Here is a 72,089-nt window from a genome sequence, read left to right on the forward strand (position 1 = left end):
CACTGATCCAGAAGGCTGAGCACTCTTTTTCTCTTTTGTGCACAGATTTTCTTAAGTTTAAAGCCAAATAGTTGACACATTTGGGGTTTTTGGGGTTTCTCCATAACTGGTGTATTATGTTTATCAACAGTCAACAAAACTTTACGTAACACTTAAGAAACTACATATTTTGATTAAAATCACCTGTTATTTATCAAGACAAATCCTGGATGTTATAACCTCCAAGTAGAGAAAGGAGATGTATCCATAATGAACGCCTTTCTTAACAAGAAGAAATCTTCTTCCTTTACACTTGTTAGTGAGACAAAATATACATATATGAGACACACAACAAAGCAATTGTACATAAGAGCAGTATAAAGCATGAAGGTATAAGTGGGGAATATGGCAGATTTCATGAATTAATTTTCAAATACAAATTATTGTTATTATTATTGTTATTATTATTACTGTTGTAACAACAACAACAACAACAACAATAATAATAATAATAATAATAATAATAATAATAATAATAATAATAATAATAATAATAATAATAGCCTACACTACACCCAAACACTAAAAAAAATATTTTTGGAGGATGTTTCTTATTAAATTCCAACTTGCTATATGGTTTATTTTTCCAATTAAAGTTATGGTATTTTTGAGCTAAATTGGTTAGGCTTCAGGGGTTTTGTTATCGTCCCCCACTATTTTATCATCCTATACCTTGGCATACAACGACTATGAAGGGTTAAAATTGATTGCGGAATATATAATTTAAACTCTTGCTATTTCTAGAAACAGCAGCTCTGATGTTGGTAATAACTCACACAATAAACGGCGTGGAGTTCAACATTTCATATTTGAATCACTAAAATGTAATGTCATGTTATGTTTACATGAAAGGAATATTTGTTAAATAAATTGAAAACCCTCGGAATGGAGCAAATGCAGATACAGCTTTAGCTTTCGTAACAATTTTTAAGAAACTGTACGGGTCACCTAAAAATGTCCTAAAATGTAAACAAGGAGCATCCGACCCTGAATTACTAATATGTGTTCGTCTTGGACATCCTTGTTTAAAGGCAAAACATATTCACATGGAAATATAAATGCTATGCTGCTGAATGTCCAAAAGCATATCGCTTTATTTTGGTGGGTTGATGTTAAGATTCCGCAGCAGCGCCCCCTCCCCATACTCCACCCATTCACACATTCAAAAAAAAAAAGTCTTCATGACGTATAAGCTGGGAAGCACCCAGCAGAACGTGTGCGCCTGCGGGAGGGGCCGATAGAAAATGGCGAGTCTGTGCAAAAGGCAGCAATGCACGATCGAGAGGCGCGGCTTTCGGCAGGAACTTGACTCGTGGCGGCATAAACTAATTCACTGTGTAGGTAAGCTAATTTCCCATTGCATGGAGAACCTGCTGTAGAGCCTGGATGTGCGGTGTTTTTAAGCGTGTACTTTGTTTGTGCTGGTTTGTCCACAAAAATCTCTATCCAACCTTCAAGAGCAGCACGGGGCGGCTTTTTTTTTTGTCTCACTCGGCTGTTTCTTTCAGCGCTTTGCCTCCCTCTGGACCTACCCAAAAATGCAGTTGGAGTTTTATTATACTGCGTTCACCGTACTGTACTTAAATTTGATGTCAATTGTTGTTTTCAGACTGTTTAATTGCAGGCTGTGTTTTAGTGTATATGTTTAATATACGAAAATACCGTTTTTGCATAATTTCCCATTACTGTTTATTTATTGTACGGAGGGTGTATCACGTGAACAGCGGGAATTGTGCTTCAGCCAATCAGGGCACGTTCTGTTTTGCCTGGGTGCGCGCTCCTCGTTTTTATTGTACTGTATTTTTGTTGGGGGAGGACAATGCGCGTTCCCCTTATAATGAAGCCCGGCTCAATGCAGCGCGTTACCCTCTTGCCCTCGAATCGGCACTTGGGGAACGCGCATTGCTGCAATGGGGAAATGTCACCGAAAACAATTGTGAATTTTTGGGAAGGTGGGGACGGGAGAATGACACCGTGAAAATGACATTGATTTTACACCGTAGGCAAGGACATATAGCTAATGTTAATAATAGGGCGCTTACTTTACTTTTCTTTAAATGGCTGTCTTAATATTTTAACAACAGCTCATCATTTATAAGTTGTATTATTTTGGATTACGAGGATGAACCTAGTTGTTATTGTAGCTATCCATAGGCAGCTAACGTTAGCTGCCAATTGACATATTTGGCTTTGGGAACCGCGATTTACATTTCTGGTGGAAATCTTAATTGGGTATCTTATCAAGCTAATGTATGCCTAATTTTACCGGACTGCGAAATTACGAAACTAGTTATCTAACCGATTGCAATATTTCCATTTTCAATCAACACTTCAGGCATGGCTATTTTGGGATGTTGAAGTCGGTTAGCTTGGTGGCTATCTAGCACTCTGTATATTTATTCCCCTCCCCCTTGGCAGAATGTTCATTAGCTATCTTTAATCCGTTTAAATCTGTATCTAGGTAAATTCGATGTTATTGAGAGATTATGGTTCACTTCATGATGATCTGTTCACCCAAACGTTTGCTATTTTTCAACACAGAATTCCATAAGCTCCTTATATCGGTAGCAAAGCTAAATAACGCAGCTGGATTAATTCATTTGTTTGTCAAAATGTTGCCTAACACTATCATTTGACCCATGTCAAGAGCCAGTTAACTTCAATTCCACCCTAAAGATTGACGCGATAATGAAAAACATCATACGTTTAATTCCACGTAGCTAAATAACAAAAACATTGGACCGTGCACGAGAAATGAAGTGCGAATAACGTTGTCTTTGCTGTTAAGTTATAATCATCTGACATTCCATCACCCTACCCACCAAAAAAGAGGCAAATGCCCCCTCACCCGCCCCCCATACGCACGCACGCACGCACGCACGCACACACACACACACACCCACACACACACAGACACACACACACACAAAAAGGCTAGGCTATAGGCTGCCCTGAAATCAAGCTTGTGCAATGGCTCGCATGTGCATGTATGTGTATCTTTCCCAGATTGTTGACAGTAGCTATATGCACTGGAGCTGTTGCTGCACCTCTGCTATTGATTTAGGTATTGCTGCATTGTTATATACGTAGCCAGAGGTGAGATGTCGCCACAGTGCCAGTTTTTCTTATATTTTTCCTGTGCAGTTACAGTTGGTATTTGTAGGTAATATGGTTTGCATTGTTATAACAGATCTGTATGGAATTAAATGCATAATGAAAAGAGTGCATAGTATGTGGTTGTAGGTAAGTGCATCTGCTAAATGGTGGTGGTGCTATTATTATTAATAATAATAATAATTATAATGACTTCAAGTACATTTAATGATTAAAAATGCATAATGTCCTCCATGTGTTATAATTGTTTAATTTCAAATTTATGCGTAGTGCGATGCAGGGAGGGGAAACAAGGGGAACCTGAGGTGTAGCATAGCTACTACCAGTATTGGCAGTACGTAACATTGTTTACATTGCCAGAGGTGCTGTTTGTTATTGACATTCTGACCCATGCAGAGTAATCTGCTTTTTTTCCTGGAATCTGTCTTACTTTCATCTGCGCAATTGCATTCTGCGTGATAGTTTAAAAGGCTTTAAGATGGTTATGATTTCAGATGATGGCAAAATAAATGGTTTTATTTAGAAATTCATTTTTGTTCACAGACCCTTTCTTATTTTGCATGCATAATTTCCAGGACATAGCTTCCCATTCGAAACGATCATTTGTCTTTACTCCACTGAAGTAATTCGAAAATTTTGCTTGCTTGGAGTCCCTGCTTATCAGCAGAAGTGCCATCTTAATCTCAAAGTTGCTTGTTATTGTCAACAGCCAGGAGCACGTGGAACTTTTTTTTCCTCCCTGTGTTCCTGCCAAGTTGAGTATACTGTAACTGCAGTGGACGGTGTAATTGGATTTGACAGAAATATTCCCAAAAGTGCTTTTTGCAGGTTGCTCGATTGATTTCCTTTTTTATTTGCTTACAAAAATTGAAAATGTAAACTCTGGATTACTTTTCAAAATCGGCTTCATACTAATGATTGTTTTTATATGTTATTCCATCTAGACAAATGCTTATATGCTGGTGAGGTGTTCTTTTGAATGATTCAGAATGGCCTTTTATTGGATTTGCCTGAGGCTCCTGGGTACTGCCATATTCCATCCTTGACCCACAAATAGCCTTTGTTCCCATATCATTCTCGCCGTCAATCTTTGTCATTGGATATTTCTGCAAAAAGAATAATAGTTAAAGGGGAAACTTTTAGGATATGGTATTGTTAAAATGTTTGTGAAATAGAACATTGGAACCCCCGCCCACCCGCTACCCACTCCCCTCTAAAGGAAATCTAACCGGTGTATTTAGGCTCCGGTCATGTAGACATAAAACATAGTTTCAGAGAAGATCATGGATGCCAAATGTGCACTGTTGTATCTCAACATAATCAATTTCCTGTTTTCGAGGCTCACAATGTAGAAGTCCTTTGTGTTAAGCCTGCAATGAAAGTGATCATGTTTTTCTAAATTCGTGTTGCACATGAAAAATAGGTTCTGCTCTGATTACTACAAACAGTGTACACTGTGTCTAACTTGTGGAGTGCAAATTAGCCATTGACTCTGTGATGAGCGCATAAGAGAGGAGCCTACATATACCTTAACTACTTGTTCTCTATGCACTTGGGTGTGCAACAATGGAGACTGGAGTGGCAAAATGGCTTTCCAAATCTTACTGGGGGAAAATGTGTCAAATAGAGGAAAGGGAACATTTTATTTTCAAAATGACTTGGCATAGTCTAGTCAGCAGATAGGGAAAGGGAGAGTGAATTTAGCCTGGCTGTATGTTCAAAGTAACTAACCTCTGTGCTAATAGAGCTATACTGTATAATATATAATATTTCTTGTGGGTTCTGGCATAGAAATGGATTTTAGGCAGCTAAAGATAACTTTTGACTTAAGACAGGTAGTTAATGGGGCAGTTAATATTAATAATATTAAATTAATATAAAATGAATATTAAAAACATTTACTTCCACTTACCCAGAGTGCTATCTATCCATCCAGTTTCGCTGAGTTTGGCAAGTTTTCTATATATCCGCTACAGCTCATCCTGATACAACAGGCCTCAACGGTGCCAATGTTTATGGCACTCAAAGCAGCTAAAATTTACATTTGAATTTACAATTTAATTTAAATTACAAAACTGAATGGCAACATCTTGTCCAAATATAATGACACGGTTACTCACAAACATCCACTGATCTTGTTGCGCATGGTTTAATCGCAAACCATGTTTTGCCAACTGTACGCCTACTGTCTATCTGCACAGAGTCTCACCCAAAGCACGCCTCTATCTCAGGGTGCAGTGTCTACATTGTTAAAACAGTGTTGTCAGGTTGAGCTGCAGTGGGTATCTATAAAGATGATCGAATCTCCGCAAAACTATCAGGATAGATAGATAGCACTCCGTTAAGTTTAAATATAGCTTTATTTTATTTTTGGGTGAACTGCCCCTTTAAGCAAAAATTCCGTTCAAGCTAAGCACAGAGAACAGAAGTTAATGTTCTTTTGAATAACTTTATTTGGTCTCCATTAAAGATGATTTCAAAAAACATAAAAATGTACAAAAACATTTGGCAAGGAGGTATTGCCAACATGTTACATGCAGCTGTTTTCCCTACCAGATAGGTCGTTTTCACAACAAGCACAAATCTTTTTTTAAAGTATGATTTTGTGTTTGTTGGCAGCCCATCCCACTGCAACATGAATTATTTGTGTAGTGGTGTGTCTCACGGGCAGAATTGTAATCTAGACTGTTCCAGTGCCGTGCAGCTCTGCTTTTTGATGCACAGTTGACCATAGCATCACTGAGGGAGGGAGGGTTTCAACTGGAAGAGTACGACCCACTTCGTCGCATAAGAGAGATTCCTCTGTTTCACTGACCACTTGCAGGGCTGCCTGCACAAGCTACATAATGTAATAATAAAGGTAATAAATGTGTCAACATATGTTTGAGTATTTCAAATGGGGAGCAAAACAAAAAATAGAGTGCAACTGATTCTATCCTTTCACACTGCTGAATCATTTGAAAAGAGTAAAGTTAATAAAATAAGAAATAACAAATAATAAAAAATAAAAGAATTTAATAAATAAGATAAAGTAACTAGCTTACTTCTATCTTCTTTGTGAGGTTTGTCTTTGCTATTCTGTTTTACTCCAGTGACAGTGACATCACTAAAGTGTCTACAACTGTGTTTTATTTCCTTTCTGACAGCAAAGCAAATTATTTAAAATATTTTTTATTAATAATAATGGATAAAGTATTGTTAAATACATAGATGGCTTATTGATATTATCGATTGACCTTGCAGTCTCTGTTCTTATTTTAAAGGTACAATAGGTCATTTTGGACTAATGTTCAAGAGAGGAATTGCAGCAACAAACATGCTCAAACCACAACACTGTTTATCCCACCCCTTCTCCGTGAATGCGCGGACGCTGAAACACCATTGGCTGTGGCAATTAGAACCGATTTCAACCAAATGAGCTTGAATTATTACACAGCTATACAATGTTTTGGTACAGAGTGCCGGCCCGTCAACTGCATATTTTGAAACCAGAATTTAAGGACTATAAACACAGGCAGAGGATGAGTCGACATGTCAGCGAGGCAATGATAGGAAGGGATTTACAATGGTGTTTTAACACAAAAATCTTACCTATTGTACCTTTAAGTTTTAAGTTTTCAGGTTGTAATAACAATGGTAATTCTCTTTTTGTTAGAGTGTAATAAGATGTTTAATAAAAAGTTTGACAGCATAATGAAGCTGATGCACTATTTGAATTCAATTTAATTTGAAAGCTCTTTGATTTTAGGGTGAACTTGAGCAATGCATCTTCATGATATTACAGATTACATATTACAAATTACATTCACCATTTTATGGCCACAGGCTGTGTCTGTAGCCCATTTGGGCCTCCCAACAGGGCTATTGTATGTGTTTCTCATTTCACTCATATAGGGGTGGCCTGTAGCGTAGTGGTTAAGGTAAATGACTGGGACATGCAAGGTCAGTGGTTCTAATCCCTGTGTAGCCACAATAAGATCCGCACAGCCGTTGGGCCCTTGAGCAAGGCCCCTAACCCTGCATTGCTCCAGGGGAGGATTGTCTCCTGCTTGGTCTAATCAACTGTACATTGCTCTGGATAAGAGCGTCTGCCAAAATGCCAATAATGTAATATAATATTGTGAACCCAGTCCCAATTGCAGAAACCAAAGTGTGCCATAAATGTTATCTCTTGTATGTGGGAGAGAGTATGTTGTTCTTCACTTCTGTATTCATTGTAAGTAGTGTGTCCTCCTAGGTGCAATTGCAGAGATATCCACCTGTAGTGGCTGCCTGACTTCACAGCTGCCTGAGTGCAGCTTGCTTTGTTGGGTGGTTGATTGAGAATATTTATTTTTATTTTTATTTTATTTTTTTGCAGGTACAATGGGCTCCAGAATGATTGGTACCTTTGGTGAATTTGTGGAAAAGATTCTGTAAACTGAAAAATAATGCAGTTATTGACATAAGCTTTATTTTTCAACATGTGTGAAGTAGTGTGCTTTATTAAAAATTAAATAGAATCAAATCAACCAAAGTCTTACATTTGTCAAATAAAAATATATTTTCCCAAAAAAACGGTTTCATGATTATTGGCACCCCTGATTTAATACTTTGTGCAAACACTCCTGGCAAGTATGAAAGCCATTAGTCTTTTCCTATACTTTGTGATAAGGTTATGGAACAACTTTTCAGGATTTTTGGGGTTTACGCTTATGACCACCCTCTTCGGTTCAGAGCACTGGTTTTCCATGGGATTTAGGTCTGGAGACTGAGATGGCCATTGCAGAACATGAATGTTATTTTCACTTGCATTTGCATTTTTTTATGTATGTTTGGAGTCATTGTCCTGCAGGACTATCTGCCTATGACCAAATGATAGGCATTTCCTGGTACTTTGCTGAATTCATTATACTATTGATCTTAAATGGTGCATTCGGACCACTGGCAGCCAAATATCTCCAAAATACCAATGACCCACCTTTATATTTCATAGTAAGTATCAGTTTCACACAGGTGCTTCTGGTCTCATCTGACCATAGCACTCCCTTCCAGTCATAATTGCTTGCTTTTGTTTATTGTGCTAGGGCTGTCTTCGTGCCACTGTTTCTAATAGGTTTTTGGTATGGAGGTGCCACTTTATGGTTCTTTTTGAGATTTGGTGACCCAAAGATACAACCAATCGCGTGCACTTTTGTGCGTTTTTTTATTATTGCCCTATGCAAGTGGTACGTTTAACCGTTTATGTATTATTTTGTACCAGACTGTTATCATCAGTCTCTTCTGAATCAGCAGTTTTTTTTGCTTTTCCCATGTTGATGGATGACAGACAGACTTTTCCTACCTCATTTTTAGACTCTAGTGAATCGGGAAGTTTTGGGATGACACAAGATAATCTCTGTGAAAAGGAACTAACTAAATTAAGTAAAATCTTAAATTTCACTTAGCTGTTATTTTATTTACAATAATTATTAGGGGTGCCAATAAAAAATTAGATTACTTAATAAACACTGGAATATGAGTAAATGTATTGAATAAATGTATATAATTTCCCCATATGTTTGAATATACATCTAGATATTAGCCCTTTCTGCCAATAATTTAGGAGGCCATTGTAGATGATTTTGAGGAGTTATTATTTCCTTGTTTAGGTTGCTGTCCACTGACCCGCAGTTTAGCCAATGGCAAGAAATATATATATAATATATATATATAGGGTTGGCGAAACTAATAATTCTGAATGTCTAGCGTGGACTACTACACATTCTAACACGTGGGCTTTTTGTTTACACACATGGCCCTGTTTTACAGTGTCTGCCATTCACTACTTAAGCTTTATTCTGACACTGATAAGCGAGGAAAATAAATCCCTCCATTTTTTGGTCCTCTTCATGTAGCATCAGGTGATGAGCTTATCAGAGATGGGGCCAGATGTAGGCCTAGTGATTTACAGTCGAACAAATGATTTAGGGTTTAAATATACATATACACACACTCGCACGCACACAAGCTTAAAAATGCATTTAGCGACTTGTGCAGTTTTCATAGTTTGCTGTCTTGAATCATGAGCCGTGATTGTGTCCTTGAGCCCACTTTCCTTATCAACAGTTTTCCCCAATTGGCAATACTTTGCATTTCAACAAACTGTACCAATTTTATCTCGCATGACCAAAGACCTCACGTAAATGCTTTCTTGGAAAGTCAAAATGGGATTAGAAATGGGTTTTTGTCACTAATGGTTTCCCTCTTGAAAATGTCATACTGGCCTGTTGTGGAGTGCCAGAATATTATTGGCTCTTGGACAGTCTCCCTATCTGAACCACTGAATTCTGTAGCTTGAACGGTTTCTGTTGGGCTCATGGTTTCCAACTAGTTTAATCTTTGCTTTGCTAAGTCTGTTTTGAAGGACAACAAGCTATTGGCAGTTCTCAGGCAGAATGATATGCTTATGATTGACTTTTTAAAAAGGTTCAGTGAAAGTTTGTATAGGCTACCCCTCTCCTGATTTCTAAAGGTTCAGTTGGGGTTGGGGTTGAGTCTTTGCTTAAAATGCACTACCTGACTGGCACTTTACAAGGACAGTATTGTACGTGTTCCATTTCATTTATCTATTACCATTGTGATTGCACATGGAGAGAATTCATTCAAGCAATTGTGTGCACTTCATCATTTTCATTTGAACTAATACAGAGTACTTGCACAGCCAAGATATCTTTTATTTAGAAATATTTATGTAGACTATTTCCTTGCACAGACAGGCACACTTATGTTTTTTTCTTATTTTTTGAAACTTCTTTAGAGTTGCCTTTTTCATGGTGCATTATGATAAAATAACTGAAGATGATTCTGGAATTCTTCAGAGAAACCACATGATTAGCTGTTGATGTTATGTTCTGGACACACATATTACCACCCCCCCCCCCCCCCCCCCCCAAAACAACACACATAAGTGAAAATCCCAGAAATCATCCAGACCTTCTCCAGGACTATTTGGAGTTGCCCCCCTTCCCATATTCTCATGTAACAGATTCAAGCAAATTGTGACGCTCACAGCTGTTCCAGTGCAGTAGCCATAACCATGAGGAATAAAGGGATGGATTTTTGCATCGCTCCTTTCCTTTCATGTTAGGCTGTATTTCATTTCTGCTTCCTTTTTTACTTTTTTAAACCAATTTTAGGATTTAATTACTAGTTTCCACTGGCTGCGCTTTCAGCCACACTGCTCAAAACCAAAGACTTTAAAAGAAAAGCGGTTCGTTTCGTAGCATTGCTCACCATTGTACAGATCCTTGACCTTGTAAGTTTTTTTTTTTTTTGTGTAGTGGTTTTCAGCTATCTGTAAAGGATAGATTCCAGAGCACATATTTAATGTTCCTTTGGAACAACTGTAAATGGTTTCTTATAGCTTAATGGCAAGTGAATAAAGGGCATCACAGAATTGACTACCTGCTGGGGCTTTTGTGAGTGGGTGGGCGGGCCAGTTCCTGCGGCCATTTTAGATATTTCTTCTTTACCTTTTCCTCGCTACTGTCTCCTTTGGTAAAAAAATTCCTGTACAAAGTCTGGCGAGTTTGTTCGCGCACTGACTTTTTCCTGCATTGCAGTAACTGATCCATTTGCATGGACAGCTTTGTATGGAAGCTAGTAGTGAAAACATTTTTTGCTGCTTTTTTTTAACAATTTTCAATAAACAGTACTACCCTTTAACCTGACACATTTGCATGGAATGCATGACGTGTTTAATATAGGATAAGCCTTATTGGGGAGGGGGGGGTCTGTTGGAATTTAAGACTGTTTTGGGGGGTGAGAAGACATACCAAGCATTTTTAAGTCCTAAAGCCTCTCAAAAAAGAATTGTTTGCTGTTTTCATGGATATTTATTTTCGACAGCTACTGATTTGTGGCCTGGTTTTATTTAAACAGACCCACTCCTCCTTGCCTCATCCCCTTTAATAACCGAACGCCCGTCACACTGTACCTTTTTACAGCATCACCGTATTCTCCAATCATCAGCTTTTTTGGTCCAACCTCGGTTGTCCCAGTCAACTCATTTAGATTTAATTTGCGCAGGGGAAAGTGTAATTTTTTGCCGTGTGAACAGCTGTAGCGCCTTCACACGCCCGACAGCGGTGCATCTGTAGCGGTGCAGATTTGCGCCGTGTGAATGATCTCCTTTGTGCGAGAGAGAAATAATGAGCCAAGACTTCATGTGAAAATCATATGATGAAAATGGGCGCTGCTTTAAGAAGCAGGCAAAAGACATAAGGGGAAATGTGTGGTGCTGATTGTGTCATGACGCCTTTATCAATGCTTGTTTTTCATTTTTTGATTTTTGTGGGAAAACCCGGTTTTTAGTTTTTGGATTTCATTTCGTTTTTGTGAACGTGTCAATTCCACGTCGATGTAATTATTTTGCGTGATAATCGTCGTGGAAATGCTGTTATGACATTATATTATTTGTTTGCTTTGCTCGCAGCTTGGCAGTACCTACGATAATTGGTGACATTTCGATTTCTTTATCACTTCTCCATTTAATTACCTAAAATGTATGAATTAATTACTGTGTAATGTATTTTAGAAATGTGTTCAGCTGTAAGCCAAAGTGAGGTCTTCCCCGAAACAATTCTTGTGAATGCTGCTGTATGGACACACGGGTAGTGGAGATTCAAGCATATGAACCCCTGTCTTCCTACCCACTATTCTGTGTTCTGTCATTTGAGACATTTGGTGGCTGTGCCTGCTCATGTTAAATGGCTTTCTTCAGTAGCCACAGACATGAGAACATGGATATTTTTGCCTTTACTTTGCAGTGCATGACAACATTTTCAGCAGAGCCTAATTTCTCCATCAGGCCCAAATCCAGCGGTAGCTATGCTGCCAAATCTTATTTCTTTCTCTTGAAGCTGCGGCTCACCTGTCATTCGTTTTGGAAATTAATTCCCCTATGTTTGAGATTCTTCTCGTACTGCATTTTAACTGTCAGTCCTTGAAAGTGTGAGCTGGCACTTCATTGTTGCAAGCTGCATGCAAAGGCTTAATTGGGTGCACAGCCTAGTGCTTTAAAATGATTTTGATCCTAGACCTGCTGGCCTGGAGGCATTGGCAGCAAGCTAACAGCAGAAAAAGGCAATTTTTCTAATTGTGCTTAACGCTTATTTGGAGGTTTTTGTTGTCTTGATTCCTTTGACATTATCTTTGTTATCATTGTGTTCAGTCCTGGAAATGTAAGCGTGCTTCCTGTGCTGTAGAGAACACAAAAAAAAAAAAACTGCAACCTCAAAATATGATATTATATATACTATAAAATATTATATCCTGCCCGGGTTCCGGCATGGGAGTACATGTCGACAGTGCTTTGCTGGTCCTCTTATCCTGCTTGCAGTTTTTACACATGCACCACAAAGGTGACAAAATTGATGCGCTGTTGATGTTATAAATAAAGTGAAAATGTCTTGCTCAAAAACCTAATCACAGTCATCTGAACTGCCACTTTATTTTTAATTCATCATTTTTAGCAGCCAAGCTCACCAACAAAGCTACCCAGAAACTCCATAGAAAGTAATAATGTATGCAAGTTATTTTGTTATATAAATGACATTTGTAACTATACAATAAGTTGCTCATCTATTTATTCCATCAACGTGGAAACTTGCAGTTTAAAGTATGTATAATAATACCACATGGTCTAATACGCATGTTAGTAAGGATTCCTAAAAGAAAGTTGCTACACATTAAGAAAACATGTCCTGTGAGTTTCTCTCTCTTGCTGAACTGGCCATTTTAGGTGGATGTTTTTTTTTTTATCTGACTGGGAATGACAGAAACACTCCTCCCATCTTCTGCTCACCCAACTCATGCTCCAAAAGTGAACATGGCGTCCGACTCTGTAAATTATCTGACAATTAAACCGATTGAGTGGAGCACACCAAAATGGCTGCCTCCTTACAGTCCCCTACTTCTGGAAGGCTGTGCAGTACAGTAGCTGACTGGTCACCTTTTATTACACACCTGACGTGACTACTCAACATTCGGCTTACTCTCTGCATGTACAGACAGCTTGCTAATAATATGAAGATGCCACCCTCAAGGTTAAGATGTGTGTGGGAGTATTTATGAAAATAGTAGATCAAAATTGATTGGCTGCTTTGCTTGAAAACAAGTCGCATCTGAACCAAAATCTAACTTGCTTGTTTTGTCCAGCAAGTAATGTTTTTTCTGCAAGCAAGAACATGTTTGTCATATTTCACATTTTACACATTACTGGGACATGTAGGCAACAAAAGCGACCACATATTTACTAAAACTCAAACAAACAAACTGAATCAAATAACTGGCACCCTTTAAATGTGTGCTTTAATGTGAAACGGAGATATATTGGCATATATTTGCTGGTCACGAACAATTCTAGAGTCGTCTTCTACGGTTAGATAAGATTGGCGAACTTTGGTTTGGGAAATGACCCTGAATCATTTCCTGAATCAATTGGGCAAGTGGCTGAGTGGTTCTACTTGTCCAATGGTTTTAGTTTCCCTGGGCAGTGGTTAATACCGAACCCTCTGGAAAAGTATTGAAAGGGAGCTTTTTCCATACAGAATGAAGTGCGGATTGAAGATCTGAAGGATGAATGGTCAAAAACAGCTCACTCACAATATGTTTACCAATCTTACGTACGAAACACTATTAAAGAATAATCAGTCCCGTATTCCTTGTGAAGGGAACGTACACAAAATATTGAAAACAGCGGTGTGAATAATTCATGTTTATCTTTTTGGAAGAATAGTGCTTGCTAAACAGAATCTTTTTCTCATACTGTGCTGTGTATGTGTAAATGTATATGAACGCATACATTTATGTGTGTATATATATATGCGCACACACACAAAACACATACAATAAAGTAGTCTAACCGCCATATATAAAATGTCGTTGGGCTGTTGTTTGAGGGGGTACTGTCAATGTCATAAATAAAGGAATGACTCAGCATTTTGAAGTGGGGGTGGGGTTAGTCATATTGAGCTGAGACATTCAGCTCCGATTGCTCTCAACCTCCCTGCCACCCGAGAACATCAGTGCGCAAGGAGCAAGTGAATGCAGTCACCTATGTTCCATTACTGCATGTACTGATGCTTTGGAGGTGGGCTTTATAGGGTATATATATATAGCATGGAGGAATATTGTCTTGGTATTTCAGTTGCCTAACATTATTTAGTGACTAGTGTATGTGTACACTAGTTTATATATATTTTTTAAATCAAATATTCCTGGAACACCTTGGTGAATTTGGAAGTTGAAATTCTTGCGCAAGTAAATAAATATTGGTAATTATTACCTTTTCTCCCAGGTTTGAAAGGCAAATGTTTCGTTGCTGCAGCGTCATGTATCTTCTGAGTAGTGCAGTCAAGCTCACAAGTCCTCCAAAGCTTTTTTAAAATGCCACACTCCACCATTGTGTATGAGCTGTAGGAGTAAACGCAATGAATGCAGGTATCCAAGCTAGCAGGGCCATCATCAGGGGATAGCCAGTCAACTGACCAGTTGTGTTCACACCAGACTTCAGTGATCTAGTACCTAGTTGTTTTGGATTCACATACTTTTCTATTCTTTTTATTGAGCTTGTCTTGTGTATTGGAACCTTTGCAATACTCTCAGAAAGTGTAATCCCTACCTTCTGGATCTCTTGGTTGGCTCAATTTCAACAGGCAATATCGAGCACAGAAAAGTGTTTGAATCCAAAACAATGACATATTTGACCCAGGTCTGGGTCACACCTAAGGTTACCTGGCCACAGTCACAGTATTTGTACAGACAGGATTAGACTCCTGACTGGGAAGGGCATATTTGCACCAAAAGCTAGGACTTTACCTTGAAGAGTACCTGAAATCCCTTAATTCTTGCATAAGTTACATAATGAAGAGTTTTGGGATTCAAATGGCAGGTGACATGGTCTTCATGTAACCAATAATGTGAATGCTGAATTGGTTTCTGAAGACCTGAAAATTTGCGAGACTGACCCCAAATTGAATTGGAGAATTGCTGCCCAGTGTGCAGGAAGAATCTTACCACATGGGTGTTTAAAACATGAATATGAATACCAGATCCCTAGGGTCAAGGCTGTTTTTTGTTTGTTTGTTTGTTTGTTTGTTTGTGAGAGTGTGTACATTTTCTTGTTTACTGACAATTTAATTGAAAACTGCAGATTTTACACTGGTATATACAGACACACACACACACACACTCACGGTCACACACACAGGTTTTTAAGAGAGTGTATGTTCCAAGTGCATGCTTTAAGGTTAATAGAACTGCCATGCCTTTGGGATAGTGCTGCTCTCTCAGCTGAGTAGATGCACAACGATGTAATCAGCATGGAACTACAGAGAATGCAATTGGCATAATATATGTGCTGCCATGTTGCTTGTGGGCAGATCGGGGCCCAATTTATTTATTTAGCATTAAAAATATGTGCATATCTCAAATCTCCTAATTTTACTTGAATTTGTGGATTAGGGCCGAGGGCAAAATGGAGCTAAGCCATCTTAATTTTGTGCTTTCCATAAAATGTTTATGTCATAATTTGTCGTCAGCAGGACCACAGATTTTTGGAGAGTGCTCTTTGCTGTTGCTTGTATTGCATAACCAGCAATGTAAGCAGTTAGATAATTTTGTTTCCCTGCAAAAATGTAGCCTAATTAATGAACAGTCTCTTAAAAGTTAAAACAAATTTTGTATCCGATAAAGAAAAAATGCTCCTCTTGATACCAATTAAAAAAATACTTACAAATATGTTCAGAGGCCATATTTGTGCAAAACAGATTTAAAAATGCAACTCTTGCAGATGGCTGTTACATTGGCTTTTAAGATTACTTTTGCCATTAAGTTTTGGTTAATATTTCTCCATATGTTCAGCGGTTTTTGTTTTGTGTTGAACATCAGCATGATTTTGAATATTCTAATGCACTTTGTAAGCAGACATTTATTTTTGTTGATAAATCTTTATATTAACATATAAATTACCAAAAGTGCATCACCTCAGAAAGGTTTAAAAAATATATATTTTCTGAATATATTGTAGCAGGAATTGTGGAGAATATTATTGAGGGGGTGGGTTTCCCACTATAAATAACCTGCATTTGCCGTTATGTCTTTCTAAAATCCTGCATTGGGCATTAAAGTAATGCCATATACCATATTTGGTGCTTAACAGTCAAATCAAGCCTTGTCTTGGGTTTTAATCATGCACATTAAAAGCTTTTGAAATCCCAGTTTTTTAAAAATGGTTTTCACGATGCTGAATGTCCCCGTATTTGGAGCCATCTTGAGCCCCCTGTTCATCAGAGTAAAAGTTTGACGCTTAATTTGGATTTCCTTTACTTTCCAGCATAGCTGGGGTGGAGAGCGTGGTGTCGTTCAAATTCTTTTTTTTCCCCTTTCTCCTCAATCCAGATTTAATTCAAGGGAGATCTAGGTCAGGAGAGGGCTAAATGAGATTGTTTAACCTCATCTCAATATAATTCTACCACACTCTGTCAGTGTGTATGTTGGTTTAAAAAAAAAAAAAAAAATGCGTTGGGGGTGGGGGGTGTGTGATGCGTGGGCCTGGATGTTTGCGGATGCCAGGATTGAAGTGGACTTTTAAAATCCAATCTGTTGCGAGGACCTGAGTAGAGGTCTGACACACACACACACACACACACACACACACACACACACACCGCTTTACACTTCAGAGGCATTAAAGCAGGTCGCGGAGATCTATGGAGCTGTTCCACAGCGCGTCTATGTTTGTTTTTAATTGAGATCCAGGGATTCATAATTGATGCGAATGAAGGTGCTTTAGCCCGGCTCCCATGTTGCGCTTAACATTTCCTGACCTACATGAGCTCATGATCGGGCAAAAGCATTGTTCTGCTGAACGCCGGCAGGCAGTCAGCTCTGCGTCTGTCTCAGGGCACCTGCCCACGACGGCTTTTAACAGGGCTTATTTTTGCCAGCTTGTTAGACAGGGTAACGTGTTAAGTATGGCACTGGAGGTTGATCGTTTTAGCCACACTGGCGTCTGACACTGAATGTTGACACGGTAATGTGGATTACCAGCTCCGACCCGTTTGCTCTTGAGAATTGGCTGCTTTTGGAGGTGTGTTTTTGCACAAAGCTGTCTTTTGTTTCTCTATTCATGTGTAAAACACATTAAGCCTATGCAGACCTGCTGTGTGAAATGTAGGCTTCTTACCGTTTCCTTAGTATAGTAGATTTCATTTAAATGTTTTTCATTTTGGTGAAATCATTGTAGCCTAATCATAGTTTTCTCTTGTTTGGGGAAAAGCCTCAAGTTCACGTAGAGCTTTTAAAAAGACAAAGCGTTTCTTTAGCGGGGGCTAATTTACACATTAGAATGAATTCTTAAAGCAGTAGGCAATGAAATAAGTAATTCTGTTGTGAACTGTCATAAGCCATATTTTTGGAAATATTTTCTTAAGGGGTCCAGTTGTTTTGACAAACAAGTCTCCTTGTGTTTCAGTTGATACTTTCCTTTTCTGCATGATACCTTTGGGTGAGAAACCATTTGCAACTGACAGGTTAGGTGTTCTGTGTGCCGGCATAATAAATATATTGCCAGTGCCTATCCATATGCAATTAAAATCTAATCTCCAAATTTGATTTCCCGTTGTTCCACAATTTGGAATGCCACAAATACTAGAATGATCTCTATTTAATATGACGTACAATAATATGGAATATTGGCACAGATTCCTGCCATTGTACAGTAGAATGTCACCACAAGTGTGTATTCAAACTGTTAATTGCTAGAGAATTCTTAGCATGCTGTATACGACTGTCGTTTTTTCTAATGTAGCCAAATAAATTTGAATAGTATGAAGGCCATACGTACAGTATCGATGGTCGCTTTTTGTTGTTAGGGCTTTTAAAATGGCGAAAAGTATTACACCACAAAGTCTACATTTACTAGCTAAAGAAAGAAAGACGAGCATAAATGTAAGCATAAATAGATGTTCTTTGTTCGCTGTGTCCTCACACATTGATGTTTTGCCAGCTTTAAATTTCACTAATAATGATCGGGCTATTCAGCAAGTGTTCAGTTGTAAATTAACTTCAAACGGGGATGTCTGAATGTGCTGGTCTGCTTGTTTCCTGGCTAGCGAGCTTGACTAACAAGCTCGTTTCTAAATACATTGGTAAAGTCTTAATTAGGAGTATGTCAGAGACTATTGCATCTTTCATTTTTCAAATGGTTTGCTGTACAAAAGGAGTTGTTCCCTCTCATTTCAGTTCAAGAGCAGGCAAAACACCATGATTATAAATAGGATCCAGATTGACTGATGTATGAGAAACTGAGAAAAATAGGCAATTTAATTAGTAGACGTGGTAATTTAGCCTGGTGTCACTTAGCACATTATTCACGTCAAAGTCCTTAGGTTAAGCATCTCCATCCACATGATTGTAGATGAGTTTAATGTACAACTTTTTCCTCGTTCACCAATATTCTTTTAACGGCAAGAACTAATTTATTCACCCTTATATGCAATAGAATGAGGTAATTAAGGAAAAATGTGGTTTTGAAATGAGTTAATAGATGTAATATAACCAATTCAATTCTTTTTACATTGACATTTGTTTAAAAGGAAGATATAGCTTAAAAGTGAAAAAGCAATTCTTATATCATCTGCGACAATCTGGTTTCATTGTTTTATAGTTTCATGATATCATGATGTCTTAGTTCCTTATGTAAAGGTTTTTGTCATGTGAAAGTAAAACCTAGTTACAGTGTGAAGGAATGGGTACCCTTGACCAAAGTAAATTACATCAGTGTGTTGCAGAATGAATATGTGAGAATATGTACAGTTACAATATAGGGATTGTCAATTGCTTTGGATAAGAATGGTATTCTAATCTTGCGCTAAATGTGAGTTGGAAAATAGATTCTTCTTCCCCCCTTCCCAGTGAAAAGACTTATTTGATAGCCTTGTTCTATCCAGACTTTAGAAACTGCTTTTACTGAGAATGTTGCATGTGCTGTGTGTAAATTGTATTCAATCCTCTGTGACCCTGACAACCTACTTGTCTCTGCTCTCTGAATATGAATATCCTCAGTAGGCGGTATTGCCATTTCAGCTTGTGGACAAAAAAAACCTCCACACAATACCGCATGCGGGCGAGGCTTCGTGCATTGACGGCTGTTAGGATCCGAGCTTTCCTTTGCTGTCTGGGGTGGTAAACATGGTCTCCTTTACCGAGATGAGTGCGAGTCTTTGCCCACCTGAGTGAATATGGAAACAGAAGTCAAGTGTCATTAGAGCTTGAGCGAATCCTTGGGTCGAAATCACAATTAGAGACCTAACTTTTAAGGTACAACAAACTGCGGAGGACAGACTATTCATACGTTGCGCGATTTGAAACTATCAACGTGACTTAAAAGGTTGTAGTCAATGTCAAATTGGAATAAAGCAACAACTCAGGCGTTTTATTGTAGTCGTTGTCACTGTTGGTAATGTCTCCTTTTTGCTGTTGGTGGTGTTTGTAGTGGAGGTGCATCTAGGGTTCCACTAGGTGTCATACCGGGGAATGAACATAATTAATGATACTTGAAATCGGAATACATTATAAATATAAGGCCATAGCCTTGACTTGAAGGTTCAGCTTCTCCCTGTTCTTAGGTAGGTCACATGGTATTGGAGTGACATGACACGCACACCTTAAGCACAGCCCATCATTAACCTTGGTCACCTATGCCATGGGCGGTGAAGGGGGTGATCCAGATCAAGACCAAATGAGCACGTTTTGTAAGCATCCCATCTTCTCCTCTGGCAGCTTGTCCGTGTTTGGACGACCGCACCCGGTTGTCCAAAAGGTCAAACGGGTGCCATTCTGGTACATGGGTCTGATTTGGCAAACCAGTTCGGAGAAACTTCAGCTTCACTGGCTGCCTGCTTTGCTGCTTTTTCCATCCCTGTTTCCTGCTGTACGGTCACCGCTTATGTAGACCAGCAGAGAAGACCGTGGATCACGTACCTCAACAAATGTATTTGCTAAAACGCCGAGGTGCCCTGTGATTCAGTAAACAGGCTGAGTGCTACTCCCGAGAGGCTGCCATTGCCCTGCACCTGCATTCTCATTTCAGATAAGCCGACCGTGTTAATCGTCCTAGAGCACAACCTACGCACTTTTAAGTCTGTGGGCCTACTCCGAAGGTCTGCCTGTCGGTCCAATTACATCTTCATGTGCGGTAGTCGATGGGAATGGTGCCGTTGTGCGAAGGTGATCCACCGAACGGATATCTGGTCCTGGATAGGTCGGGTATGATGTGGGTGGCATGCTACTGCAACTTAGCGAATGTTGCGACGCAGTGAAACCCTTTGGTTGCGGTGCAGCAAGTGATTTCTCCTTCACACAGTGGACCTGCTGAAACTCTGTCAATATTTATCTTCCTGATTCCGGATGAGGCTTATTGGGTGTGATTTTTTTGGAACAGGGAAGCATCCTGTTGGGATCAGTGAAGCTGTTAAGTGGCTGCACTGTATATGTTATATACAAAGCAATAGTCAAGGGGCCTTTCTGCATATACCTGTATTGTATGTAATGTATTTTATCTTACTATTTACCAAGGAAAGCTAAATAAATTAATGACTGCAGTATGCTGCTCACCGTGATAATTCTGTGAAGATTTTGAGCCGAACCATTGGAAGCGCAACATGTTAACACGCCTAACATGAATAATCAAGAATAGCGAATCCGCATTTCAGTTTCCTTAATGGATTTGTGTTCCGTGCCAGAGGGTTGTTCCAGGGAAGAGTCAACTGACTTGACAAAATGCTTGAGCCCTAAATGTCATATCTTAAATTCCCCAAGCTACCAAATTTCTTGTTTGTGTTGTCTTATTACCGAAGGTATTTTCTTTAAGGCGCTTCCCCCCTGTTTGTTTGTGACGTGGTAGAACCATTAATTTAAAAAATATATATTGTTCTCTATTATGCTTGTTACATTTGTACATTCTTTTTTTTCTTCAACAGCTTGGTGCTTTAGGGAGATTTAATCACGGTTAACAGCGCACCCTCCTCCCCTCGTTGGGTTTCTAATGATTATTGATTCTACTGTGGTTTCTCATTAACACTTTATTCAACACCTCTTCTCTCTGTGCGCTTGCTCTTGCTGTATGCTAGCGCAGTAGGACGCCTGAGAGTGGTAATGTTGCCTGCGTTGTGAGGTGCAGGTGTGTTTTCTTGCAGGTGTTCTTCTGCTATTCAGCCCTTTTTTTCACGTACGTCCAGGTATTTTTGGCGAAACTGTTTTGTATGTATGTACTGCGAATCTTTTTTGTCTGTCGGTATGTGTAACATTTGGTGCAATGTTGCATACACCAGCCTGCGCCTTTTATGTTGTAACTTCGCTCTTCTGTGAATAGCACTGATGTTTAACAGAGGGAACATATTCTTTACAACCTACAGCATGTGATGACGCACAGGCGGGGAGACGAGTATTAAATGTCAGGATGTCAAGGCAAAATTGAGAATGGCTTTATTTAAGAAATTGAAGCATATCTTTCAACCATTTTGTGGATTTTTGTTGGAGTGGGATTTGAAATGTACATTTTCTTAATAAAAAATAAAAAAAACTTTCCTCATAATGCTGTGATAAAGCACAATTAACATCTATAAATACTCCTGTCATGGTCCCTTTACAGTGAATTAACTAATAATAATAATAATAATAATAGTAAAAAAGAGCCCTAAAATGAAAATGCAGCACTCTGGCTTTGCAGTGAGCCGCGTTTGATGTTGGGCTGATACGTCAACGAAAGTGGATGACCTAGTTTCCTCGCCCCTGAAAATTTCAGAAATGGAATTGGATAACTGCAGTTTGAGAGCTGTGTGCAGCCTGCCGGTGGGGGAAGGGAGAGGATGGGGGTTGGGGCTAAAAACACATTTCTAATGCCATTCGCTTTTATTTTGGTGCAGGGTGGTGGTGCATGATCACAGTGGAGAATTTCTAAGTTATGACTGAGACTCATCGGTGGAGAGATGTGTGGTGATGCTCGGTTAGCGATTATATCGGCCCCAGAGCACCGTGCCTTTTCTCCCGTGGATAATTACCCGTCGTTTGTGACTAATCGACATTTCTGTTGTGTTTCGAGAATTTTTGTCGCAAGTTTGCCACTCGTTAAGTGGTGTGAACTGTTTCTCCTCAACTGTTATCAGGAACAGAGACTGGAAGCTAGTGAAAGCAATGTTACATTTCCTTTTTTTTTTAAAACACATCGTAGAAAAAAATATTGGGCACATGATGAACTCAAAGGGAATTTAAAATGCTTTAAATTAGCCTTAAAATCGGTCAGTAAATATTAGTGCTGCAGTGCTGTCAAATAATCTGCATAACAAAACATAAGCTTTGTTACTCACTGGATAAAGGCATCTTTAAATGCCTCAATGTAATTTCATACTGCCTGTTTCGGCAGACACTCATAACAACGGTTCCAGTACAACAAAAACTTCAATAATAAGTGGAAGCTCTGTGCTCATATTTTCATATTTCATATTTCACAGCACATCTACAGTGATTGAAAATGGGTCTGGCATGTGAAACCATAGCAACAAATTCACTTGAAAAGAAAGAAAGTGGCCAAAGTAGTTAGCTTAGCTACCAATGCAAAGGTTTACCTGGAAACCACCAGCTTAAACAATAGGCAAATGAAATGAAAGTATTCAGCCATTAAAATTTTACTACACTGCAATCAATGTTAAATCTCATTATACTATTATATGCAAAGGCCTGAGAGAATAAATACCAACATATTTTAGCCTATTCAGCTGAGATATTTTTTCATCCTGAAATTGGCAAAGTTTTTATACTGCCCACTACAGGAGAATTTGCTATTGGTCGTTTGAAGACCATGTTTCTTATGTAAACAATATGTCACATTTTAACCAATCAGTGGTATAGTGGGCTGCCAATCAGAAGTAAACTTGAAGTGAATATCGATTAGATACGCTCGGTCAGAGCTACAGTCCCTTTTTGTTTAGTAATTATGTAATTAAATCAAATAAATTAAGTATGTAAATGAGAAATACAGGAAAAATACCTGTACACCTTTATCTTGCCAGATGCTGTTTGGTTGACCTGGTAGCATTTACATTTCCTGTGGAATGGTGCAATTTAAGTAGCGTACGTGCTGTGTGGAGCTGTCAGTCACTACATATGCACAGACAGACAGTCAAACGCTGAATTTGCCAGTGAGGATGAGATAAAAAGTTTGAGTGACAGTAGTAAAGGGGCTGTTTGAGGGCTTTTGTCTTTTTAAGAACATGCGCTTAATTTCCCAGTTTCTTTAGTTTTCTGTGACGTGCCCTTGTACTCCCAGCCCATCTTTGCGAGTCTCTGATGGCACCTGCATCCTTCAGCGCATTCTCAGCCTCTTAGCCTCACACTTTAGTCTGCCAGCTGAACTGTGCTGACATTATCCTGGAAGACTGCCATTCTGGCACAGCTGGGGCTCCTGGTCGTGAAAAGGAATCGCTCGTGTGCAGTAAGGTGGGGGAAACCCTGCTGAGTGAAACCCTTCCTCCCTGGGGTCGCCCTGTAACCTATAATTATGTGCCGAGCCACAGAGATACTACTGTCATGTTTTGGTTTAAAATTAAACATGCCATCATATTTAATCATTTTCTTCTTGTTCTATGTCAAGGTGGTGTTGACTGTATTCCCGGGGAATAGGGTTCCAGGCTACGACTGAAACTAGCCGACTTTTCCATGTTATTAGTCGGTTGGTTCTTATAGGGTAAAAAAAAATAAAAGAATGACCGTCTGGTCTTTTTTCGGCTGAAGAGGCTTCAAGTCATTAACTCAATGTGCGCAATGGATGCACATTTAAGAAAATAGAGAATATAGCCCATTTAAAGAAATAAATAACAACATAAATATTGTATGTTTTTGATCATAGTTGTGAGGCACGTTCATGCAGTGGTATGAATAAATTTAATCTTTGTTCTGTAAAATGTTACATTCCATTTTAGCAGTTAGGCTACCGCATGTTTATTGAGTGTAACCTATTTGGAGCTGGAGCAGAAAAAAGATTGATTACTGCTTTTGCTATTTATTTCCAAAGACATAAAAGCAGGGGTTTGAAACCGTGTGGAAACCTGTTTTCTCCTCTTTTTGTATTCCCCTGATATTGTAGTGCATTAGACTGCAGTCCACATAACATCTATCAGTGAATAGCCTGCCTCTACTGTAAGGGGCCTGCTTCTTGTCTTTTTGTTTTGTTTTTGCTTGAGTTTCTTGTATTTTTATACCCTGTGTAACTTTCCTCACAAGCCAAGTTTGAAACGTGAAGCCCTGTCTGATTGCAGTTGTGCTCTAAAACTGAGAAAGTGTATGTACATTGACGAAGCGATCAGGAGCAGCGGGTGTTTTGCCAGCTCAGTCAGTGATCGAAAAAGGCTTCTCTCATTACATAAGGGACAAGTGTGTAATGAGCCCTACTCTCTGGTCTGCGCATACTTATCTCAGTTAATAGATGTAGTTGTCACCAAATGTATGTTAGCCTTGTTGAACAAGGCAGGGCTGATTATTTGTATGTGTGTATGCTAGTATACATTCAGTGAGCACTTTATTAGGTTTTTTTTTTTGATTGATTAAGTCTTCTGATGTTGTAGCCTATCCACTTAGAGGTTTGACACGTTGTGTAATCAGAGATGCTCTTCTGCATAACACTGTTGTAATGCGTGGTTATTTGTGTTACTGTCACCTTCCTGTCAGCTTTGACCAGTTTGGCCCTTCTCCTCTGACCTCTCTCATTAACAAGGCGTTTCTGCCCACAGAACTGCTGCTCACTTGATGTTTTGTGTTTTTCTCATCATTCCCTGCAAACTCTAGAGAGTGAAACTGCTGTGTGCAAAAATCCCAGGAGATCAGCAGTTTCAGATACTCAAACCACCCTGTCTGGCACCAACAATCATTCCACGGTCAAAGTCACTCGGATCACATTTATTCACTATTCTGACATTTGCTCTGAAAAGCAGCTAAGCCTTGTGACCACGTCAGCATGCTTTTATGCATTTAGTTACTGCCACATGAGTTTCTGATGAAATACTTTAACAAGCTGGTGTACAGGTCTACCTAATAAAGTGCTCACTGAGTGTATGTATGCATGCTTGTATGTAAATGTACAGTATGTATGTGATGCTAGAACACACAATCCTAATGTACACTTACTCCCATGACTTGAATTATTCAGACCGAGGCTAAATGTATAACTTTTAACGGTTAATAATTATAGCCTAACAATGTCGACCACTGCCCAAAGGGTATTTGGCTGTGGTGCTGAATATGGAAGCTGAAAAACATTGCAGCAGTTGTTCACCACTCACGTTTCCCTTTTTCTATTTGATGTAAAGACCTAGTGATCTGCAAGTTAATTGACAGTTCAGGTTTGACTGTACATTCACGTTTTTTTTTTTCAAGCTGGCAGTGCTTAGTTATTTCTGATTATCTGACAGCAGAAAGAAAGATTTTTCTGCATTTAAACGGTGTTTCATTGTTTGTGTCGACTTGTTTTTTTGTGAAGCGCTGATGAGCAATGTAAGTGTAAATCCGCTGGGTGTACACGCAGGCATTCAGGATGTGAAATCTAAAATTGTTTCCCCAAGTGCATGGTGTATGTGTGATGAAACCAAATTTAAAGTAAACTGACTGGCTGATGTGGTTTGAAATGCAAACTGTTTGTGTGCATGCATGCGTGCTTGTGCCTTCAGTGTGTTTATATATATGTGTGTGTGTGTGTTGAGGGGAGAAGAACATTTGTGCATTGTGTTGGGATTCAAAAGTGGATTTCCCTGTAACAAGAGAAGTAGGTAATAAAGGGCGATGTTTTGTAAGGAAGGTAGGTATCCGATACAGTTTTACTGCAGATGCCTAAATGCATTTCTCGTAGTCATACATGTGCTTTATTAGAACATATAATCGGTCATCGTATGAACATGTTTGTTGTGAGAAAATGAATAAACACGGCATATTTTTGCATCCGTACTAAATAACCGTGAAGCATCACGATCGGAGCATCCGTGAAGAAAGACTAGCAGCTCGACATGAAGCAGACAAGCCTCATCCCAGTAACTGACCTCTAATGGTTTTTCTGACAATTACAAATCGTCTGCCTAATCGTTGTGACCACAGATCCCTATACGTCATCATCCATATAAGCCGGGTAATACCATGGGAATAGTAACTGTGTAAGGTTTAAAAGGCACATGCTCGGCAGTTTGGACACTGTTTGCACAAGGCCTGCTGCACTTAAGGGAGTGTTATTTCTAATTTATTTATTTATTTTTGCAGGGGGGAGGCACTTTATTAGGAACACCTGTACACCTACTTATTCCTGCGATTATTGAATCAGCCGATCGTATGGCGGCTGTGCAATGTATAAACTCATGCCGATACAGGTCAGGAGATTCAGTTAATGTTCATATCAACCATTAGATTGGGCAAAAACTGTGATCTCAGTTTTTGACTGTGGCATGATTGGTGCCAGGCGGGCTGGTTTGAGTATTTCTGTAACTGCTGATCTCCTGGTATTTACTCAGAATGGTGCAAAAAACATTCAGTTCTGTGGACGGAAACGCCTCGTTGATGAGAGAGGTCAACAGAGAATGGCCAAGACTGTTTTGTGCTCACAGAAAGGCTATGGTAACAGAAAAGCTTCTTGGAATGCACAACACATCAAACCTTCAGGCGGTTGGGCTACAACAGCAGGAGACCACATCGGTTTCTACTTCTGTCAGCCAAGAACAGAAAGCTGAGGCTACGGTGGAGACAGGCTCACCGAAACTAGACAGTTGAAGACTGGAAAAACGTTGCCTGGTCTGAAGAATCTTGATTTCTGCATACAGATCGTATGGTCAGAATGTGGCACCAACAGCATGAATCCATGGACCTGACCTACCTTGTGTCAACAGTCCAGGCTGGTGGCGGTGGTGTAATGGTGTGTGGAATGTTTTTTTGGCACACTTTTGGCTTGTTAAAGCCAATCAATCATTGCTTACATGCCACAGCCTATGTAGAGTTTTGTTGCTGACCATGTGCATCCCTTCATGGCCGCAATGTACCCTTCATCTAATGACTACTTCCAGCATGATAATGCACCAGGTCACAAAGCAAAAGTCGTTTCACACTGGTTTCATGAGCACGACAATGAGTTCAGTTTTCTTCAGTGGCCTTCCCAGTCACCTGATCTGAATCCAATAGAACACCTTTGGGACGTGGTAGAACGGGAGATTTGCAGTATGAATGTGCAGCTGACAAATCTGCAGAAAGTGCATGATGCAATCATGTCAACATGGAACAGAATCTCAAAGGATTGTTTTCAACATCTTGTAGAATCCAGTTGAGAGAGCCCCCCCTGTAGTAGTATAGTATACCTAAGAAAATAAAAACATTTAAAGCACATCTACTAATTGAGATGCATTATGTGCTTCTTGGGGAAGAAAATGTTAGTGTAGAGACCTGCTATGTGATTTTAATATGGAGGGCTTTTCAAATAGGGATTTTTCAATATCTGCACAGAATCCTTAATCTGTCCAATGAGGACATTACTCAGTATCTGCATTAAATGTTCCTCTGTCCAATTAGGCCAGCCATCCATGCCACCAGGGTCTTGTGTGATGAAAGTACTGCATGCTGTCTCTTGGGTAACTTGATTTCTCTGTCTCCTTTCGCCTTCTTCATCAGGAAAACTGGAATGTTAAAGCAAACTCTGTGTAGCCACAAAGTTCAGCTTGATGTTGAGTGGAAAAGGGTTTGGCATTAACAGACTAGACGTAATAGCTCAGTATTTATATAGGATATGGTATGCATGACAATATGTCGGTTTTGTCATTACTTTCTGTTTTTCGTATGTGCCTAACAGAAGAAGAACGAGGCATGTAAAAGGCTTGTAGAAGGTTTCAGTGCCACCACCTGTACTGTAGTCTGCTGGCATGAAGGCAGGTACGGGCTGCACATGTCAATGCTAACACTTCCAGCCTTTGAGATGAGATTATCACAATAAGGATGAATTCATTAAAATGAAGTAGTATATGAACTCTAGCTGGTATATCTAATTACAAATTGGCCACCCAAGCACTGAATAATAACCTTATGTTGTGTTTTGTATTTGAGGATTCTCGAATGAACTACAAATGGCTAGCTATTCAGGTGCAGAGCAGCTTGAAGTCTGTATATCGGGATAGAATGCTCCTTGTAATGTTGATATTGAATATTTAGCAGTCCCCTGTTAAAGGGATTTTAGAGAAAACACTGAAGTTTACCTTTCAGCAAATGCATGCCATTCCTGTAGCTACTGTTTCTGAATTATTTTTTTCAACTCCTGAGATATCCCAAAATATAAAATGCAGAACTGCAAATACATTCTTTAAAAATGGGTTCAAACTTAACTTCTCCCAAAGCTATGATAATTCCCAGAACAATGGCTGGCATAGCTCTGCTCCTCTGAATTTAACTTCTGCCAGAAATCATTTCAGCTTCATTAGGCAGTGTGCCCGAATTTAAACCTCCTGATAGTTTTTTTTTTAATTTTTTTACCGTGTTCACTTACTGTAACTGTTCTTTTTTTGTGTGTGTGTGAACACTGCAATATGTATTCATACTGCCCAGTGTGGTTGCCAGGCAACAGCTGAATCCAGTATTTACAGTTAATAAAAAGTGAGTGACATTAACGCATGCTGTAATATTAGGCAAAGAGGGGATTTGCTTTGGAGGAGGAGGGAAGAAATGAAAAGCTTGAATGTCTGCAAATGGAGACAGGGTGGGCGTGCGTATGTATGTGTGTTTGTGTGCGGTTGCGGGTTTTCACTGATAAAATCGTCGTGATTTGTCTTCTTCGAAGTGTCTGTCTGCAGTGTTTGTGTGAATAAAGGGAAAATGTCTGCCTGTTATGGCCCCCAACATTGTGGCTCCCTCACCATCTGACCTTACGGGGGAAACACCTTCTGTTAAATGAACTCTTGGTGCTATATTTAAAAAGAATACTCCTGCTAAGTGTGTCTGGCTGTATGTCCCATTTTTTAATCAGTCTTCAAAAGACCTTTGTCTTGCTGTTTGATTGGCATGCCCAACTGAAGCTCTTCCCCTGTGGTTCACTATCAATTTGCCTTATTTTGTCCAGAAGGCATTAAATTAATTTCACTTTACATTCAGTCATACACATGTAGGATTGGGAGTGTGATTAAGAATTGTATGGTAAACTGATAATTTATCAGTGAACAGCCTTTGGTGTCCTAACTAGCTCATTTGTCAAATCTGTGGCATATGACATCGGCGCAGTGATTAGTTTGTGTGTTTCCCCTGTTGAGAATCAGTCTGAGACGATCATAAACTGGAGGGACTTGCCAGTTCATTTTTAAACACATCAAGTCATGTATGTGCCTCAGAGATGGGGGGGGAAAAACCTTTTGTACTCACCTGTAAAGTTTCAGAATTCTGAATGGTGTCATATGTTTTTTTTTTCTTCTTTCTTTCTTTCTTTGCAGGGTTTGAAAGCATTTTGGAAGGGCTGTTTGGGCCAGGACTTGTAAAAGATCTTACCCTATTTCAAGGTAAGGAATGTTCTTTTGTCTTTCAAAGTGAAAAAAAGAAAATGTGATGGAGTATGCTATATTAGAGGCAAGTACGACGGGTCATTTAACCCTTTGCACAACATGGGCCAAAAGTGACCCGACTGAGTTATTATTTTCTATGTCTTTGCATAGCTTGTGCATCACAGGGTTAACAGCAACTAGAAAATTTTAACAATGAAAAAACCAAAAAAACTAAACAAAAACCTTCTCTCAAAAGACAGAAGGCAATCAAAGCGTGTGACTGCATTTAACAGCCAAAGGAGTGGAACCATGGTGTATGTGTTGTGTTATCTGTACTTCAGCGCTGTTCTGGTTTAGTTGCCTTTTGTGCCATTATAGGTACAAAAAGCCAAGCGCCATTATAATGCTAGTGTAGCATCTTGGAAGATTTTCAACAATTGACTTTTATATGGGCTTTCTATTTGAACATTGTGGTGGGACTGGTTCGACCGGCTGATTTCATGCAGTGGCAAACCTTTTTGGTTTGAGGTTTGACGATATAGAGCGGTATAAAAATGTATCATTAGAATTGTTATGAAACCCTATTTTCCTCTTAGCTGGTTAATAACCCAGGCCACTATCTACTCTGCAATCATTTCATTCACAACATTGCGCTAGCTGGCTTTCCACTGACACAACTATGGTTACAGCTGACTAGCTAGCGATGGACTGCTAGCTGTTTCACTGGCTGAAGTTGGCTTATTAGCATTATGCATTGCTGTGTATGAGAATACTACTGTTCTTTCTACAGCTGGGAATAACATCTCAGTTCAATTTTGCATGTTTTTTCCTCCAGTCTATGGAATACAAATACTGCAAATCGTTACGTGGACAGAATTGTGAGCAGTTCTCTGTAACTGAAGATTGCTTTCTGTACCAGTAGGCCTACTGCATCTTCCATAATCAATAAACAATTGATATGTTACATTTATATGATTCTGGCCGGTGAATGGCCTTATGATTATGTGAATTTACTTGCCTTTCTCCACTGAAAAGAACACACTAAGAAATAAGAAATCTGGTCCTATGAAAAGAATCTTAATGCAGTAGAATATCTCCGAACATAGGGCCTGTAGCCAGCACTTTTTTCCTCATGGGGGTGTACAGATAAAAAGAGAATCAATCGATTTTAATTATGTTTTCAGTGTAAAGCACATGTCTCTGCAGGATGTAATGTTTCATGAGAGCTTCACTTTTGTAAACTACAAAACACTTGTTTGATCTTTTCTGAGAAGGTTGTTGTAATATAAATAAATGCATGATGTCTATTTTCTTTTAAACCCTTGTCATAGCTTCAAAAAAAATCATGCCTTTTCACCCCTTTAAAGCAAGTATAGTTGCCATGTGCAAAATTCCCAGTTCCGCTGACATGTAGGCAACTAGCACATGAAATCTAAAGCACTGGTTCCAAACTTTGGGTTGGGTCCCACTGCTTGGTTTTTGGAATAGTTCAGGTATGTGGTGTGATGCCATTGACAAAATGGACTGGCAGTATATTATACCATATACACCAGTAAATTAGGGTTACATGCACCTTCACATCGCAGTGTCCATGTAGCCATGTCGAAATAGTTTGAAATTGAAAATAGCGTAGTTCACTCCGCTGTCTGCGAAACAGAACTCTAGGCACACAGTTCTTCCGTCTGCTGCAATCACAGTAATGGCACAGTGCGTTCTATAAGCACAGTATACTCAGAGGAGTTCCTATGGATATCCATACAATAACTGCCAAGTGCTGAAGCATTCAGAGGCTGCATATAAAGAAAAATAAATTCTTGATGAAACAAACTTTCAGGACATTTTCTAGGCTGCCACCTGTTTTTGCCCTTCAACGTCACCATTTTCTTTGTTCCAGTTCACATTTTCTCTGGAAATTCCATTAAATTCAATTTTATTTGTATAGCACTTCTACTTACAATACAAGATTATCACAAAGCTGCTTTACAAAGCGCCCATCCCTGAGACCCCCCTCAGAGCAAGCCTAGGGCGACAGTAGCAAGGAAAAACTCCCTGGCTAACAGGAAGAAACCTTGAGCAAAACCAAGCTCAGAGAGCGAGCCCATCTGCTTCTAGGCAAACAGTGGCTTAATGTGTGCTTGAATGCAACTCTGGTCTTGAAAGTGAAACGGCTGTTATTAACCCACATTGTTAAACACTTGTAATGCTTGTTGCAGTCTGTGTGAACGGTACCCAAGTCCACCCCTCATCTGCGTCATCTGGGGCTCATGCTGTCGGAAAGGCGAGACTGGATGAGATGCGTCTAACAGGACACATTGCTCTTGAGTACAACAGAAATTGTACCTGTAATATGCAGTAATATAACACGCTCAAAAAAAAAAAAAAACCTCCTGTACAGGGATGCACTGTTCATGTGCATGATTCACCGTACCTTGTGATGATGAATAAAGTGGTTCTGGCATGTACGGAATAAAAGGCATCAAATCCATCCGTTGCCGGGAAAGCCCTCTTGTCTGAACAGTGGGAATGTACAACTGGGCCTTACTGTACTTCAACCTGGGATTGACCCAATACATTTGATTTGATAAGTGGATATATTGGCTTTTATCAAAAGAAAGGGCCGTCTTCTGCATTTCTCTCTCAGTACAGTCTATTGTACAATATAGCACAGTCTATAGTAATGCCGATTCGAAGCTGTGGACGGCGCATATTTTGGTACCTTGCAAGAATCCCTCTGAATGATGTACTTCAGCGCAATCAATGATGTAGCACGAATCACACTTTTAAATAAACCCAGTAACATTTTCGCATTTTCTCCGTTCCAAACCGCACGCTGTAGGGAGAGCGAATGCGCAAGCTGGATCTGCCACCCAGACAGCGTAGGGTTGGCTCTGCAGTGGAGCCGCTGTCATGTGCCCCTCTCCGTAAAGGATCCGATTTTTATTTTGGTCACCCTCCGCATTTGGCTGGAATCGGTTATGAGTACATGACCAGGACAAACGAAGGCACCTCTCGCGTGCCATCAAAATGGCCCCATAAAACTGCACGGCGAATGGGAAACAGCGGCGGTCTTGTACGGCCATTTTCTCGCCGGAATGACGTTAATTGCACATTTTAAACACCCATGCTTAAATCCACACAGCCCAGGCCTTCCGTGCGTGTGAATGGATCCGTTCCGGGTCTGCGCTGAAGGGGACAGTGGATGGTGGAGGGATGGGGGTGGGATGACGTCCCTGTCCTGACAGCCTAAATTATTTGAGCTCGGTACACATGCTGAAATTCCTTAAAAAATGGTAAGGGAGTGAAACCGATCGATTAAAGTGTCTCCGTAATTTTTCAGTTTTGGTCGATTTAGTGAATGCCGTGGCCATTGGTCACAACAGTTCGTTTTCACACACAAATGTTGTCTTGAGACAACCAACACTGTTGTGTGATACGGTAATATTGAGCAATGTATCAAAACAAATTTTGAATGACATTTTTTGGATTTTAGACGCTTGCTCTTCCGCATTCGACATGCAATTTTCCATGCGTGCATCGAACCTTGGCCAAATCCAGCTTGTTACACGTCATGAAATTTGAATATGGGGTGGACCCAACACAAACTAGTTTAAAAACAGCATATAAAAGAGAGAAGGTATCAAATATTTTATTTTTTAATATGGAAATTTTGTGATTGATACCGACTATTATAAAACCTGGAGGAGTTGTAGCTGACGCATCATTAAAGCATGGAATTTCTTTCTTGTCAAAATTGAATTAATATGCCCTGTTGATATAGGCTAAATCATATTAATTAGTGCAGCAATAAAGGTAATTAGTCAATTAACTGATAATAATACTCTGCTCTTTATTACAAAATATTATTTCATCATACTTATTTTGACAATGACATTGTTACATTTATTTCAAAGTGCTTTTTTTTTAAAGACTAGGTTAGTTTCATACTGGCACTTTTCCAAATAGCAATTTCTCTTTTCCCTCCTGTTTTTCCTATCATATTACAGTTCTGGAATGCAGTGTTATTCCAAAATTATTAGTTACCAGCACCACTGAACTTATTCATTCACTCACTGAATGAAGTCATTTTGGACCCATACAGCGCCAAACTGCTGGTCAGTGATGAATGCCCCCTGAGGCTGTTAAAAATGTATCAGAACAGCTTGACACAAATTTGTAACTGCTTCCGTCAAGCTACCCAGTTATTTTGTTCCACTTATTATGCTTATTTGCGGTTGTGGTAACATTTTCCCATATCTTGCTCCTGTTGCAAATGTATTTGTGAATACATCCGTTTTTAACAGCAAAGGCATTTTTCTTCTTGTTTTACAGGAAAAACAAATGGCTTGCAGCAAAGGTTTTGTAATTTTCGTACTTTTGTGATAAACTATTTAACAGTCCATTTTTCGTTGGCTGTTGACAGTTGAACTCAACTACCAAAAAGCGCATCACTCAATACGAGTCATTTGTGAACATTCCAAAACTGCTGAATTTTCCAGTTGTAGGTCATGAGGCTCTAGCAGAACCATTTACTGTTATGGCCTCACATACTGCAAAAGCAAAAATATCCTAATGTGATTAGGTCAGGGAATGCTTTCAACATTCATGTGCCAAACCCTTAGACGTTGACTGAAATTGTAATTTTGGCACAAGGCCTTGCAAGAACCTTAGGTTGATGGTTCCAAAAAAATGTTGCCCTCGGTATAGCAGAGCTGCCCGTCTAATTACAGGTGCCCCGGACGTTGCATTTTTGTTTTTTATCAGAGCCATATAAGGTCTCGTTTCACCATCTGAGAGTATTTTATTAGAGTTACAGTGCTCTCGATAAGCCTAATCTAATTTGCAATTCCCTGGTGTTGGACAGGTAGGGGAAAGCTATGGCTTTGTAGCTGTAGCAATTCTAATGTTTAGTTCAGTTCTCCATTCAATGTCACCATTCAGCAACAAATAAAAGATGATTAAAACATTACAATGTCCAAAATTCAAGTTCAATCCTAGTTAGATCCAAGTTCAAGGAAATGTGAGGTACAAAATAATAGCCGATAATAATATTGGAGTCGATTAAGAATGCATTCCAATGAAGCACTCTAACAAGGCCATTTTACAATAAGAGAACATGACCATATGTTGCAGTAGTACAGAATGGAATCGCATAACACCACTTCACAAGGGTGAAATTCATAGAGGAGATTATTATTGATATCCCATTGACATGGAAGCTGCTTTCTTTACCCCACAATTAACATGAAAATCTAAGAACGTATTGTAAAATGTTTTTGCAATGCTTGTTCAGTAACTGTGTATGCGTTGAAACTCAGCTTCCAAAGCAGGAAAAGAAATTGACTGCCATGGCAACCATCCAGACATGAAGTTATTATAGCTGTCTGTGTTAGGCTTGTGTGGTTTTTCCTCTTTCTATTTCTTGCCAGATTGATTGTGTGGCTTTGCGGCGATAATGAGAAAGAACTTCTCATTTTAATAGGTGTCACAACCTCTTTTATTAATGTTTTTGTCAAAGTGTCCATTTTTTATATATTAGTCGTTTTTGGCTCTTTATTCGTGATATGTTTTACTTTAAGAAATGTTAAGGGTTTGAAGGAACTGAGGTAATTAATGTGCTATCTTACTGTGTGCTTGTTTCATCTGTCACAAATGGAGGCTGTATTGCTTTCCTCGTGCAAAAAACAGTGACAGTGTCTTGGTTCTGAAGTCATTTCAGCGGCACAAGAATTGCCATGTCTATAAAAAAAACCGCAACAAACACTCCAGAATCTGCATGACTTGGAGGAGCTGTCCGACAGTAATAGGATTCTCGCGAGCAAATTTGTCATTTCTCTTCTAAAGTCATTTTGCATTATGGCCGTGTGTTTGTTTGATCTTGATTCGAGAGCCAGCAGCAAGTGTGGGCAATCAATTCCCTGACACAGATTTTGAGAGATGGGCAAAACTGGGCTTTTGCAAGGTGACGATTTAAAGGGGCTGCCTGTTTTATGAACATTTTTGGTGGTTTGGTTATTTCATTTGCCCTCCCCAAAATCTTTTTTTTGTTGCAAAATCTTTACATCTAAAACAGTCAGTGCACAGTGTTTGAAATGGGGGGCGGGGGGACTGTCGTCTTGCTGCCAGCTGAAGTGTTGAAAGGTCAGGTTTTCCGATCCATCTAAAATGTCTGTGCTTCTGGGTCCACAGATTGCGAGCCTGAAAGTGTGTCTGATTGGTCGTTTGATGAAAATTGTCTTTTCTGCTGCTTAAGAAGAGAGAAAGTGAAGGTAATTTAATCTTTTCCACCTTTTTTCCCTTTTTCTATTACAGTTGCTAGATTTTTATTTTATTTCTTTACTCCCTGCTTATCTACCTACATAAAGGCATACTGTAGGTAGTATTTCAAGAGTAAAAATATGGTATATACTTTTTAAAGGGCACATTTAAAATGAATAAATAAATTGAGACCTTGTTCTTTGCATGCTCTTTTTAGAATGTACACCTGTAAATCGATCTTTCTTCTCCATCACTCTCCCCCTTCCCTCTCTATCTCTCTCTCTCTCTCTCTCTCTTTCTCTCTTTCTTTCTCTCTCTGTTCCTCTGGTCTGTTTCCAAGTGCCAATAATCTTGCTGAATGGCCATTGCAAACTGAGAAACTTGAAACATGGAGTTCATTGTGTTCAAAGGCCATATAGTACAAGTACAGTTGAATGCTTTAAAACACAAACCGCAGTAAATTTGATGGGCTGTCTCTTCAAATAGGGTTTCATTTGAATACTTGTTTGCTTCCATTTACTTCAAAATTATTTTTTTTTTTATCGCGTTTTTTGCAAAGTACTGTAAAATGTTTTGTAGAATGACATTTTGTTGTGGCCTGTGGCATTTGGTCATTTACTGCTGTCTTTGTCATTTATCATATAGCGTGATTGCATTGTGTTGTGTTTATTTGAATGTTTTGTTATCAAATCGATTTGTTTTGTTTTGAATTGTTGTGTATGAATTGTTTAGCCGTGCATTGAATTGTGCTGTGTTTGTGTTGCTGCCATGTGATAATTTTTTTCACTCAGGGCTGGTAAAGCTAGCCCTTGTTAGCGATGTGATCGCAGACATTTAGTTTTGAACGGCCCGCATCTCTGAATAGTCAGCTTGTTAATGAGTGCTCGTTTTCTAATAACCTTCCAACCTACCAAGGTCAGCCATCTGGTCCTGAAAAAAACATATATATATATATATATATATATATATATATATATATATATATATATATATGACTTGATATTTTATTCATTTGAGGGGCATTGCATGGAGTATTGCAGCAGCTCCATAGAGGATTGGACGTATTGATTTATTGATCTCCTGAAATGCAAACCCCCCAACAGAAAGAAGGGCCTAAACTGCAGAGAGCAGCTCATACAATTATCCATGGCGACATACCCTAAAACAAAGGCTTTTTTATTCTCTATTGTTTTGTAGTGCGTCTATGGGTGAGGTGATTTATGTATATAGATGGGAGGTTATTTGAACAGCGCATGGTTTGATTACAGAGTTTCTATTGACATGTTTTTAAAATGAACTTACTATTTTCTAGCCATGTGTGGCAAAAAAAAATGCTGCTAAAAAATGACCTCACACCTTGTGGATGAATCACAAAGATCGGTGATTGATGCACCCTCTTGCAAAAATGGAATATACCACGATGCATTATAAATGTGTACTAATGATACATATTTGTCATGTACTTCACAAAAAAACAAAAAAAAGTATTTGTATTATTCTGCATATGTTTCTAAGTTTCAGTCTGTTGAATTTCTGTAGTGGAATCTAATCCAATTAATGCTACCTCTGTAGTGCTGTGAAGTCTGCTGGGAAATGTAGGAAATGGTTTGATTGGAAGCAGGGACTACAGAGACACAGATGAGGAATTCTAAGACCCCATGACCAATCCCTGTACAACAGTAGTTTTTTTTTTTCTGTTGTGTTCCTACAGTCAATGCGGACTGTTTTGGGAGACTGATTGTCCAATTTGCCATGTAATGAAATATGAACTTGGTACTAGCTTTTGTTATTCTAATTTGAAATTCTTCCCCCCATTGAGTTGGTTGTCTATTTTGTGCTTCTTTAGGAACACTTGGTTGGCTTAAACAACCAGGTCTTAGCTGGGGAAGACGGCTGCAAACAGGAACAGTCCAAGATTAACCGACTGGAGAAACAGGCAGAAGAGTTCCTCAATGCTGTCTTCTACAGAAAAGGTATGTGTAACAAGTAAAAGTGCAGAGGACAATATTCCAGCCAGAGATTTCACTGGTGCATTGAAATACTTCTTTTCAAAAGGACCTCAATGCACATATCCAAATGCGTGCATTCTGTCAAGCTTTTCAGAAGTGGTTGTTATTAAGGTAAATTTCCTCAGAAACAATCTGCTTTTTCAGCTGACCGATTTCTTTTTGCCTTGGGGTGCTGTTGTTTCCTTCCTGGCGGTGTACCTTAATGTAAATGTTTTTGTACCTCCTGAGGGTCTTGCAAGGGGAGGGTTTTTGTTCCATATTGTTTGCTTTAACAGTACAGGAAGCTCTCACTCCCAACGCTGAGAATAATTCAACAGGCAAAGGAAATGGCTCCTGTCTGCTCGATCCATTATTGGCTTCGTCATTATTGAAAGTTGCATTCAGGAGGCCAGCCTTTGTTACTGAAGGCTTTTTCCCCTCTTTTTCTAATTATGCTAAAACGTCTAACTAAGCTTGTCGTCTGTAACATACATGTAATGTGTTTACATGTAGTGTGTGATTGAGAGAGAGAAAAGGCGTTTGCCTGGGTCAAATCCAAAATTGGTTTGGATTGAAATACATTTCTACACTTTCCTGAGCTTGACTGGTTTATTGGAACCTATGAAATACTCGCAAAAAGTGCAATCCCTACTTTCTGGTTTTCTAGGTTGGCTCAGTTGTACGAGGCAAGATCAGTCAAGCACAGAAAAGTATTTGTATCCAACACAATTGCGTATTCGTCCCTTTAGTACTACACGTTATCAATCCCAGTTGTGGAGACCTCTTTGTAAGACATTTATTTATATTTTAAACTATGCTTTTCATATGATCTCTTGTATGTCATTCATTGTAGATTATGTCTTGTCTTTTATCTGGACTCTGAAATAAAGTTTGAATGAATGAAAATATACGTTTCATGATTTTTGCTAAACTTGTCTCTTTTTTTCCTTGGGTTTCCCACTCAGCAGATATCCCTGGCTTCTCAGACCCCCATATTCCTCTAGTGGCTCGCGAGATAATGCAGCGAATGATCCGGCAGTTCGCTGCGGAATATACCTCAAAAACCAGCTCATCTCAGGACTCCCTCCAGCCCAACGGGACCACCAAGGACCAAAGCCTGCCGAAAGCGCCCTCGATCGCCCTCGCCCTCGCCCCCGCCCCCGGCAACGCCCCCCAAGCCACCGCCGTCACCACCGGCGTCACTGCTGCTGCTGCCTCCGCCCAGAACCCCGTCCTCAGCAAGCTTCTCATGGCCGACCAGGACTCTCCTCTGGACCTCACCGTCAAGAAGGCCGACATCGAACCCAGCGACCAAGGTAGCCCTGCACGCCGTACTTCTCTGAAACCGCATCTGTTCACAGACCGTGGAAGCGTGGAGCTCGAGCAACACTGAATCTTCGCAGCAAAAGAAACAAAGAAACGCTTACGCTGGTTCAATTATGAAACAGTAGGGGCGACGTTGGCTCAGGCTGTAAGAACAGTCGTCCGGCAGTCGGAGCGTGGCCGGTCTGATCCCGCCCTGGGTTTGTCGATCTGTCCCTGGGCAAGACACCTAACTCCCAAATGCTCCTGACGAGCAGGTCATTGCCTTGCATGGCAGCCAATCGCTGTGAGTGTGTGAGTGTGTGTATGAATGGCTCTTTGGATAAAGGCGTTATATAATTTCCAACCAGTTACCATTTACAGTAGCTGCACTGGAATTAATTGGAAAGCAAATTTGGTATGAAGTGTGTGGCCTCTTTCATTCCAAGGTCTGCATAAAGGCTTTGTTCGAGGAAAGCTCCCTCCCTACCCATGCCAGTTAAGTTATTGTGAGCAGGTATGGGTTGTGAATTTGTTTGCTTTAGTAGATTACTTAAGATTTATGGGCTTGCTTTATATTTGTCAGTCTCGTCATTTGAAACCTTGAAGCACTTGGCAACAGCTCGGATGAAAAACGCTGCCTGTTCTATCAGTCCATCGTTTGCACTGACCCTCAAGGCAGATCGATAGGGTGATGTGCATTCAGATAGCAGAACGGCCTAGTCGGTCAAATGGATTGGCGTGGTCTTATATTTCCCCTAACCTATATCCACTATTATTCCTCACCAAAGTCTTCCTTTCCAGCTCAGGCACGGATAGGACAGTAGTAGTATTTGTTTTTGTTCATTTTTTGTTGTGATTGTGCATTTGGAGGATTTAGGATTGTTTATAACTAACAGGAAATGCTGCACAAGACATTAACTTCGCTTTTCTTTTTTTAATTTTAGTGTTTTACATGACAATACATAACAAACAAATGTTCAATATATCAAATATTTAAATATGATAAATATGAATTTATGTAATGGTATTGCATACCGAGATTCTATACTACCATTGACATTTTCACATTACCTTTATATGTAATAATACATTCATACTGTATCTACATTTATACTGTAATTTAGTTGGTGTGAAATGGTAAAAAATGTTATGTTATTTCTGTGTTTACGTGTTCAGACGGTGTCCTCGATCTTTCCACCAAGAAGAATCACAATGTGGGCAGTGTCTCCCTAAAGAACTCTCATGGTTACTCGGTGGCGCCAAGGGTCAAAGGGTAAGAGGAATCTTTCTGAATTTAATTGGATAGTTTGTTTTCCCTCCCCAACCTCTCCGCATGATTATAAGTCTGTCATGAAGGACATACCATTGGGGTGTTTTAGACAGTGGACACTTCATCCCTCAGTAAATTCTCTCACACCCCTCGTCTCCCAGACAAGTTCATGCCCTGTTAAATGTGGCTTGGCATTGCCTGTTTGAGTGAATAATAAAATTAAAATAAAAAACGTGTCATCTTCCCTTTAATTTCAGTATTTATTTCAGGTAAGTATTAGTAGTATTTTTCTTTTCCAGTCCTTATGCAAATATGTGTTTTGCGAATTGGAGGGGGCATGTAATCACTTGCTTAAATTTGTTGCACAGTTCAGTTCATGAACAAATCACCATCGGTTTTAAATTGACTGCTTTCGAAAGTTTCAGGATAAATGTCCAGGTATTCCACTATACCAGTGTTTCTTAAGCAATGGGTCAAGACCCAGAATTGGTGTATGAGGTGGGTCCCAGAATGAGTCTATAGTCCACTAGGCTATGCTACTCTGTGTATTTGATGGGTCCCTGAAAAGTACAACATTTCTAATTTGGCTCACGGTATTAAAAAGTCCATCTAATTTCAGTCCCGATATTGAGTGGTTTTAGAACCAATGCACTACACAGTTGTTTTTCATCTCTAGGTGGGTGAAAAGGGCATTATCTAGTAGTACATCCTGAACCTGTTTGGCTGAAATCAAATGTTACGCTTCTGAGTAATTGTATTTTACAATCTAATTGCTCGACCGAGAGATTCAGTTAGGCAGCTAGGCTTAAGAGGGTGGTACTGAACACTCATCGTATTCTAGTTTGGATAACATAAGCATGCTCAGACCACCCTGGGTAGGTGCAGTGAAGGGATGGTAAATAGTAATTTCAAATGAAAAAAACTTTTTTTTGCTCATTTGCTCTGAGGAACATAATTCCTGGCATTGTGTCCCTGTGAGCATAGTGGCTTCATCAATAGTGTGACGTTGAACACAGTGTGGCATTTTGGGCTTATCAAAAGAACTCAAATAAGGGAGTGTACAGAAAGTATGATCTATCACTTTGGGTTGGGTTGTATTTGCTTTTCGGTCACCTGTGGTACCTATGACTCTTGACTCATCTCACAGCTCACCATAATAATAAAAGAGATTAGCTTGGAATTACTTTTAATATCTTTGTCCCTGAGTCCAAAACCTAGTGCTATGGGCTCACTGCATACAGTATGCTGTTTTTTGTTCTGTTTTGTGCTTGTAGTTAATTTGTTTGGTTTGAGATATTTATTGAATAATACATTTTGAACAACACCTGAGAATTATCAGCTTTAAAGGTGCAGTATTTTTTTCAGTCAATTATTGACAAATGAAGATGAGTCTATAGCTAACTGGGAATGATATTCAGCACCTGAAAATGTGTTTATGCGCTCTGAATTTTTATTTTCTTAATTCATGATCTGTTATCATTCGTTACGACTTGGGTAGATACAGGTTGTCAGGTTGCTCTGCATGAGTCACTCATTCTGTCTAGCGAGGGGCATTAACTAAATAATGTGGGTGTTCTCATTGTACCGTACATCACTCATGTCAGTTGTATTTCAATTTCCATTTGAATGTTGATGCAATTCGCATTCGTTGGCAGGCTTTAGGGTGAAAACTTGCGTACTGCATCTTTAAGTCTTTGAGATAATGTATGAGGGCTGATTTTGCTACCAGTAAGATAAGTTAAGATGCATAAAATGCATTTTATGCTGTTATTTTCTAACCAGCCAATCCTAATTAGTTAAATACCAATTAGTATTGTTAATTTACTGTATGATAAGAAATAACTTTCGTTTCATCCATCTGAGAAATATGCCAAACACACATTTAACAAATTTAACACCTGGTACCTGCCAATCTTGGAACCGTGTTCAATTAACAGTTCAAATGTAATTAGAAATCTTGAAAAGCCTGCCTAACTCTCTCCCTGGAAACACTGTGACAACATATGTCTACTGCTGGCCCTGCTCCCCTTCTAAATTTGATCCCCCCCAGTGGTAAATAGTGCCAAGACCACCCTGCTGCTTCAGTTCCGACAAGGTAATTTGATACAAAAGAACAGACTCTTATGTAAGGAAGGGGCAGACTCTCTGTCTCGATCAGATGCATTTCACACAGCACTGCGTGCTAACTAGTGCAGTGTATGCTGTTTACCACCCCATATAGGCTTGTGCAATGCTACAATACTACTTCCTCGTGTCCTGTATTGTAAAATTATATGTTTATGCATAATTAAGAATTAACATGCTCAGTTGCACCTTTCTTATCAAATCCAAGTCAAGGCTAGCCACACATCAGCATGCACACCTTCCAAGGTGTGTTCATCTAAATATGGGCATAATAGTTCATTATATTATAGATATAATGAAAGTATATAACAATGGTTCCTTCATCAAATCATCAGCTAATGTTCTCTCTGCAATGTTCTTTTGCTGTCCAAAATGTTTCCTGAAAGTTGAAACGTATTCATTTATCTTGGAAAGATAATAATCTAATCATGTGCTGATGGAGACTGACATTATATACACTCACCAAGCACTTTATTTGGTGTTTATTAGACATATTTTGTTTTAGTTCTACTGCTGTAGCTTAGAACTTAGAACTCAACTTAGAATTATGATGTGTTGTGTGTTCTGAGATGCTCTTCTGCATGCCACTGTTGTAATGTTATTTGCGTTACCATCACCTTCCTGTCAGCTTTGACCAGTCTCGCCATTCTCCTCTGACGTCTCTCATTAACCTGGGGTTTCTGTCTGCAGAACTGCTGCTCACTCAAGTTTTTGCACCATTCTTTGCAAACTCTAGAGACTAGTGTGCGTGAAAATCCCAGGAGAAGAGCAGTTTCTGAGATACTCAAACCACCCTATCTGCCGCATACAATCATTCCACAGTCAAAGTCACTGAGATCACATTTCTTCCCCATTCTGATGCTTCATGTGAACATTAATTGAAGCTCCTGACCCATAACTGCATGCTTGTATGCCTTGCTGTGCTGCCACACAATTGGCTGATTAGATAATCGCATGAATAAGTAGGTGTACAGGTGTTCCTAATAAAATGCTCAGTCAGTGTAGTAGTATACACGGCCTTTGTATATCTGACAAACATCAGCCTGCAAGGCAATGTTTGTCAGATATACATCTGCCTGCAAGGCAATATTTGACTAATTACCTACTTTCAAATAACATTAGAGGTGTACTGTATGTTCTAAGAATAGACGTGCAAATAACCTTCCAAAGCGGATTGAAATGGGACAGATCTGCCCTGTAGGAGGATGCACAGTGAATTAGCATGGTCAGTACTGTAATCTTGGCAGGCTGATTTTTTAAGAAGAACTATTTGGTTATAATACTCAATACATTTCCTCTTAAGCAGAAGGATGAGTTTTTTCTTTTTGTGTTCCACCTGCAGTTTTTATGCCCTGCCAAAACGAGCGCAAACACAGCCATGCTAGTTTTCGGGAAGGGCAGTCGTGCGTGCGTACTGTATGGGGCTGATGGGATCCGATGGAGATTGAAGTTGAAAGGCACTTAGATTTAAGGTCTCCCCCCCCCTCACAAACAGGGGGTCTCCCTCTCTCCCAGCCTCCCCTATCCCACGTCTTTCACACTTTGTTGTATTTGTGTTACATTTTTTATGCAGAATGGCCGCTACCCTCTTTTTATTTCTTTTACGTGAGGAGGAGGGTTGTAAATGTAGTGCAGGAAGCATTTAAAGCAGGGGAGCAGGAGGACCCAAAGGACTCGTGTTGAGGAGCTCTGCCCCAGATACTGGGTTTAGAAACGTTCACCAGAATATATGATGTCTTTAGAAAAATGCCTGGAGTGTGCATGTTTATTTTAAGGGTAGTTTAATTCTTCATTTAACATGTGCCCTTCATTCCTGATCACATGACCACACGGTATGCAGTTTTTTTTTTTTTTTTCTCAGAAGAGAGAAAGGGTACAAAATTAAGTCAATTCAGCAGATGCTTCCCTTTGGGTTTTTTAAAAAACAGCGTTGCGATGCACGAGAAGGAAAAGGAGAAAGGGAAACGGGAGATGATACAAACTGGTGAATGGACGGGGCTTGATGGGCAGATATTTTAGTACAATAGGTGAGATTCTTGTGCAAAAACATTGTTGCAAGACCATTGTAAATCCCTTCCTATTGAAAAAGGCTCACCAACATTTTTACTCACCCTTTGACTGTGTTTATATTCTAATAATAATTATATTCCAATAACTTATTGGTTGAAAATTGGTTCTAATTGCCACAGCCAATGGCGTTTCAACCTAAGTGCATTCACAGTGTTGTGGTTCGAGGGTTATTCCTCTCTTGGCCATTAGGAGTCCAAAATGACGTATTGTACCTTTAAAAACGCTCTCGTTTTTAAGAACTTGGATTTCTGTGAAAAACATGTGTTATTCTTCTTGCGTCTGAAAAGCAAGAAATAATTCCGGGCTGAGGTCCCCGCACTACGCAGTTTTACTTCTAACAGTTACTAATGGTAACGAATGCTACTGCCTCTTGCTGGTACTCCCCCTGCAGTCTATAGCTTCACCGAAGCTCTGTCTCAGTACCGATAACTCATTGTTTTATTTATTAAGGGGTAATACAATTATGATACTCTGTTAATACTTCTTATTCAAGAATTCTTATTTTTAATAGTTAAAAGTAAAAAAAAAGTTTGTAGGTATTTAGGTCAAAAATTGTACTTGGTGTTTCTGCCTTTCACCTTGATTACTGCCTCACTCTGCTTGGCATTGATTCCACCAGCTTATGCAACACCTCATCTTCCATTTCATCCCTGGCCTTTTCGACAATTCCCATAGATGTTGATAAATTAGTGTCCTTGATAAATAATTAAAACAACCATGACTTGGTAGGGTCCTCAGACTTGTCCCCATTGTGTGTGTGTGTGTGTGTGTGTGTGTGTGTGTGTGTGTGTGTGTGTGTGTGTGTGTGTGTGTGTGTGTGTGTGTGTGTGTGTGTGTGTGTGTGTGTGTGTGTGTGTGTGTGTGTGTGTGTGTGTCTTTATTGATTATTTACTTTTACATTTTATGGAATTGTAAGATGGTGTGATTTCATCTTGGCTGGTTTTTGTTTTCATTGTTTTCACCTTTTTAAATAAATGAGCAGTCAGTTTAACCCAAGCAACAAGGTGATGTGGCTTGACCATGTAATAAACAGCTTGCATTCATCATTTAAGTTCTGAGTAACAATAAGACAAAGCATATAAAACCACCTTTCCATAACCACGGTTCACCACTCCTGTTTGAGTTGTTTTATTTGTTGTGCTGCTTTCAATTCCACGGCATGCCAATTGTTCCCTAAAGCAAATGCAGTCATTCATTTTAATTGTTTGTATTTGAGTGTTTAAATGTACCTGACCTAGCTTACACTTTTATTGCTGTTCTTGCTTAGTGGTGACATCACTGGCAACGAGCTGGATTTAGCAAATATTATGATGCAAATTGCGAACTACAGAGCTATTCATGGGTGCTATTTTCAGAAAATTCAATCAAGGCTTTGCTTTTCAGCAATGGCCACTCCACCTCCCCAGACACCCTTAAGTGACTTTTTTCTTTCACTTTCTTTCTTTTTATTTTTGCTTGAAATATGAAGTTTTTTATCTTTTGTTTGCTTGTTTTCTGTTAATTTTGACAAAAAAGCTTATTTGTACCCAGAAAAATAACCCCAAATAATAAAAAACTAAAATAAAAAAATTCAATAACCTGACCAATGTTTTCTTTTTTCTAAATATGTAGGCAAATTAAGGGGGGGTGGGGAAATGATGTCACCCAAGCAAGGGGTCCAGTAAAGGAGTGACCACATTCTCACACCCCCCTCCCCCCCGAACCCAACCCATCCCAACCCATCCTATCCTTCCCCAACACCTGTGCAAGCTCTGCTTACACCCCTTTCCTTCCGTCCAATCAGGCGTCCCGTGAGAGCTGACCACATCTTTCGGGATGGAGACGGAGAGGACGGTCTGCCCCCGAGAAGCTTGCAGGACGGGACCAGGGAGAATTTCGCCAACTCCGCCTCTCTCAAGCCCCCGCTGGCTCGCTCGCTGCTGATCAAGGAAGAACTTCTGGCCCAGAAACAGCGTCTGCTGCGCCAGCCCGGCCCCCTCACCAGCCTGGACTCCACCGGGCTCCTCAACCACGGCCAGCGGCCCCTGCTGTCTCGGGACGGCTCCTGGAGCAAGTCTCACTTCGACAGCCTCCTGAAGCTGAAAGCTAGCAGCGCCCTCAACGACCTGAAGGACCTGCCCTTCTACCTGGAGAACTCGGGCGTGTTCTCCAAGGGGCCCGGCCTGACCAAGTTGCAGGAAGCCAAGAAAGACCACGGCCACTCGCCCCCGGTCGACCTCAAGATCCCGCAGGTGAGGGGCATGGACTTGTCTTGGGACTCCCACACTTCCGACCTCTACGGCTATGGGTCGCTGGTGGTGGGACCCCATGCCGAAAACGCCCTGAGCAAGAAGCTGCGGGCCATCCTGCCCAAGCAGAACCGGCGGGGCGGGCTGGGGGGCATCCTCGACAGCTCGGCGGATTTCTGGGGGTCGGACGTGGAGCAGTCGACCTCCGGGCAGCAGTACCCGACCTCCGACCCGGAAGGGGATCCCAGCTCGAAACAGCCGAGGAAGAAGAGGGGCAGATACCGGCAGTACAACAGCGAGATTCTGGAGGAGGCCATCTCCGTGGTGATGAATGGGAAGATGAGCGTCTCCAAGGCGCAGAACATGTATGGGATTCCCCACAGCACGCTGGAGTACAAGGTGAAGGAACGTCTGGGAACGCTGAAAAACCCTCCAAAGAAGAAGCTGAAGCTGATGAGGATGGAAGGGCAGGAGATGGTGGCCGACTCAGAACCCACGCCCAGGGAGGAGGGGTCCCAGGGGGGCAGCGATTCGAAAGATGAGTAAAAAAAAAAGGCTAAAAAGCAGAATGAAACAAAAAAAAAAATGAAAGGGGGCTTCAGTTGTGCCAATTTTACTTTGCAGTATCTGGGTGAGCACAAACGCAGGGATTTAAGGAGAAAAATTAAGAACTCTGGAAAGAGTGAAATATATTAATCTGCTCATTTTACAGTGGTGACTTAAACACTGTAGAAGCATTTGTTGTTTTTTAAGGTTGCAAAGCAAATGCATTTGAAGCCATGTGATTATGTGATACCATACAAATTTCTTTGTGAAGAAAGCTGACTAACCAACCCCCGCCACCCCTTTTCTGAACTTGATGCCCCAACTGACCAGGGCTAGCCTGTGCCATAGGGGAAGCAGAGGGCAAAAATTCAAATTTTGGACTGCATGGGGGAAGGGGTGGGCGTTTAACCCTTGAACAAAATGTTTATGAAGTGCCCCTCGCTACAACTCCCCCTCTAACAGGAAAAAATTGATTATAAGGTAAAAAAAGAATTTGGTAAATTGGAAATTGGTAGGAAATTGGTAGGAAATTGGTAGAAAATTGGTAGAAATTAGAAATCACCAGGGATCCTCAACCCAGAACCTAAAACATTTATTATTATTATTATTATTATTATTATTATTATTATTATTATTGTTTCAGTGTCAGGTAGTCAATACATTTTGGTTCATAAGAACATCTATGAAACATCACTTATATATATATTATGCGCACCTACGGATGAACGACGTACACAGCCTATTGACATAACAAAAATCATTCAGGGATGCATGTTTGTGAGATTTTTCTTCATTTTGGAGTTAGTTTACTTTTTTGCACTACATGTTTGGTTGTGTGCTCTGTGAGGCTTGCCGAACCCCTTTCGGGATCCGACAGCTCCTGGTAGACCTGATTACCTCTTTACTGCTGTCTCAGCAATCTGCACTTAAGGTCTGCTAGATTCTTTCTGTTCCTCTGTTTCCTGGTGAGCACTTTTAATTTCAGATTCATTTATATAGTTTTCTTTGTTTGGGGGGGGGGGGGGGGGGCAGGGGGGGTGGGCTACCTTGAATCATGCTAAGAACACAAACGCACAGGCGTTTTTAGTTGAGGCTGCGTACATCCATTGATTGAATTAAAATATATATATATATTTCACACTGGAAGATCTTAATGTTGAAGTACATTTCGTTAGGGGGGGGAGCAGGATAGTGGTAGAGTTAAAATGGGGGAGGGTGGTGGGGTAAATTTAATATATTACAATATTGTTATTGTATTGACTTAAAGCCAGTCTTAATTTTGGGTCATTCTCATTTTCAACTCAGGGTGACTGAGAAAGATAAATCAATTTTTAACACTTTTTAGTTCCAGAAGTGCAGTTTTCTTTCTTTTTGCTTGTAGTTTTTGATTCACTGATTCATTTTGGGGTTGGGTTTGGGGATTGGGTGTTAAATCAGAGCCATGGATGGATTTAAGTGTTCAAAATTAAGAAGAAAATGTTTTCGCTGATGGGCAGTTGTTGGGGACGGGGGTAAATATGTCCATACATTTCTGAAATGAGCACTTTTTAAAAGAGAAGACATTTTTGTGTACGTGTGTGCATGTGTATGCATCTTTGTGTGTGTGTGCGTACATGTGTGTACATTTGTGTGTGTGTGTGTGTGTGTGTGTGTGTGTGTGTGTGTGTGTGTGTGTGTGAGAGAGAGTGTGTGTGTGGTGGAAAGAAGGTGACCACAACACAAAAGCTTTAGTGTCTGAATATGATCTGAAAACCTGCAGCTTGGACCCAAACAGATAATTTCTTTCAATTACCTCTTCAAAATACACTGGCTGACAGCTTGAATTGTCAGATTTAGTGTACTTACCGTCCCTGCATCCTATCTGATAGGCAGAGGTGGAAATTCTCTTATGAATAATGGGGGTGGGGGATCCTATTAGGAAAAAAATATGCTCTTTAAAGTCCTGCTTCGTTTTCTTTTGATGTAAGCAGACTAGATGGCATTATATGCTACTTTTTTACATTGCTTTTTAGCACTTACTCTGAGTTCCTTTTAAACTGGCTCCCACACTGCCTGGTGCTCACCCAGTCTGAAGTGACAAAAAAGATTATTTTAAATAAATTGTATATCAAGCATCTCCATTATTGCAAACCGATAAAACACTCCTTGCAAATGTACATTTTTAAAAAACAAAATGGCATGCACCAATCCAGACTTGACAGAGTGGCTATGTTAAATGTGTTATTGCAGTGAGTGTGAGGAACATATTGTGTTTGCTGGGTCAGCGACAAGGAATGATTAAGGTAATCGGCTTCTTTAGGGATGTCTTAAATTTCATTTCACACATTACCCAGAAATCCTGCACATATCTACTGGTGACTGGCCAGCTGACATTCTGTGTTTAACCAATTCAGAAGCATTGGCCACAAATGAATCTTGTGTTGTTTAGCTACAAGACCTGCCTTGCTTGCAGAAATGTTTTACTCGCAAATGAGGCCCTTTCAGATAATATTTTGGTCAGAATCATGCATCAAATGCGTAGAAAACACTGTATTAATGCTGAGCATTTAAAGTGTCTAATTGGAATTTAGTTGTTGATTATGTAGTATGTAAAAGGTCCCCTTGAATCTTGTACTGCACTGTTTTCAAAAAATTACCGCAATTAATATTTAAAATATTACTGTGTTCTAATTATTTCAAAGCACTTAAGTAGGGGGTGGGGGGGTGATTTTGTTATGCACATAATGATTTGAATAGCTCCTAATTTTGCTCAGCAGAAACACTGTTTTAGATGCAGTGCTAAAAATATCTAACAAACATTTTGTCTTGGGTGATATGTTTGCATAAACATACATGCACAGACTTCTGTATCTCAGTGCATGATATTTAGTTTATTTATAAAATTAAGTGGTCAGATGAATGATTCCCGCATATGGTTTGAATGCACTTGCTAAATGTCATATTGCGGGATTAAATTTAGGGCACTGAGCTCTGGAGAGTAAGACCAGCTGTTTTATAAATTGCCGAACCACTCTTATGACAGATTCTATGGAAAGCTTACTGAAAAATTAGATGCATGTTTTTTTCCTTTGTCTTTCAAATAAATATCAGATAATTAAGTTATATAGTTATACCTGCGTATCCTCTCAGGAAGTGTCATCTGTACCACCGATGTTTTCAATTAGGCATTTCTAGCCATTTATTATCACTATCTATTATATTATGTTTATTAAATGCAGAGTGGTATCATAGCAGCAATGCCTCGGGCTGCAGAGAAATGCGGTTGATTGATGGAATAAACAGCTGGTCTTCCAGATCCAGAGAAAAGTGTCATTTTTCCCAGTGATCATTTGGTTGCTTTGCCAGGTCTGAGACATTTCACCGATGGTGGTCGATGCACTTTTCCTTGTCGCTATTTAGCAAACACAACCAAAAAAAAGGTCCAAAATGCTCATTTGCATAGGCTTACTGAAATGGTAAATGAGAAACAACAGTCCATTTACCAGGGTGTAAGCTCTGGCACCTGAAGACATTGCTACGCGATTATAATATCTATGGTACTGTGGTGTGTGCCATTTTTTTTTTTTTTGTTTTTTTTTGTTTTTTTTTGTTTGTTGATGTGTGAAGTTTTGACTGGGTTAACAGATTCCCCTGTCCATGAAAATGTCCTTCTCGGTAGATCTCATTTAGTTGCAGAAAATGTCCATATTCACGCAAATGAATGTAGAGACCAACATTTTACCTATTTAAACTCTGCAAAAAAAGGAATTCTTCTTCCTCTTCTTTTTCTTCTCCTTCAGTGACTTGCTTTAAGTACACTTTCAGGCAACGTTCACTTGTAGCCTTCAATGTATCTCAGGATAGCTACAGGGGGGCAGCTATATTTGTCAGTTAGAGAATGCAGACTTGACTACCTGTATGAAATGAAAACTATATATAACATTTTTAACTTGGCTTTCTGCATCCAAGTGTAATACCTCAGTCTCGGAAATCACTCCTTTTCCGTGCCTCTTACTTGTATCCCTCTCAGGAGCGTGTGAAGAAGGGATAGTTGATACTCTGGGAAAAGACCATTCCTTCTCTTGTTTTTGTTCACTTTCCTCTTTTGGACAGGGGAGGAGGTGTTTTGTACTGTACATCTGACTGACCAATATTATAACCCTTCTTATTCAGGTATGTTCACAAAAAGTCAACCTCATTGAATTGTGGTACAAACAAAAAACTAAACACAAAAAAAAGTTTGTTTGTTTGTGCCCTTCAAAGCCTTTTCTTCTTCATTCCAACTCTTTAGTCTTGGGGCCTGCTTAACTACAGTGGTTTCCAGAGACAGGCCACCAGAATGGAAGACCCTCTAGATGCAGGTTATTATATTCAAGCTTCAGGTTCAATCACCGCTGGGATATCTGATATGTGAGATCTGTGAGCAGGTATTGGGACAGGGGAACATGTTAATTCTCAGCTGTTCATTTTAACGTTGTTTTACACTGCATTCCAAAAAGAATTATTTACCTTTATGAAAAAATTATATATATAATATTTATTTAAATTTGTCTTCAGGTAATTGTATCTTTTTTTTTTCATTTTTTGCCGATGTCATGTGAGATTGTAACTAAATCAATGCAGATGACCTCAATTTATAGTAACCATATATGTGCCATGTTCCCTAAATGGCACACAGTACCTTTGAGAAATGTCTATATATAATATAATATATACATATATATATTGCCATGCTCATAAAATATTAAGTGTTTTCAATATGCCGCATATCCGATTGACAGTTGATACCTCAGGTCACACCACTACAGAGCAGCTGATTGTACATGTGCTCATAAGGCAGGTCAGGATTTTTATTACAATTATATTTATGGATTTGTAAACATGGTTGGAATTATTATGATTATTATTATTATTATTATTATTATTATTATTATTATTATTATTATTATTATATATCTGCTAAACTGAACCCAGGTCTTTTTCACTACTTTTTCAAGTCTAGCACATTGTCAGGAAAGAACAGCACATACGCTCCGTCAGGTTGTCACTCCACACACGATGATGTGGGTGAATTACATATTATTACTAACCGCCAAGTCTAACTCTCCTTTTTAGAACAGGTTGGGCGTGACAGTGCAGAGTTACAGCCATTGAGCTCGGATATCTGTGGGTTAGAACGTGCGGCAGTCACTGTACGTACACACTCGGCAAGGAGAACAAGCAGTTAAAAAAAGAATAAGGAGACAAAAAACTGTCACCTTTAGCCATTTCAATTAATTAACTTAGTTGCGTCAGGGAGAACTTGTAAAGAAAGCGAGGTCTTGCATGTTTTTTTAAATTTTTTCATTTTTAGCAGGCCTCGCAAGGTTTTTTTTATCAAGAGTACTTCAGCTTTGCTTCATGTTTCATGGTTCGCACTTCTTGTTCGCTCTGTCCATTGTAAAAGTTTCCATAAGCAAACTTTGTTGCAAATGGGTGAGAAAAAACCTTTGTGGGGTTTTTTTTTCTTCGGGGGGGTGGGGGGTGGTGAAAACAATGTCAAATTATGACGTCTGGTGGAAGTTAAAGGCAAGGCACACTAAGAAACTGCTGTGTAGAAATCAAAGCTGCTGGACTTGAAGCTTACTCCAAAATTTTCAACCTAAGTAGCAGAACTAATCTAAATACAAGCCCACATTTTCAGATCAACTCCCTTGGATGAAATATCTGTATACAATACAGTCACATAGTGTCACCCAAGTATATGTTTTTCTTATTGAGGAATTCCCTAAATTATGTTGCATGCAGAATGACTCGACACGCCGGGTGGGGTTCCGTCCAAAATTTTTGATTTAAAGATAAATGAAAAAAATACAAATGTTCAGTCAGTTATTGCCAGTGGCTGATTTAAGAACTATGCATTGGGTTTTTGCCATCACTTGGAGCTGGCATATGATGCAAATTGAAGCTGCTGTCACGCTAACAGGATCTTCACTACAGCCCAATGAAGGCTGTTCTTGCTGATGCTGCTAGTCTTCCCCTTCCCAAATGAGCTTTGGTCTTTCAAGCCAGGTGTAATGTCCTTCGGCAAGTAATCAAGTAGTTAATGTCCTTTACTAGCTAAACAGAATCTGTAGCCGATACCATTAGATTTACTACACTTGATGTTTTCTTTTGATGAGAGAATTATTAGTGAGCAGTACCATTGCTTTAGTCAGAAATGCATGTTATTCAGAATTTAAGAAGCTTGTGAGCATTCAGAAGTTTTAGATTAGGAACTTGGGCAGCAGTCAATCAAGATCACCATCAGCATTATGGGTAATCAGTTGGATAAAAAGCAGGAGTAGGAGCCCATCATTGACTAGATGGAGAAAGGTAGTTCCTTCATCTAAAAGAAAAAATAACCCCAAATGCAATTCTAAATATATGAAACTGTGAAAATGGACCCTGCCACTCCCATAAATATTTACTGCATTAATTTACATATTGTATAGCCAGTGAAGGCACCAGAACAAATATTTATTTTCTTTTCTGCTTCAGAAAAGAAGATCCTGTAGTGTATAGTGCAGACATATGGCCCTGAAGTGAAACCACCACAGGTTCAATAAAACTCAAATTGTATGAAAAGAGCTGTATATAAACATTGTTCACATCCTTAAAAAAAAAACCTTGTGTTATTGGCTATCAAAGGGCTGCTCTTGAATGTTGCCAAGACAATCGTGCAGCAAAGTTCGCAGGTGAAAGTGTGCCTCTCCTTTAAGAGCATGGTTTTATCTTTTTGAGCAAATGAAGGATTTTCTAAGCTGTCTTTTTTAAAAAACATTATTTTGTAGCAGTCATCTTTCCCCCAGTCTTGCTTGCAGTCAGCTATGACAATTGAACATGCATTGCTTGTCTGTGTAGAAATCTTAGCTTTTTAATGTGATTGAGATGGTATTTGTATGGCTGTTTAATTGGTGGACATATTTTGCCTCTCTTTTTACGTACAGTTCCAATACATAAATATCAATAGAATCTATAATGACAGTAAAAGTCAGGTGGTTTCTGAACACTGCCTCTGGCAAACAAATCCTTTAAATGAATGTCACTTGGTTTTTTCTTTTTATGGCCCACATAATTGTCATTTGTGTGGATTTTTTTTTCATGAAACATTGTGACATTTTTATGTTTGAAGATCCATTTTTTATTCCAAAAGACTGTAAAATAATTATCTTTTGTGGGGTGGAAAAAACATCAGCCTGCCCATTTTGTTGTTATAAGACGGTGTGGGGGGGGGGGGGGGGGTATGTATGTATGTTATAAGAGATTGGAGAGGGGTGGGGGTGGAGTGGGGTCCTCTGTCATGGTGTGGTAAAATTTGTTGTTTGAATTTGATTATAAAATAATTGACTTTTGGAAACTGTATGTAGCACTTGAAATGTACAGGATGAGGAGGTTTCTCACTGAAATCCAGTTTTTGGAATTACTAGTCATTTTCTTCATTTCACCAGAGAAAGTGGTTTAATAGGCATTTCGTGTTCTTGGCACCCTGAACACTATGTTGTGTTACTATGTGCAATCCGTGGTTTTCTCTTTTTCTTTCCCCCCTTTTCTAAACTTTTCCCTTGTTGGAATTTCATAAAAATTGGGCAGCAGATGTCTCACCTTATCTTCGTAATGTGAGTAAATCCCCATCACCATTTTCTATTTCTTGTATTTTCTGCATCTGATTTGCTGAAAAACTTTGTTATTTGGGCAGAACTGATATTTCAACATTTGTGTTGCAGTGACCTAAGCTTTCAATCATATGAAATGGGAGCTGAATGGACTGATATTCATTGTGCAATGTGTATTAATGTTTTTTTCCCCAGTAAATGTCACGCAATTTAAAATCGGGTGGGCCTAATTTCAGCAACTAAACCTCTATCCCGCTGCAATATCAAATAGCCTACTTCTGCAAACTTAAGGTTGGGCAGTTTGTGAATATTTTAAGGTCCTGCTGAAAATTTCATGAACTCTCACAAAAGCTGCTTAATATTTTAAAGGTTGAGCTGTTAATTTTGTATGATGTTTCAGATTTGTGTGTTGGTGGTTGTTGCCCGAGGACATGGCTTGTTCAAAAATATTTTTGGGCTTTGATTGAAGTTTCATCTTTTGTCTAATCACACAGAACCTGGGGGATTTCCTGTTTTTTTTTTTTTTTTCACTAGGTTTTTGCAACCCTGTTTTCTTAAGTTTGGTTTCTTTGATCACCATATGCCTGCCTTTTTTGGTTATCGACTCAAGATACACATACATATTTTTGCGTATGTTTTATTATGAAATTGTTTGCCGGTTCTATGTTCAGAAGCACGCTGTGGGGTTTGGAGGTAAATCTGTGAATCCATACTCTCCACTGTGTCTCGCAGTGAATAGAAGGTGAGAGAGAGAGAGTGACCTTATATGAATGTTTCTGTAGGCTCTGATTACAGTGAAGTTATGCTGTGTAAATACATTTTGGTTGCAATCATCTCCAGAGCGCTGAGCAATTACAAAAATCCAAGCTAATTAAAACAGTTCTGTAGTACGTCCTGTTCACAACCTTCTTTAGTTATGCAAACTTCTGCAAAAACCTTTTTCCTTGTCCAACTCCACAATGACAACTAATTGTGTGTGAACCATTCCTTTTGCATTACAACAATAACAAAACCACAGTCCTGAAATTGTTTCAGACCAATACAACTGAGCTAGTGGCAATTTGTCTATTATTTTCATACCTTATGTTCAGTTTATGATTTATGATGACAATGTCATCTGTCTCTGAGCCAGAATTATATATACATATATATACATATAATATATATGCACACAGGTTGCATATAATTAAGCCAAGTTCTATTTTTTTCAGTGCTTTATAAACAGCTAGGATTGTAAAACGCAGACTGTTTTAATTGCAACCATCACTGGGGTTTATATGTCACCACAGGACAGCATCCTGGCTTCATTCAGTTATCCATGTGCCAGTGGAAACAGTGGGTGCTTACGGTAGATGCCAATGAGTGAGTAATTATTTGAGAACTTTAACAACACAGTATACCTCAGAAAATCTGTGAACCTTGACAGCCTCCATCTGCTGTAAAAATGCCAGGCATGTACAGTACAGTCCTAAGCATTTGGGCAGTGACGTCATTTTAGTAGTTTTGGCTCTGTATGCCACCACATTGGATTTGAAATGAAACGGTGAATATGGGATTTAAGTACAGACTGCCTGCTTTGAGGGATCAAAATTAATTGGACACTTGGCTATTCAGCTGTTAATCTAGGTCTGCTGTGTACAGTATGTTTTTGTGTTACTAGTTAATGCACAACACAAATTCTAGGTGTGACTTTTGCATTTGGTGTTGTCTGAGGGCAAAATAGGTGTCAATGGCAGTAAATCAATCAGAGACATTGTTTGGGTGTGTAAAAAACAACTGTTTGATACATTGTCAGGAAGCAAGATTGGTATGGTCAGTAATGGCAAGCGACCTGGTAGACCAGCCATCATCAAATCTGGACCTCACATCCAAATCTAGCCCTGGTTTTCTTTTCTCCCAGGTAATTAGCTGAACAATTAGTTCTGAGTGGCCAGACGGTCTTCACACGTGACTCCCAGGTAAAGGGAGGGTGGAAAATCAGCAGTCGTCGGACCTCGAAGATTGTGATTTGATCATCCCTGTAGTAGACCATGGAAGACCGAAGAATACTTGTGAAGAAAAACCCATTTTCAAATTGTTGCACAGATTAAGAAGACTGTTCAGGACATAGATGCATCAAGGACTACCATAAATAGAGGACTACACCACAACCTCAGAGGGTTCTGGTAACAAAGGTAACAAAGTCTTATGGTACAAATGAGAGTATTAACCAAAATTATAGAATGAAGAAAGTCTGGAGAAAGAAAGGAACTGCTCATGATCCAAAGCACCCCCCCCCCCCCCCCCCCCACCAAGTCCTAACCAATTACTGAATATGATCTCTTTATATAATGTTAACTTGTCCAATTAATTTTGCTCCCCTACAATTGCAGGACAATGCATACAAAGGCTGTAAATACCCTCAAATTAAAACGGACAGTCTGCACTTTAACCTCATATTGATAGTTGTATTTCATATCCAATGTGCTGGAGCATAGACCCGAAAAAACAAAAATTATGTCACGGTCGAAATACCTCTGGATTGCACTGTATATGCATTTTTATGTTTATTCTCTCTTATGTTCTTTCATTATTTTTGTTTGTTTGTTTGTTACTGCTTTCTTTCCTTCTTTCTTTTTCTTAATACCAAGCACAACACGTAGCAGGTAGTTGCAGCCAGATTGCTTTTCAAAATTCATTTTCGTCATGATGTGTTTGAATCATGTACGAAAAGTCCGACATTGCCATTGTTTCTTCCTGCTTGAGACATTACCATAGAGATGCAGTAACCTATAAGGGTGATACACATTGCAATATCTGACTTTCTGTGAGAATGGGAATAAGAAATATGTGCTTTCTGATTGATTTTCTGTTTGGCTCTGTAGGTGGAATACCTTGTGATATTGTTTTCTGTAGATGGCTAGAGAGCAAAACTCAAGATGACTAATGATATGAAATAAACCCTGTAGGTTGATTTAGCATTCAAAATATTCTTAATTCTTGCCCGGTGGTACAGTATCTTAACTTTTGTAATGATATGATTATTACACCCTGACTAGTCGGCTTGTCACACTAAATATTTTATTTTGCTGATTTTCAGAAGTGTTACTTATTTGTAACCTCTGAAATGTGTTTTTCTCCTGCTTTTAGAAAATAAAGTTTATTATTATCAGTGAATGTAAAACACTACTGTAAAAAGACAACTGAACTTCAACTAACCTCTTACAGTGTGTAACTATACATTAAAATGCTTATACATAAAAATACAGTTCACCCACCCACACACACATATATACATATACAATATACATACACACATACATTGTATATACTTCTCTATATTGATATATATGTCTATCCAGTGCAAGGATACAACTTTTCCATATTTACTTCAGGGAACAATAGTAAAAAGAACAGTTATGACGATATATTAGAAATTGACCCCCTTTTTCTAGCCATGTGTCTTGTTCGCCCGACCCCCCCACCCCACCTTGACTTTTTTATTAATAGTGGTGGGATAGAAGTCTGAGCGACTGAATTTAAAATGAAGAAAGTTGGGTAAAGCCACAGAGAGGGTTGGTTATTAAATGCTGTACAGGCAGTATATTTATGAAAAGAAAAGTTTTTGAAATGGAAGTGTATAGTAAGTAAATGTTGACACTACCATTCCATGTCTGCTTTTTCCAGGCAGGATGTAATTAACACTCCTAAGAACTTTGATGTCTGCTTGCTGATTGGTAATATTTTAACATTTGAAATGTATGACAGATAATGAAGTTACTGCATTAATCAGTTATATAAATTAATATATTTTCTTTTTATATTTATTGGAAAGAAGAGGACACTTTTAGTATATATATTTTTTGCATGCTTACCAGTGTGAGGGGCTTTAATACTGTACATACCTAGCATTGGACCATGGAGAAACTTTTAGTCTTTAGCAGCCACTTTTAAATGACCGAAAATTATGCAAGATAAAGTCTCATCACTTTGATAACCTTGGAGACTTTAAATTGACTTCAAAAACTATCTGAATGCCCCTGAAATCTGTGTCACTGGTACTGCTTGCTGTTTTTTAATCTTTGCTAACGCTTTTTTTGTTGTTTTTTTTTGTTAGTTTTCTCTCTGTATAAAGTATATAGCTGTGTGCGTGTGTGTGTCTGTGAGCGGCTGTGTGTGTGAAACCTTTTGTCACTTATGCTATCTTTTATTCATTCTGCTTCTAAGTCCATTGTCAGCTCTCAAAAAATTCCACAGATTCTTGTGAATTTTCTTGTATATTCAGATTACGAGGCTCCAGTCTATCTCACTGTTTAAAGACAGACAGAAAAACGGAAACCCTCAGGGACAATTTACACACTGCTCACACTCAATTCAGGTACTTTGTCTAGATTCTGAGGCCTAGCAGTGTTTATTTCTATTTTCTTTTCTTTTTTCTTTTTTTTTTTTAGCAAAAAGCAAATTGAAAACAAATACAGTTTTTTTTATTTTCTATTTTCATCTCTTTTTTCAATCATATATTTTCTTTCTCTATGTGTATAATGAATGTCAATTTAAAACTCAGTTCAGGTAACAATATTAGCCAAACTGTGTTTTGAAGCTGCATTTAAACTGAACAGCACACTGTGCCTCGGACCCTTAAATAGAGTGGCATTCTGTTCTTTTATGATGACTCAACAGGTCTTTTGGGTCCTGTTCTCTGGCCATCTTATATAATATACATGAAATACAATTTGTGAAACGGTCTTTGCTCAGTACATGTAAGTATTTCAAATTCACAAACAAAATGAATCTTCAGTTTCCAACAGGACAGGCCTGTTGTTGCTGTTTTATGCGTAAGTTTGTGACTGTATAGCAGTCTGCCCAGACCTGCTCATCTTGGATTTTTATGTTTGTTCATTTTTCAAGGTTTGCTGACTTGTGTATTTTATGGATTGTTTGCTGCTAGTCCAAGTTGGGCAGCTTACATGCATCTGCAGTCTAGCACTGAGGGCATTGCCTCATTACTTATTTTGTTTTAAACAAAACAATTCCGATTATTAAATTTGGCTGCCGTTTGTCCCTTGGGATTTAGAATTTCATTTTTAAGGTGGCAGGTTGATGTTTATCATCATCATATGAAAATTGTTTTGATATTCTTAAGCGCAAGATGTCCTTATTAATCGGTTATACTGCAACAGTGACTAAAGAGTTAAGGTATTCCTTCTTTTTTTTTGCTTGCTTTTCATGTTGTGAATGTGGCCATGGGTTGCTCATAATATTGTTCTCAACTTGTGAAATTAAGTTCGGCAGGAAAAGTGAAATACTTACATGGTCACTTGGCTTAGAAGTGACTGAACTGTATACACATGCCATTTTCAGGGTTAGATTTTCTTTCAAATAAATCTTTGTATCGTGGTTTTGATATACCTCATTCCATCAGACTGAAGAGTTTGCCGTGACCCCAGATCTGAGTAATTTTAGACGTTCAGAAAGCAGGCACTCCAAAAAACGTAATGGACCTCATTATACTCAATATTTACTGTTTACAGTTTGACAGAATTGTATGATTTGATATCTTTCTTGTACTGTAGTTTTATTTATGTACATTTATTTTGTACTGTGTGAGTTGGACTTTTATTCTAGGCTATAATCAGTGTCAGTGTAGTAGAGCTCCTAAAGGATCACAATAATTGGTTTGATTGCACTATTTGTTTTCTGTTTTGAATGCAAAATCTGAATTTACAACTGGACTAATGAAAGATAAGCTGTCTCATAATGTATGTGATTTTTAAATAAAATTTGATTTCTGTGGTCTTTAACATTTTTTTAAATTAAAATTAAAACATTTATTTTGCATTGAACGTCAAGCAACGCTGATTAATTCAGTCTTTGTGCATGTGTAAGGTTTTACTGGTTATGTTGTATTCTATTGGAGAAATGCCATTTTCGCAAACACATTTCGGCTGTAATGTTGTGTACGGTAGTGTTCACTGGATGCTAGAATCTCTTCTTTTTAAAACCACTATTCTTCTAATAAATTTGTTGTGAAAATAAATGTAATCCTCCTTGTATTTTTTTGGTTCCATGGTTTGCGTTGTAATTACAGGTTTAGCTGATGGACCTTTGCAGATATCCTCATCCATTTCACATTTATAGAGCTACACTATATACTTTTGGGTCAAGTGCCTTTCTCAGGGTGGTGGCATAGCCTTGATACCAAGTGGTAACTGACCAGGCAGCCTTATGGTCACGAATCTAGGCCCCATACCTGTGCTCTATCCATTCCAAGCTGTAGCTGACACAGAGAACGCCATTTCTCCTTCATACTTTGCCTGCTATTATAGAAAAAAAATAGCCAATGGGGAGGGGGGCGGGACACGGAAGCCTTTGCTATTTCTCCATTTTAGGAGTGGTAGTTTTTGTTCATTTCAAAAAGGCATAAGGAGTATGGCCCTGTTGTCAAAGCAAAGAGCGCTGATGGTGGTGGAGCCTGAGGGTACATAAAGGGAGGGAAATATACAAAATGACTTACAAATAACTTTTCCAGGTCACCCTCATATTATATATTCATCTTGTACTGCTTTGAAGGCACCAGATGGACATTGTGTGTGTGTGTGTGTGTGTGTGTGTGTGTGTGGGGTGGGGGGGGGGGGGGGGCGTATTGGTCTCAGTATTGTAATGTACATTTAACCTTGACTCATTTTTCTAAAGGTAAGTAGCATGATTTATCGCAACAAAGTTATTAACATAAATTTGTGTACTTGTATCTATCTTTTAGCAAGAATTGCGTTATTTTAACTAAATACATCTTTTGTCAATTTATTGATGTAGGAAAACTCATGTATTTTTAAGAATCCATTTCAGTTTTTTGCATCCCATTGAAATGATTGTTCAGTAACAGTATTTCTTGAAACACATTCCAACATATTTTAGTTTTATGTATATTATGCATTTTGTCGTTTGTAATTGTAATTTTGGTATTCTTAAATTAAATGTTCACTGCAGACATCATTTCAGTGTCCGTTTTCTGTATTTGATGTCTTTCAGTGACTTCCAGAACTTTGGCCTTGTGACACTTAAGAATCTGCAGTTGGCATCTTCCCTGGGCCAGTTCATGGGTAAGATTTGCCCCCATCATAAGAGGCAGCTTGTTGGGGCCTTAGAGTTCCTGCAGACTGAACACAAGACCGTGGCCCCCTCTGGTTCACTGCAGCCAGCTGCCTTCAGCAGGCTTTTGCAAGTGCCTGGGGAGGATGACTGTGGCTCTTTATCTATGGTGCAAAGCATGGGTAGCATGGTTCGACCACAAGAAATCCCTTGGAAGAAAACTGATGAAACGGACTCTCAACAGTTCCCTGTGTCCCCCAATTCTGATGATGGTGGGCAAGCCCTCCTTCGTCAGGCTTGCTCCGAATGTCTGGACATTGGGCCAGTGAATGGTAAAAGCTGGAAATCATTTTTGCTCAAAGATACAGAGGGGAGGGAAGACACATGGCTCAGCAATTCGGCACCTTTGTCAAGGAAGGATCTGTATACCCGAGGAGGATGTGGAAGCTTGTCAGAGAGGGTTGCAAACTCAAATTATGCTCCTGTTGATACTTTAGAAAAGGGTCACCGCAGTTTCAAAACACTGTGGCGTTCAAACAGAGTTGAACAAGGACCGATAGATCTCCACAAAAGACGGTCTTTAGTTTTGTCTATTAGGTCTAGCGCTCATAAGAAGTCAATAAAAACTGTCTCCCCCAGGATTGCTGGGAAAAGTGGAAGGGGGTCATACAGGGACTCATCCCAATGCCAGACATCAACTGGCCCTGACAGTCAGTTTGACATTGTGTACATTAGTAAACCTTTAACCGAGTGTCAAGTCCAACCCCAAAAAAATGTTCCTTCTCGATGCAATGCTCGGAAGAGCACAAGAGGTCACATGTACATCCGTCAATATTTGGAACTAAAAACAATCCGTACTCTAGCTGGGAAGCCCTGTGGATTCCTAGGTGAAGGAAACTGTCTATCTCTAATGCCAGAAACCTTCACATTAGTCACCCCAAAACAAGCTTTCCCTAAACCAAACAGCATTCCTGTAGGAGATATACCAGGTCTGGTGTTTGGTCTGGGCCAAAAAATGCTTTGTCAGGAAGGGCAGATAAATAAACATGTGGAAGGGGAAACTGCTGGAGATGTGGGAACAAGTATCATGGAAGCAAGTAACACAGGCCAACCACTCGTAGAGGAGGCATCTGCTCACCCTTCACAGGATGAGCCTCACACAGAAGAAGCTTTTGCCCGGAATTACATTGATCAAGGTAACCCAGATTGTATGCGCACTGAGAACCTGGCTGAAAAAACTGACAGAGGAGCTTTGGAGTTGATGCTACCTGGAGATGGTTCCTCAGCTGTGACTGTAAAGGCCCAAGACCATTCTCTGGAGCCAACTGCAATTGTCATCAAGGATTTAGGATCAGAGATTGCATCTGAGAGATGGGGCAAAAATGGTGTTTGCAAACCTGATATGCACATTTCAGCTCCATCTGCACCTGCAGAAGATTGCATTGAAGGAGGAAGAAACAGTGAGCCTGAAAATCAGCAACAACCTCAGGATTCTCAGAGTCAGAAATCAAGCATGGAGAAAGATGGTGAAGAGAACATATGGAATGGCATTATCACAGAACAGGAAATAAGCAGCCTTAACCCGGTCTGCTGTTTAGCAGGGACACTGGTTACTTCAGCGGAAAAGCAAATGGTGGTAGCAGAGGTGTCTGTAGAAAAGGCTGGAAAATCTGTCGAAGAGCGGTCTCTAGCCATGGACTCAAGTTTGCAGTGCTGTCACAGTGGGATCAGTGGTGATAACCTAGCAGGACTGAATGCAACAGAAGTTGCAAGGAGCAGCAGGAAAAACGTTCCTTCAGATCACTGTTTGCGGACTAAGTCACAAGGAAACATCTCCAAGCCCACAAGGTTTGCCAGGGTGGTCAGGAGAATATCCAGCCTGTTCCCTGAACACTCCGCTGGCTTGGTAACAAACCCTGGGTCCAAATGCCTCCAGAGAGGGGATTCCATGACCACAGAGACTGACAACTTGCTTGATCAAAAGATGCCACAACATGGCCCGAAATTCATTGTATGTGAGCAGCAAATGCCTTCTGAAGAGAAGTCCCTGAATGCCAAAGAGCCAGAGATCATGGTAAGGACCAGACAAAACTACAAGATAGCGGTGGAGCTTGGGATGAACAGGAGCAGTAGTGGGAGTGATGTTTTGACCCCCATTGCAAGTCCAAGCACTGAGAATGGGAGGAATTACCCTGGGATCAGTGCTCACAGTCTCTGCTCACAGAAGGAAGATGAGGAGAAGGTCCTCTTTTCAGCTAGCAATGAAGGTTCTGAAAATTATATTAGTAATGGTTCTGTGGAAAACTCTTTGAGGTCCTCAAGAATGACATTGAGGAGAGACAGCATTAGGACAGACAGACCCAGGAGTCCTGCTGCTCTAGTGAAGCCTAAACGGCTGCTTAAGTTACATGGTTCTGCAAAGCCATTCGCTGACTCTACTGAGATTACTGAAGAAAGCCATGTGCATTATGTGAAGGCTAGGGCCTCAGGAAGCGTGCCATGTAACAAAAGAGAAATTAACGTTTTTGGTTGTCAGAGCCTTGACCTCACCATGCTGAACCAGCCAAAATTTGTGAAAGCACTCAAGGTAGATGAACATCAACAGCAAATCAATGGTCTTGTTGCCAAATACAACCATATGAAGAATAGCTGGGTCCAAATGGGCAAGGACGGACACACAGAACCAAGAGCAAAAAGCAAAGCTGACCGACTCAAAGAAATCTGGAAGAGTAAGCGCAGGGTCTGCAAACCAAGGCGACAGAAAGGCTCCTCTCTTGTTCAGCAGCTCTTTACAAAGACATTCCACCTGCCCAGTGTCTGTCACTGGTTTTTAAAGACAACTGAAACAAAGTCCCTTGTCATTGTCAAGAAGGCTAATACACAACTTCCATCTGAAACTCAGCTCTGCTTTCCCATTTCCTCTGGTCTACCAGGCTCCTCCCATGACGTATTTCCTAGTTTGCAAGCTGACCGCTTGAAAAAGCACCTAAAAAAATTTGCAAGTGCCTCTCCAATCAAAAGCATCCCCAAGAACCAACAGCTCCTATCCATGGCCAGAAAACACGGTAGTTCTGTCAGCAAGGGGACTGAAAATGACACTGCCACCTGCATTTCCACAAAACCCAACAGAGGTCACCCCCCTGATCCTCAAATTGAGACTGCCGCAAGCAAGCCCATTGTAGCAGATGCCAATCTCCCCACCACCACCCACATTCTCAGGAAATATTCAAGATTTCAGGAGAAACTGCATGAACTTGAGCAAAAAGAAATTGTATTGCAAGATCATGAAAGTGCCAAAACAAAGCCACCACAATTCATCCCTAAAAGCCAAAAAGATGCATCAAATTCTCCAGAGAAATGCAAAAAGACCATCTCTACATCAGAAGAAGGCGGGATTACCACCACTACAACATCTGAGAAAAGCAAAATAATTATCCCCAGAGCACCAAACAAAGGTAAGAAAGCTGCCCTGGCCACTTTTGATAGAAGACTGAAGACTATCCCCACAACATCGAAGAAAGCCCAAAAGACTATTTCTGCATCATCAGAGCTAGGCAAAAAGATTATTCCTACTACATCTGAAAAAGGCAAAAAGATGATTACCACAATGTCTGAGAAAGCCCTGAAGCCTATCTCCACTGGAAAGGCTAGCACAATAAACAAAAGGAGAGTCCTTCGAGTGAATAGAGTGCTGTCCTACTCCAATAAAAACATCCTTGGAAAGAATAGTGCCAGTGAAAAGGATGGGTGCAAAAGGATCAAATCGAACGCTTTGAGTAAAAATGAGCACAAGAAGATGTCTTCTCATTCACAACCTTCTAAACCAGAAAAGGGTGTTGCAACTCCCTCAGAACCCACGGCTCAAACTGTAACAGAAGTAAAAATAAAAGAAAATAGGGCTGCACAAAGAAAAGGGATTGCTAAATTTATGCAGATGAATACCCAAGAGGCTAAAACACAGAAGAAGCTTGTTGAAAGTAGACAAACACAAAGTATAGAGCACAGACAAGAGCAGCTGGACATTATGCCATCACTGTCCCATGACCGAGTGATGACTAGGTATCAGAAGAAGACTGAGGCCATGGCTTCAGGTAGTATGGCCACCAAATCTACAAGGAAGCGATGCCAGGTGCTGGTACCTATTCCACGGGCAGTCAAACGGCCCAGGAGATGAGGAGCTGGTCTTCAGGGGGATAAATTATTGCCATGGATTAAGCAGGTTATTGGAGTAACTGTACACGGGACATATCCTTACAAATGATAATCTGTTTTCACTGGGCCCAATCTCATCAAGTTTCCAAAGGAAAGTAAGAAGGCAAGGGGTTAAGGGGAGTGGGAGGAGTATTTGGATGTGAGAGGAAATGTGTTGAATCCCCATTTGAGGTGCTGCTGGAGGAGCACGTTCCTCCAGTATTGCAATCCGCAGCCCTCATAGTCAAATAGTGTGAAAGCTCTCATTATTAAATCAGGTGCCTTATCACTATTTAACGGTGTGAACTGAATAGATTACTGTGACCAAGCTTTTCTGTTTTTTTGCACACAAATGCATATAACTGGCAAATAACTGTACACCCCTTTCCTGGCACTTTGTCTTTTTGCTTGAGAATCCATCCTAGTCCCATCCCTTTTTTCCCAATTTAGCATTACAATTTTAAAAGAATCAGGGTTTTCCCAATGACGGTTATACCTCAGATAAATGTAATTTCTCCTTTGTGTTTTGTTTGAGAATTTCGTGCCTAGAGAGAAACACTTTCAACTTACACCGTCTCTCTCTCTGAAGATGACAGAAGTGTAGCATTGTGACAAATAATGATGTTATTGTGTTTTATTCTCTAGATTGATGTTGCTACAGTTTTTATACTCTAAAACAGAGATGTTTGAAGTTGAAGTGTTTGTTTTCTAAACAGCTCCCTGGGAGGTTTCTTTGAGTGATGGCATGCTAAATTCTGTGACAGCCATTTGGAAAAGGAAATATTTTGCAGATGGAATTATACATTTCCACCATCTTTTTTATTTAATTTATTTTTTTACGAGACCACAAAAAGACTCCTTTACATTCCAGACCATACCGCATGACCTTTTTGGTCAAGAAAGGATTTTGTCATTTTTTCCGCCCAAAGCATGCAGACATTAACTAAATTCATCATGTCTGATTCATCTTTCTAGACCTGTCTTTTATTGCCTTATATTTTCTTCTTTTTATTTGACTGAATCTCAATGCAGCAGTTTTATTTACTTTTGTCTTTGTAATAATGCATAATTATGCCCTTACAGAATCTTGAACCTTTGTGTTGATTTATGGCATTCCCAGCTGAATTAGTAGTTGCGTCTACAAAACCAATAATTTAAAGAAAAAATCTTTACCATTTTACATGTTATTTGAACATACAATAAAAATTAAGTATAAGAAAGCCTTAAAATATGCACAGGGATGCCATGTTGTTTGAAATAACAATGGATCGGTCTTCTGCTTGAGCTACCCTCTTTAATATTCAGTATATACAGTACAATGGAGTTCTGTGTGATAAATCACTGCACAAACACTGACAGGTTGTATGCTAAGCATTGCCTCAGAAAATACCTGGAGTAGGAGTGTGTGGGGGAGGGGGGGGGGGGTGATGAAGCTGATCATGATTATGATGGTGGTATGAATTTTTTTGGAATAAGCAGAATAATGGAATTTCACTGATAACTGGGAATTCCATATGGAAATCAACGCTATGGTCGGTCTGCTGGGAGGCAGTGGGTTTTTGTAGGATCGCCTAACTGTGAAATCCGCTAGCATTAGGAACCAGCTGTCAAAATAGCAACAGATGTGTAAAAATGGTTGGGAACTGCAGATCTAGTTTGGTGTGTGTGCGTGCATGCGTGGGGGTTGTGTATGTGCGCGTGTGTGTGTGTTTGTGTGTGTTTGTGCGTGTGTGCGTGTGTGCGTGCATGCGTGCGCATGGGAGTTGTGTGTGTGTGTGTGTGTGTGTGTGTGAGAGTGGGCGTGGTGCATGCATCCATGTGCTACTCTTAACCGAGGTTGCTCGCAAACCTGTTTACAGAACACTGACCCCTGGTGGTTTTATGTCATAGAGAGTTTACAGTACTGTATACACATAAAATTGTCTCTCATTAGTGTTTCCACGTTAGGAACAGTAGTTCAGACCTCATGGCATCTTTGGCATATGCATTGTTTTACATTAACCTGAAGGTTATGGTGTTTTTTAGTCGATTTACTACTGTGCTTATTTATAGTTTAAGGGTTAGTCTGATATAATTTGTTATAAAATATTTTTTTGTTTTGATTTAGGAGTATGTTCCCATAAAGATGTTTCCATACTGTATGTACCAAATAAATTTTGACCCAACAAATTTATTGTTGTGATTCCTATATATGTACATATCATGAATGATTTCACAGGCCAAACCAATGTTTTCCCACAATATTTTACAGTGATCGCAGCATGTTTTTTTGTTTTTAAAGAAGCATATATATGATGAAGTTGGTGGCTGCAACTAAGCATCTCAATATGGAAATAATTTTCCATAGATATGTGCATATAAATACTTTTTAGTAGTTAATCATACAAACCACTATAACTTATAGTGAAATGTTTATAAATTAATGACGTGATTAATACCAGTATCATTTGGAGATTAAAATACCCACTGTACTGCACAGTATGGAATTAGCTATTATAACAAAAAGATTAACTTAAAGTTAAAGACCACTGAATACTTTAACAGATTAACTTGGCCTACTCAAGTGGTTCAACATAATTAGTGTTGACCTGTTTGAGTAAACTTTTCTGTTTCTACAGTGTGCATACCCAAGGAATAAGATGTAAAATACATTCTGTATGTGTCACTTTGAGAAATGGGTCCTGGGCACAAAAGCCTTTTTTTCCTTCTTCTTTTTATGAGGCAATAAATATTAAATGCAACTCATGCTGTAGATTATATGAAATAATCTAAAGTAAGAGAACACTGCTAAACAGTTAATGAGTACAAACTGTATTGTATATTGGGCGGTAATCAAAAATATTCATAAAAAAAAAAAAAAATACTTTGTTGATACATGCTAAATGTAATCTGCTCCTGATCCATGTGTGGTTCTTCACTGTGAAGAAGATAATGGTGACAGTTGTATTATTTGTATTTGTGAAGATGGGGGATGTGTACACTATGTTTGTTTGTGTGTGTGTGTGTGTGTGTGTGTGTGTATTTGTGTGTGTGTATGTGTGTGTGTGCGTGTGCGAGTGCGAGTGTGTGTATGTGTGTGTATTTGTGCGATGGGGGAGGGAGGCTACCCTCAAGAGATCCATTTGTTCCTCCTTCCCTGTGTGAGGGGGGTAGGGAAGTCCCCCAATCTGAGTAAAATGGGGGGAGGTGAGGGGCACGTGTATTGTTTTATGGTTACGATGGAACATAAATCACAATTCCATTAAACGGTGTGAACCCTGGGATTCTCTTCGCTTTCTCCGCTTTTTTGTGGATGGGGGAGCAGCTCATTCACTCTGCTACCCATGCCAACCCCCACCCCGTCCTGCCATTTTACATCACCCTGTGGGTTACGAATGTTTATACTTCAATGAGGGGGGCTTCAGAAATGATAATTTGGTTATAGAAGTGGCTTATGCAGTGGGGAACTTGTATGATGGGGGTGGAGGGGTGAAGGGTTTTCATTGAGGGGAAAATAGAAAGGTTTATCTTTGCAGTTTGCAGTGCGAGTCTGTTAGACTTATGCGGCTTGAATGAGGATTTCTATTTCTTAAAAGAAAAACCCCATATTATTCCACCCTTAAGACATCGTATTACCATGTGACCTGGGGTTTCAGTCTGCCTACAAATACATCAGAGATGAAGCCATATGGTGGATGCACAATTCCTGTCCAAGAAAAAAGATCTCTGGAAGTGGGAGACGTTCTGGAAAAGGTTGCTTTTGCCTCTGGTGAAAAGTCTATGCGACACTGCACATGACAAAGGTAGCTCTCTTAGCACCTAGGTTACTTCTCTGCATGCGACGTCTAAATAAATGGTGACAAGAGTGCAGATCTTACACAATGGCTGCGTTTTTATATACAGCGTGTTTTTATATATTGTGTAACCATTCAGAGGGCCCAAGACGCTTCATTCAGGTGAAAAGGGTCCCCGTGCTGAAGCTTTACACAGCCAAGCCCATTACAGTGTCCTGAATGTTGCCCACTATGATCCATCTAAGGTCGGGGAATAATTTAGAGAAAATAGCATTGCATTTGAGCCATCTTGAATAGAGTGATCTCTGACCATGCATTTCATTCTCACAATGATCCATTTGTTAGACTGTAGGTGTAAGCTCTCCACTGGGTGGAGAAGTTCAAGGCCTGCCATCTTCTGGTGCGTGATGGCAGGTCGTAAGGCTAGTATGGCCCTGTCCATTAAGACTGGCAATTACTCGCCTTTTGTGTTATTATTATTTGATATGTTGTGAGTACATTCTTTTGTAGTTTTGCATTTTCATATGCAGGTTCAACAGACGCTCGATCAAGGACATGTCACCTAAGTGCTGTGATCCCTTCTGATCTGTTTAGCTCTATACGCATTTTGTTTTAAGTATATAATTCATCACGAAAGTGCTGTTTTTTTATTTAGTTAACCTAAATTTAAGGGTATTCTTCTCCTGAAGGGTATTCTTCTCCTTCTCCGATCATCTACCTATTGTATATCACCCTATGTCTGTATCATCTTCCATCTACAGACATGATGAGCCAGTTAAGAGACATAAAAACAGGTTTAATAAAATCACACATTTAATTTTAATGGGAGAAAAGGGTGGAGTTCCAGTAAACATTTGCAGGTGGCACTACATACATTCAGCACAACAGCAGTTTTTAATCATGGCCAACAACTCAGACTCACAGGAAGCGACAGAAAAACTCTACATCCGCATTGACAAACCGGGACTATGCACAACTAATTCATGGAAGAGATGGTTGAAGGTCGTTTTATTTTTTTTATTATTTTTTTAGGCTTTTGTTGTTTTTTAATTTTTTTTTTTTTTTTGCAGTTTTTTTCCAGCTGAGAAGCGTTCTGTTAAGTGAAAAACAATGACCACAAGAGTAAAAAATGAAAAAAAGTTAAACAGCAACACTATTATCGTGAAGTTTCTGATAGCACTGGATGAATGCTACTAAACTAAATGTGGAGATGTGACGTGGTTCCAGTAAGCTGAATACATAGCCTCCGTTAACTGCATTGCTATCAACATACACTGACCTGCTGTCTTACACCAGGACACGGCTGCAATGGCTTCAATATGTATAGCTCACAAAAAAAGTACATTCAATAGGGGGGGAAGTAATGCACTTAATTACTATCTGCTCTGTATATTCTACAAGATAAACGCATCACCTCAAGAGGAAAGTAATTATAGTTAAAAAAGAAGTCAGCATGGTGTCATCCCCCCCGGGATTTTTGTTTTGTCAGTTCTGTACAAGTTGCGTTCCCATGCCAGTGTGGGCGAATAGAACACCCCAGAAAACACTTAGCATGCAGTGTTACTGCAATGCAGTGACTGGCCGTTTGCTACGGAGAAGATATGCGTAACTGAACGTTGAGTTCAAGTGGGCAAGCAGGCGGGCGGGCGGGCAGGCAGAGCCGTAACAGTGGCGTTTCCTCCACCAATTCTCTTCTCCACCAATGATAATTGACTCAGCGTTCACTTTGGCAAGCAACCAGATCTAATTAGCAAAGCATAAATATTATCACTCTCGCTCTTGTTTCGCAACAGGACACTCGATGGGGAATTCTTAGGGGGGGCTGTTCGAGTATCTCTTCCTTCTGTTTATTCCCCTGTGCGCTTTTCTGTTGCTATTTCTTTTAAATCCGTTACAAAACTGAATAATAAAACTGCTAAAAGAGAGCCGGACACCACCAGGAAA

General features: G+C 39.5%; 1 protein-coding gene across 1 annotated transcript; it reads left to right on the plus strand.

Annotated features, from left to right (window-relative positions):
• Positions 1-1,283: 1,283 nt before the first annotated feature.
• Positions 1,284-47,500, plus strand: lcor (ligand dependent nuclear receptor corepressor). Its single transcript, XM_061230387.1, has 7 exons — positions 1,284-1,380; positions 29,667-29,732; positions 35,901-35,980; positions 37,816-37,942; positions 38,926-39,273; positions 40,439-40,535; positions 46,510-47,500. Exons 1-7 carry the CDS (start codon positions 1,284-1,286, stop codon positions 47,498-47,500), a joined length of 1,806 nt encoding a protein of 601 aa, XP_061086371.1.
• Positions 47,501-72,089: the final 24,589 nt, after the last annotated feature.

The sequence above is a fragment of the Conger conger genome, chromosome 2, assembly GCF_963514075.1.
Source record: "Conger conger chromosome 2, fConCon1.1, whole genome shotgun sequence".
NCBI lineage: Eukaryota > Metazoa > Chordata > Actinopteri > Anguilliformes > Congridae > Conger > Conger conger.

Excerpts from the sequence above, each read along its gene's own strand:
- lcor (XM_061230387.1), top strand. The coding sequence starts at position 1,284 with ATGGCGAGTCTGTGCAAAAGGCAGCAATGCACGATCGAGAGGCGCGGC. Across the intron at positions 1,381-29,666 it reads TAAACTAATTCACTGTGTAG|GGTTTGAAAGCATTTTGGAA; the intron begins GTAAGCTAATTT and ends CTTTCTTTGCAG. Across the intron at positions 37,943-38,925 it reads TGCTGTCTTCTACAGAAAAG|ATATCCCTGGCTTCTCAGAC; the intron begins GTATGTGTAACA and ends CCCACTCAGCAG.